Source organism: Phocoena sinus, chromosome 16 (assembly GCF_008692025.1).
Source record: "Phocoena sinus isolate mPhoSin1 chromosome 16, mPhoSin1.pri, whole genome shotgun sequence".
In the NCBI taxonomy this organism is placed as follows: domain Eukaryota; kingdom Metazoa; phylum Chordata; class Mammalia; order Artiodactyla; family Phocoenidae; genus Phocoena; species Phocoena sinus.
This window is the reverse complement of record NC_045778.1, coordinates 2844668-2904474: the sequence shown is the minus strand read 5'-3', so window position 1 is coordinate 2904474 and position 59807 is coordinate 2844668. Positions and strand designations below refer to the sequence as shown.

Below are 59807 nucleotides of genomic sequence, written 5' to 3'. Positions count from 1 at the left end.
GCTATCCACTCCTGGGACCCCTCATCCGAGCCTCCAGAACTGACCCATTCTCTCCCCTCCATCATTTTTGCTGTGATCAGCCCCTGCAACAGGTAAAAGTTGTGTATTCCTTAGGGTCTTGGAGGTGTGCCTGCATGCGCAGAAACACACACACACTCACCCCCCCCGAGAATCTCGAGACCCACAGGACAACGTCATGAACAAGAAGAAGTGAACTTCGGGAGGCAGAGGGCAGGAGGCCGCGGAGCCCATGTGGCAGAAGGAGGACGGGACAAGAGGGCAGGGTTTGCTCGCTCACTCTTCCAGGGGATTAATCTCTCTATGCCTCAGTTTCCACCTCTGCAAAATGGGGATACTATTAGTCCTTAGCTCAAAGGGCTACTGTAGGCTTCTACTGACTGCTACATGAATAGTGCCTCACAGCTATTAGCAATATTATTATTATTATTATTATTACCCTGAGGGTAGATGTGGACCCTCCCATGTGATCATGTGTTCAGCAAGCATTATGGAGTGTGGGCTGTGCCTAGCCCTGGCTGGGTCCCTGAGCGGAAAGTCTGGCTGGGTCATACCTCACTTATGTTGAAATGAATGAACTCCTGGTTCTTCCTGCCGAGGGCCTGGAACATCCCTGACGGGAGAGACACAAGAAAGGTATCATTGCGGAGAAGTTCCTTCAACAAGCTTAGCTATTTTCCCATGGCCAAGGGGCCTTCCGAGAGGCTGGTGGAGAAGCCGCTCCATCTGTTGCTAAGAGGTGAGCATCTTCTAGGGCGGCGGCCAGACTCAGGTCCCCTGAGCTGGGTGTCTCTCAACTGCGGGAGCCTCTGGAATTCCTGTGATGGCAGAAGCCGGTGGCCTGAGCATTGGGGAGTGGGTCTCTTCATTTACTGTATGTGGGTCAGCCGGCCAGCTCGTGGATGCGAAACATCTCCCCTATCTTAACTGTTGGGGGCTACAGAGCCCTTTCAATCCATGGACCTTCTCCCCAGAGGAAAAAAAAAGCACGTGTACATAAAGGTTTGCATGAGTCTTGAAAGCTGTTCAGTCTCTGCACGTCCATTTTGAGAAGGTGAGCGCTGGTGGTCCCACATGCAGGCAGAGCTGGGGTAGAAGAGAGCCTGTGTGCCGCGTTGAATAACCCGAGACAGTTACTTTCCTCTCCTGGCCTCAGTCTCCCCATCTTAGTCCAGGTGGTGGAACCAGTCCACACTGGCTTTACCTGAGCCTCACCCGGGACCTTTAAAATACCCCAGGAAGTAGGAGGGGCTGCCACAGAACAAAAGAGACAGAACCCAGCAGCCCCGTGCCGTGAGTAGGTCCTGAGGAGACCTGGGGAATCTCAGTGTGGACCGGGGCTTAGAGGATGTTGAGAACTCACTGAGAATTTTGTGGGGGTGCGAACGGCATGACGATTATGTTAAAAAGAAGGCTCTCTGATAGGGATGTTTACAGACAAAAGGACCAAATTTCTGAGATCTGTAATTAAATAACTCAGGAAAAACAGTATGCTTTAGGGGGTCATGTGGAAAAGATAAGCAAGGTGACAAGTGAGGCTGGGTGGAAGGCGCTGGAACCACTGGGGAATTTTTCTAAAGATGATGCTGTGTTGCCACCCCCTAGATTCTAATTTAATTGGTCTTTGTGGCCTGATCATTAACAGTTTGGGATGCTCTCCTGGGGACTGTCATGGGGCAGGGTTTGAGAGGCACCGGTGGAGGGCACACGGGGACCGGTTATTATTTTTTTGCTTTGTTTTGGTTTGGTTTTAAACATCTTTATTGGAGTACAATTGCTTTACAATGGTGTGTTCGTTTCTGCTTTATAACAAAGTGCATCAGTTATACATATACATATGTTCCCGTATCTCTTCCCCCTTGCGTCTCCCTCCCTCCCACCCTCCGTATCCCACTTTATACTTAGGTGTACAAGCAAAAATTTCTAGAATAAAGTTAAAAGCAGCCTGGGGTAAAGCCCTAGCTTTGGGATTTTTAAAGTTCTCCCGATGGTGAATCTAACATAAGGATCCTAGAAAACTGAAGAACAGAGAAAATCAAGGAAATAAAAGTTGGTTCTTAGAAAAGATCAATAATATTGATATGCTTTTAGCTAAACTGACCAGTGATGTTCAGTTTTGAGTGTCTTCTCCCTAGGATTCCTCAATTATGAGAACGAGCTGAGAACCCCCTGCAGGAAAGGACTGGGCCTGAGGGGATTCAGAAAGGAAAAGGGCAGTTGAGAGAAGAGAAGCTACCAAATCTCACTCTCTCGAGGTCAGCTCTGACTGGCCTGTAAGTCTAATAAGCGACCGCCTTTGAGGAGGCTGTTTCTACAATGCACCTCTCATTAGCTCCCACTCACACCCAGAGAAAGCCTGGGCCCTGAGGTCACCGGCCAGGCCCTGCAGGACCTGCCCGCCTGTCTCAGACCATCATCCCCATCAGTCATCATGTGTACCTTGCTTGTCCACTCAGTACAACTCTCCTGGAGCTTAGAGTCTGGTGGAGACAAGCTTCAAATGAGTAACTCCGTGTGTTCTAAGTGTCCTGAAAGAAGCAGCGGGAGCTCCCCACTGTGGAACCAAGGAGCACAGACTTTGCCTTTGTTTAGCCAGTGCCTGGAAGTCACCCAGTAAACATATTTTAGAAAGTGCCAAGCAGGACTGGCTCCATAATTTGTCGTGGGACCCCTTGTTAAAAAAATTATTAAGGGGCTTCCCTGGTGGTGCAGTGGTTAAGAATCCACCTGTCAACGCAGGGGACACGGGTTTGAGCCCTGGTCCGGGAAGATCCCACATGCTGCGGAGCAACTAAGCCCATGTGCCACAACTACTGAGCCTGCGCTCTAGAGCCCGTGAGCCACAACTACTGAAGCCCACGCGCCACAACTACTGAAGCCCGCACGCCTAGAGCCCATGCTCTGCAACAAGAGAAGCCACAAGCAATTAGAAGCCCGCACACTGCAAGGAAGAGTAGGCCCTGCTGGCCACAACTAGAGAAAGCCCGCGTGCAGCAACAAAGACCCAAAGCAGCCAAAAATAAATTAAAAACAACAACAACAAACTCTAAAAAAAAAAAAAATTATTAAGATTCAAGGGACTTCCCTGGTGGTCCAGTGGGTAAGACTCCATGCTCCCAGTTTAGGGGCCCTGGTCAGGGAACTAGATCCCGCATGCATGTTGCAACTAAGAAGTCTGCACACTGCAACTAAAGATTCTGCATGCCGCAACTAAGACCCCGTACAGTCAAAATAAATGAATAAATAAATAACTATTTTTAAAAATTATTAAGATTCCAGATGGTGACCCCAGAGCGTGGGCATCCGGGAGGACACCTGCACGGCAGTCACCCTGGTGTTAAGTCACAGGCTCTGGATGTGCTTCGTTCAGCTTCAACTGCGTGACTACCCAGTGAGGGGTGGGTGGCTATGAACTGCAAACGCTAAGGACCACCTGTACGTAATCTCTCTCTCTCTCTTCCTGGGCTAACAAACAGATCTTCTTTGAGACAATCGGGTCAGTGTCTAGGGCTTTCGTAAACACAGAGGGATGGAGAGGGAAGGAGCGGGGCGGACAGAGGTAGAGAGAGAGAGAGACTCCCGACTCTGTGCCCTGTGATGGGATCTGACCTTTCTTCTGATTCGCGGCAGAAGCCCCATTCCCACCCAGCTACCCTCCCACAAAGACACTGGGAGCAGATGGAGGATGACGGTACCAGGCGCACTGCAGAGAAGACGTGCACACCCACCCCTCGGCTAGCCGCACACGGCACACAGATGGCAGGGCGTGTGGCTTAGCCCGCCTTTGCTGCAGTTCTCAGCAGGCTGCCCCTTACATGCTCCTGTAAGGTGATGGAGGGAGGTGTGCTCTCCCTGGGCTCAGGAACACGCAGCCCCCCGGACACTTACGGCTTGCAGTCTCCAGCCGGACCAGGCAGTTGAGGAAGTCATCGAAGCCCAGTTGGCGCTCCTGGTCTGCGTACCTGAGAACGACCAGCTGCAAGAGGGGAGAGCTGAGCTGGAAGCCTGCGGGGAGAGGGGGAGGATGGCCGCCCCGGCTGAGCCCCACAGGTGCGCCTTCGGGGGCACCAGTCAGCCCAGGGCTGCCCCAAGGAAGGGAGCCAGTGTCTACCCGGCGCCCTTGGCTCTGATGCAGTATGACAGTGAGCCTCTGTCGGGGGGACATTGGGGAACCCACAGTGTCACTGGGTGAACCTTCTGAGTTCGCCAAGTTCAGGGTCTTGGCTTTGACCTCACATCACCCATAGGGTCTTGCTGACTTTTCAGGAAGCCTTGCTTGGGAGAACTTGATCCTGGACAGTGTTTAAGCCCCAAGCCCGGTGCCACCCTCTGGTTCTAGGGCTCCACTTCCAGCTCCCGCCGGCCCTGGGGGGATTCCAGCCAGGACACCCGCAGTAAGTGTCTGTTTCTCATGGGCATTCTAACCCAGAGGCGTTGGGGGCTCTGGAGACCGAGTTATGCCGCTGCCCTCAGTGACAGACCCCACGCTAGGCTCATTAACACACGCCCACGATGGAGCGAGAACCTGGGCCTGGGTGCTTTGCTTCCCTTCTCTTTGCTCATTGGTGGAATGAGGCGTTTAGAGATGGTAACGCTCCTTACAGATCCAACACTTAAGGCTTTGATTCCTAACCAGCGTTGCCTTCTTTCATTTCAGCCTGCACGCTCCCTTTCCAGGAAATGTTTCAAATATTGCTTAGAAGCCTTCCCAGGGTCTTCCTGTGTCCTCGTTCCCGATTCCAGACCAAGAGGGGGCCAGTCCAGAGGAAGGACATGGTTTCTGGAGCCTGCACAGTGGAGCTGGCTGGGGGCAACACCCAGAGTCCTGGCGTCTGCTCTGGGTGGGGCAGGAAGAGGGCGGGGTGAGGGCCGATTCCCTCCCCCTCCCCAAGCCGGGAAAAGAAGGACGTGGCCACACCTCCCTCTCTGAAGGGCTCCCTTTTCCCCCTGCTCTGTCCTTCTGCCCTAGAAACCAGGTCCCCAGACCCTAAGAAGATCAGGCCCTTCTCCTCTGTGGCACTCTCCACATTTATAATTAATTTCGTTTCTTTGCCATCACACAGGACCCGAGCTGGTCCTGATTTTGTCCCATTATCATACCATGAAGCTGACAGTGTTTCCCAATGTTTATTTTACTTGGAAGGGAACCAGATTCCAGGCTTTGGCCGGGCCCAGGGGTATGTCTGTGAAGCCTGCTTTGTGAGAAATGCCTTGTGGCCTGGTGGGGTGTAGGCTGCAGTGGCCGTCCTATGCAAAGGACAGCTGAGCCCCAGAGACTCGGACTGCCCTGGCAGGGGCTGCCAGAGGGTTAGGAATGCCACCTGGAGCCCATCCCTCATTCAGGAAATGGGTATAAACGACAACGGAATCATTGGTTTGGATTCAGTCTGCTGGTGACAAAGCCAGAGACGGGCCTCCGTGGCAGAGGGGTACACGAACTCTGTGTACCCCAAACCTGACCCCAAAGCATGGGATGGACATGCCCTGCCTCTCTCTGTTAATCGCCATTTGAAAGCAGAAATTAAAGGTTTGGGAGCTTGCCACCAGAGTCGTGTATAACTCTGCTTGGCCAGAGAATTGGCCAGAGGCTGAGGCCTCCAGGGGTCAGGCTGAGTTCAGCCCCAGTGGATACACTTTAAAGATCCCTGATGAGAGTGAACAAGTCCTGAATTTGAGGCTGGGCCCTGCCCTTAAGAAGCATCGATTCAGGTCAAAGTCCAGCCCCCTCCCTGGGCCACGAGAGGTGAGTGGCTACCACAGACAGCACCCCGCACGCAGATGGCTTGCACGGCCCAGGCTTCCCTTTACCTGTGGCTTTCAGGGCGGTCCGCAGCTCGTAGGGGGACACGGTGCCAGATTTGTCAGCGTCAAACTGAAGGAAAAGTTCTGTAGGGGGAGAGCAGAGGCACTGAGAATGCGAGCACGCAGAAGCCCCCGTTGAGGCTCCTTTGATGGCAGTCATGGGGTCCATGCAGGGGAGAGACTCCTCTCACCAGGCGGAAGGGGCAATGGTAGGCTTAGGGTCTCCAAAAGTGTGGGTCCCTTTGTTTTCCTTTCATATCGGGTGGAAGCCCTGCGGTACTCCCATAAGTATGGGGAGTAAATATGGGAATTCCATCTTGATTTCCTCCCTTCCACCTTTTCAAACACAAATCCTCTGGTCGGCAGCACCTGGACCTTTAAAATCCCCTTCTGGGACTCCCCTGGTGGTCCAGCGGCTAAGACTCTGTGCTCCCAATGGAGGGGGCCCAGGTTCCCTCTCTGGTCGGGGAACTGGATCCCACATGTATGTCTCAACTGAGACATGGCTCAGCCAAAATAAATAAACAAATATTTAAATATTTAAAAATAAAATAAAATAAAATCCCCTTCTGCTCTAGGCTTGTACAGTCCCCTAGCAGCCACGCCCTGGCTGGGTTACATACTGTCCACTTCTTCAGCTTGTCCCAGAACACTCTGAATTCACCAAACACTAGCTTCCCATTGCCACTGGTCTGTACAAGTGAATTAAGGAAGAAAGGAAGACGTGAGCATCGTATCACCCCAAGGCTCCTGGCGCTGCAGGGGAGGAGGGCAATGGGCTGGCATGGCTGACATGTGTGACACAGACTCAGGGCTCTGAGAGAGGGGGTTTAACTATTAAGCCATGAATCTCTGAAGAGGGGGCATGGCAGGAGTGAGGGGGGATGGCAAAAGAAAGGTTGAAAACACACATATGAAGAACTCTTCATTGCCCTGGACAGCACCCCAAAGTGGCAAAAAGATTCCCAAGTCCCTTCACAAACATTCCCCCACTGGCCAGTCTGTGCCTCTTTTTTTTAATTTTTGGCTGCACTGGGTCTTCATTGCTGCACGCGGGCTTTCTCTAGTTGCGGCGAGCGGGGACTACTCTTTGTTGCGGTGCACGGGCTTCTCATTGCGGTGTCCTCCCTTGTTGTGCAACATGGGCTCTAGGTGTACGGGCTCAGTAGTTGTGGCTCGCGAGCTCTAGAGTGCAGGCTCAGTAGCTGTGGCGCACGGGCTCAGATGCTCCGTGGCAGGTGGGATCCTCCCGGACCAGAGCTCGAACCCGTGTCCCCTGCATTGGCAGGTGGATTCTTAACCACTGCGCCACCAGGGAAGTCCCGTGTGTCTCTTGATTTTGTTCCAATTCTAGCACCAGTGTCTTCCAGGCTTTGGTTATTCTCTGTGAAGAAGGCTCTCCACATTCTAGGAAAGTCTGCATTAGACAAAAACACTTAACATCTATTTCTGCCTGCATATTTGGAAGGATACGTCCATTAGAGAAATGACGTTTTTACAGGAAGTCGGGCTTAGCGTCTCGAATTTGATGTCCCTTTCTGAAATCACACAAGAAAGCAGAATTCAGTTGACCCCTGATAAGATAAACCTATCTCCATCTGCTGAAAGTCCAGTAGGGTGGTTAGATCCGGGTTGGTGAGGGTGGTGATGTAGTCGCTCTTCAGATGCTGGTGAGAGTAGAACATGGCCTTTGGGGAGGAACATTTGCAAAATATAAAAAAAGCTTTAAAAGCTTTAAAAATGGGGATATCCTTCCACTCTTTATCCGAGTTTCAAGAGTCCCAAGCAAAGAATTATAAGTTAAGATTTTTATCATCAGGTTACTTGTAATGGCAAAAACTTAGAAATGATACAAATGACCAATGGAAGGGTATGGACAACAGTTTATGTCCACATGATGGATTATTACACAATCCTTAAGAATCCTGCTCTGATTCTTAAGATCATTTCTGGGGAAATGCTCATAAAAATTAAGTTTAGGAGACAGGGTTTAAAATTATTGGAGAAATTTGAACACTCACATACTGCTAGTGGAAAGGAACAGAAATCACTTTAGAAAATAGGCAGCCTCTTAAGAAGCAAACATAGAGTTACTATTTAACCCAGCAATTGTCTTAGCTATACACCCCAGAGAGATGAAAACACATGACCACATAAAAGCCTGTACACGAATGCTCACAGCAGCATTATTCATGATAACGAAAAAGGGGTAACAGCCCAAGTGTCCATCAATGGATGAACGGATAAACCCTACCTGGTATATTCCGACAATGGGATATTATCCAGCCATAAAAAGAAGTGAAGGAGTCCTGACACGTTACAACATGGATAGACCTAGAAGGTGTCAGGCTAAGCGAAAGGAGCCAGTCAAAGAGAAGCACATTTTATATGATTCCTTTTATATGAAAAGTCCGGAACAGGCAAGTCTATGGAGACAGAAAACGGATGAGTGCTTGCCAGGGGCTGGGGGTCCGGGGGAGGGTAGTAAATGCTACTGGTACGTGGTTTCTTTCTGGAGTGATGAAGTGCTCTGAATCAAATGAAAATTGATTGTGGTGATGGTTGCACAGCTCTATGAGCCTGCTAACATCCACTGAGTTGTATATGTTATTTAAAAATTTTTTTAATTTTTTATACAATTTTAAAGGTTATTTTCCATTTGCAGTTATTACAGAATGTTGGCTATATTCTCTGTTGTACGATACATCTTTGTAGCCCGTCTTACACCCTATAGTTTGTGCCTCCTATTTCCCCCACCCCTGCTTCCCTCTCCTCTCTGGTAACTGCTAGTTTGTTCTCTATATCTGTGAGTCTGCTTCTCTTTGGTTGTATATTCACTAGTTGGTTGTATTTCTTAGATTCCACAGTATTCGTCTTTCTCTGTCTGATTTATTTCACGTAGCAGAGTTGTATACTTCAAATGGGTAAATTGTATAGTATGCAAATTAACTCTCAAAGCTGTTAATTCAAAAATAATGTTGCATCTATAGTGTAATACCTACTATGTGTGTACCTATATATACAGAGAGAGACACACACCCACAGACTACACATTTGGTACATAAACACATACACAAAGACACACACATATATGTTAAAGTGGTTATTTATGGGTAGTGAGATTAGCCGTGGTGTTTGCCTCTGTCATTAGGCTTTTCTGTATTTTTCAGAATCTTTTACCATAAACTTGAATCAATAGTGTAATCAAGAGATGAGCAGGCTTCCCTGGTGGCGCAGTGGTTAAGAATCTGCCTGCCAATGCAGGAGACAAGGGTTCGAGCCCTGGTCTGGGAAGATCCACATGCTGCGGAGCAACTAAGCCCGTGCGCCACAACTACTGAGCCTGCACGCCACAACTACTGAGCCCGCGTGCCTAGAACCCGTGTTCTGCAACAAGAGAAGCCACCGCAGTGAGAACCCAGTGCACTGCAAAGAAGAGTAGCCCCCGCTTGCCGCAACTAGAGAAAACCCGCGCACAGCAACGAAGACCCAATGCAGCCAAAAGTAAATAAATAGAATAAATAATTTTTTTAGAAAAGAAAGAAATGAGCAATGAAAGCTATTTTTAAAGTCTACCTAACGTCAGCTCTGAAAAGCCAGTCTGCAGCTGGGAGGAGCAGGGCATCTGGGGGAGCTCGAGGCGGCAGGTGTCTGTCACACGTCCCTCGTCCCCTCCATGGGAGTCCTGGGGTCCCCGGGGTGCAGGTAGGGATAGTGGGTGTGAGCACGTACTTTTTTTTTTTTTTTTTCGGTACGCGGGCCTCTCACCGTGGTGGCCTCTACCGTTGCGGAGCACAGGCTCCGGACGCGCAGGCTCAGCGGCCATGGCTCACGGGCCCAGCCGCTCCGCGGCACGTGGGATCTTCCCGGACCGGGGCACGAACCCGCGTCCGCTGCATCGGCAGGCGGACTCTCAACCACTGCGCCGCCAGGGAAGCCCCAGGAGGGACACTTTTCCTTTGAAGTAGGCGAAATGACAGCACTGTACTGCCAGTGAAAATGATTCAGTGACGGAGAGGAGTTCATAAATGAGAGAGGGGAAAGTTCGGGGGGTATGTCCTGGGAGGAGGGGCGGTGAAAGATAAAAGTGGAAAGAGATTGGAAAGGCTTTAGTGTCAAGATTCCCAGAGGAAAGGCTCCAGATTCAGAGTGCTGACAGCTTTAGTGTCACGCATTGCCCGGGCCAGTTTCAGCCCCAGGGGTCGGGTACAGCTCCTTTTGGAAGGGCAGTCATGGCGCAGGGCTGGACCATGGGCCGTGCACAGGGCACTCCCTTCCCTGGGGGTTTCCTCATTTCCTCTGCCCTGTTTCTCCTTCCTTCTGGGCCTGACTTTCCTTCCACTAGCTTGACTTCACGTAGCCTCTCAAACTCTGTTTCCTCCGCCTGCTCTTATTCGGCAATTCATGGGAGAATCCAAATTCCAGACCTCGCTTTCTTCGGGTTTGCTCTCTTCATGTAACTCATCAACCCTGTACAGTACTCAAAATTCAAGGTCGATGTGTGTCTAAGGTCCAATTCAACAGCTTGTCAATCTCTCAAACACCCTGATTGTTTTCCACAAACTTCTTCTACTTATGAACTCATGGTTTCTGAGACAGATGGCTAGCAGGACACCAAGTTCACTCACCAGGCGGGGCCTTCCAGCTAGTGGAGGGTGAAAACGGTGGCGTGTCTTAATTCTGGGTCGAGGCTTTTAGGAATTGGGGATATCTTCTCCAAAGGTTTTTTTTGTTTTTTCCCCCTCTTCTGCTGGCTTTCTGCAGGTGACTGTGTCACTCCAGAGGATGGTAGAGCCACACGAAGGATGGAGCTTGAGTCCCTAATCACTGCATGGAGAGAGCCACCCACAGAATAGGAGTGTCTTCCTGGACGGTTACAATGAGTGAGAAATACACTTGATTGCGTTTGAGTCTATACATTTTGAGTCTACTTGTTACGGCAGCTGGTGCTACCTGGAGTCACTGGAAGTGTGGAACCACCATAACGGAATCTAAAATATGTGAGCCAGCTTGGCAGCTGGGCAGCAGGATGAAAGGGACTATTGGAGCTGGAAAATAGACGTCCATGTTATTAAGGGCAAAAATACTTGCCACAGTTGTTGTCTGGAAAATATGTAAGTATACTGAAGCCAGAGCAAATGCTCACTGACGCTGCGCTCGAGGGGAAAAGAAGGGAAGAAACTGGAATATTAGTCACTGTGTGCTAGTTTTTGCATGTTGTATTTAATAAGGTGTCATAAAAAAGAGATGAGTTCAGGCTAGAACGGACTGGTTTGAGCACATGAAAGGGAAGAGAGCTAGAAATCCAGGAATTATGGCCGTGGGACTTCCCTGGTGGCCCAGTGGCTAAGAATCCGCCTTCCAACGCAGGGCACGCGGGTTTGATCCCTGGTTGGGGAACTACGATTCCACGTGCCGTGGGGTATCTAAGCCCACGTGCCCCAGAAGAGCCTGCGTGCCACAACGAAAGATCCCTCATGCTGCAATTAAGATCCGACGCAGCCAAAAATAAACAAATTTAAAAAGTATGTATTTCTTAAAAAAAAAAAAGAATTTGTGGTCTTGCAGGGCTGGATGCACAAACTCTTTCTGGATCCGACGGGAAGAAATAAGATTGAAAAAAGCCTCCAGAGATGAAGGCCCATTAAAGTTTTCAGTTAAACAGAGATTCAGCCCTGTGGAAAGTCCAGGTTAGGAGTGTTTCCTTCCCACTTAGGTCTGTAGTTTTAGATGCTCTCAGGTAGAAGTTTTCAAGGGTCCCTGTGACCAAGCTGGGCACGGAGGGAGTGTACCTGTGAGCGTCAGGGCTGCCTGTCTTCGAATTCACGTGCAAATGGGGATGATGGAGTGCTCAGAGGAAGGAGGTTGGGCCGGAGACCAGAGGCTCAGCCCCACGTTTTCTGGATCGCACTAACTCCCCTGGGCCTCTTAAACCTGTAGATAGGGTGAGTCCCCCAAACGTGACATTACGTTCTCTGCCAGCCTGGGTTTTGAGAAAAATGGATTTGATTTACCAATAAAATAAAAGAAAATAGAAGAAGAAGCAGTGTTTCTTACACCTAAGGGCAGTGAGACACGCTCACACCTGTGATGGAGTTAATGCAGAAAGGAAAACAGAGACAAGCACTGTACCAGAACTCCCTATCGTCTAGAGCAGTGTGGCACAGGCACTTTTGCTCGGCTGGGCCAAGGGAATGCCACTCGGAAGAACTAGGGGTGAACAAAGCCAGCGTTAGGTACAAGGTCACGGACGGCAATGGGAACAACACTGGCCTTGGGGTGGGACCTGCCCCTCCCTAGGAACCAGGGTCCACATTATGTGGGGAATGGATCCTGATCGGGGCCCTGGAAATGTGCCAGTGGGTAGAAAGGCTGGTGGGAAGGTACATCTCCAAGTGCAGCTGATGCAAAAAGGCCCTCAGGACCACTGGACCCTCCTCCACGGAAGACTCTCCTGGGGCCGTCACAGGGAGTTGAACATGAACAGGGTGGCAGAAGGAGGCCAGCGAGAAGCCACAGCGGGCTGAGATGTGGGACCTGGAACACGCCCTCTACCTCTCCTCTTGGTTTACAAGCTGACGCTTTGAAGAGTGGTGATAATACCTCATGTTCACGCGTGCTTGACATTAAACATAGCAAGTACCTTCTTTACAAGACCGCGCTAGGAAGCCCGGTGGGCTTCTGTCAGGTAGACGAGCCCGCCTATGGGCAAGAAGCCTCAGGTGCACAGCCCCCATTGTCCTGCAAACCCAGGAGTTCCACCTCCAGGTGCACGGAGTTTCTGTGACCCCCATGACCACCTCTAAATAGTTCAAATTGAGTCACCACCACTGCGGTGCTGTAAGTGATGTGTCTACCTCACCTACACCCTGTAGACCTTGTCCTGGATGGGGGCGGGGAGAACTCAGGTAGAACATCTCTGCAGTCCAGGGACGAGCAGTACCCAGGGCCCCTCCCCGGACACCTCATGGGCCTGGGGGAGTAAGCAGCCCCTTCAGCCCTGTTCTCACAGCAGGCAGGGTCAGTGTCAGGGATCGGCTTGTGGACCAGCTCCCCGTTACCCCAAGGCCGGGTGGGGTCAGAGGGCAAGCTGGTGTCCAGCCTCGAGCCAGCGAAAATGCACTTCCTTTATTTCTCCCTCTGCGTGTTTCCCAGGAGGGGAAAAAGGGTTCGGTCCTTTTACACACCGCGATCCCTGAACCGAGAGACTCCAAATCTATTCACCGTAGGAAGCAGTGTCATTAATGTGGGTTTATCTCTTTCTCTCCATTTCCGACTGGAGAGGGAGGCTGATCTCTTCCCTCCTTTGATGGGTCTGAGGAGACAGAAGCCCGGCAGACGGCAGGGATGGTGGCACAAGCCCCGCGATGGGGCCGACAGTCAGGCCCGGGCTGTGGAGTCTGCTTAATGAAGCCCCTGGCACACCGACGGCCAGGGGGTTGGTGCCTCTGTGGGAGCCCAGGACAAACGCTGCCCCGTTTCACTGAAGCTCGAGACTCGCTGCCAGGGTCCCTGGGGCCCCCCAAGCCATGGGTGGGCAGGAGTGGGGACGGGTTAGGGGGCCCTGCCTGAGCTGGAACAGCCCCCATCCCAGTCACCTAGGTTGTTCCCCGGGGAACGAGGAGGGGACACATACAAGACAGACAGCCCTCTCTGTATAATCGGGGGCCATATAAATAGCCCAGGTGGCTGCTCTGTGATGGATGGATTTCCTGCTCCGCTCCCTCTGTCTCACTGTGGGCCACTGGGCCTCTGGCCAATGGTCAGTGACCATGAGAGAGAACACGTTAGCAACCTGCTTGGCAATGTTTCAGGGATTCTCACACCTAAAGTACTCATTGCCACCCCACCTGCACCCAACACACACACACACACACACACACACACACACACACACACACACACACACACGAGCTCTTCCTCACTGGGATGAAGCCTTCACCATACCATGGGATTTAAAGTTCCCATGGGAGGTAATACAGTCACTGACATAATACAACTCTGTGAAAGGTAAAGGGCACAGTGAGTCTTCAAGTTTGAGAGCGTGGAGGGCCCGAGGGCAGAAGTAAGGTCCAGACGCAGGACAGCACCCTCCCTGAACGGGAGCCAGGAGAGAACTGTAGTCAGGCTGCCCCCTCTTCACACGTGCACAAGCCAGCCCTGGCCTCGTACCCCGCGAACCGTAGGGAGGTGGGGATCTGTCAGAAGGATGGGCGGAGACTGACCTGTGGCTCCAGAACCCAGTCCAGTCAACTTGGCCCCAAGGGTTCCGGACTCTGATGAGCTCTGTATTCTGGCCTCGGAAGTTTACCTAAAAAGGAAAAGCGACAGAGAAATGTGAGATGCTAAATCCATCTGTGAGCTCCAGGGTGGGTTCTCTCCAGCTGAGGCTGCCTTTTCTGAAAGCCTGTTGACACACTCAGAACATGTCAAAACTCATCAGTTGTTAACTAGCCCTCAAAATTTCCTAATTCCGATTGAACGCGATGTTACGTTCATCACCCCAGAATGGTTGCGTCGCATCTGGGAAACAAAGCGGAATTGTAATGAACAAGAAGTGAGTCCTCAGGAATCTTCAAACGAGTGCGTTTTCTCTCTAGACTGGAACCCCCCAGAGGCAGAGGCCGAGTCTTATTTATCGTGTATCTTCAGAATCCAGCAGTCAGTGTGGGTCTAACACTGAGTGTTCTTCATCCTTAGCGTCTGACTCCCAGATAAGCAGAATATAAGCACATGCTGGGAGTTTAAACAACCGCAATAAACAAAAACCCACGACTGAGTCTTCTAAATCCGATCTTCTCCCCCTTTCAGGTGTCACATGAGGGTCTCTGCTGCCACACTGAGAGCCCTTGAGCCAGTACAGAAAGAGGACCCAGCCCTCAGGCTCTGCCCAGCGCAGGAAAGTGCACCAATGCATAGAGAGGTTTTGGGGGTGGAAGGGTGAGAGTCAAAGACTTCGATTCATCAACGATCCAGGAATTTTAGTTCTCAGAACACTTTGGCATAAATGTTCTCTTTTTACGTGCAAAATCATTTAAGTGAGTAGGACCTCTCCAGAGTCCAAGTTCGCCATGAAAGAGGTCCATTCGTTGAAATGTGTGGGGAGGTGAATTCCTTACAGGTGGAGGGGAAGCAAACGCAATTGAACAGTGTACGATGGGGAGGTTTCTGCCATCACCTGGAATAACATTTAGAAGATCTGACGTCAGGAATCACAGGCCTGCTCTACGGAATGATTGGAAGGCGTGTGTCGACAGGGAGGGACGAGGAGGGAGCTAACACTCCAAGGAGTGCAGCTGCCTCTCCCTCTAGGACACATTGCTCACGCCGCCCGCTGAGGGGGAGGGACAGGCTCCCTCTGCACCCCGTGCTCCCCACTCATTTGGAACATGTCGCTCGAAACATGGCAGCCGCTGGAGGAGACCGGAGGTGCCCAGGTCCGCTACCGACGGGGTTTGAGATTCACCCAAGTGGGGCACGGAGGGAAACGCTTTGGACTTCACTGAACTTGACCCTGCAAGGGCACCACCCTCTGCTTCTCATCTCACTTTCTCCCCTCCTCTCTCCCATGCACTCCTCCAAACAAAGCACTCACCGGAGTTACAGTGGTGCCATGTGGGGTCTGGGTGCCCCCCCCCGCCCCCGCCCCAGGGATTAGTTCCACCCTGAACTACAGCTGCAGAGAATAGCTTGTGATGGTTAATTTTATGTGTCAACTTGACTGGGCCATGGCGTGCCTAGATGTTTGGTTATGCATTATTCTGGGTGTGTCTGTGAAGGTGTTTCTGGACGAGATGGGCATCTGAACTGGTAGACTGAGTACAGCAGATGGCCTTCCCCTTTGTGCGTGGGCCCCATCTCATCCGCTGAAGGTCCAAAAAGAACAAAAAGGCAAAGGAAGGGAGAATTTGCCCTCTCTGCCTGACTGCTGAGCTGGGACTTTGGTCCTCTTCTGCTCTTGGGCTGGGACTTACTGATTCTCCTGGTTCTTAGGCTCTTGGGCTGGGACTGGAACTCCACCACTGGCTCCAGCTTGTGGGATGCAGGGCTTCTCGGCCTCTATAATCAGGTGAGCAATTCCGACTACTAAGTCTCTTCATATACAGATTTAGCCTATGGGTGCTGCTTCTCTGGAGAACAGTGACTATGACAGGACTGATGTGGAATCAGGGAAGAAAAGAACAGAAAAAACAAAGACCAGGTTCTTGCAGCTGCTGACCAAGTTTATACTGTGCCGGCCTCACAGGTCGCTCTCTCTCTCTTCTCTCTCTCTCTCTCTCTCTCTATCTCTCTCTCTCTCTCTCTCTTCTCTCTCTCTCTCTCTCTCTCTCTCTCTCTCTCTCTCCTCTCTTCTCTCTTCTCTCTTTTCTCTCTTTCTTCTCTCTCTCTCTCTCTCTTCTCTCTCTTCTCTCTTCTCTCTTCTCTCTCTCTCTCTCTTCTCTCTCTTCTCTTCTCTCTCTCTCTCTCTCTCTCTCTCTCCCGTTTGCTGTTTTGAATTCCAGCCTTTCTTTTTGGATGAGACCATCCTCTGTCACGTCCAAAACTGCAATGCGCTATATAGGTTTACGAAGTCTGTCCCCACACCCTGTCAACAGGGGTCCCTGTCGCCTACCTGGTCAACGCCCATCACTGTGTAGGCATGACCCCTAATGAGACCAAAAGGTGTCCGGGCTTCAGGTTCTGCAGCATTTCTGATCTAAAACAAAAAAGGAGCAGTATCTACGTCAAACCTTCCCCAGTTGGCCAGACACAGCTCTGTGTCTGGCGCAGGCCCTCCTGCCCCCTCAGGTGAGGGCCCCTGTGAGTGGGCGTATAAAATGGGTACACGGGAAGCCCCCTAAGTGGTTAGCAGTGACATACAGCGATTCCCAGCCTCTTCCCAGGGTGGAGGCCCCTCGTTCTCTGCTTGGACTTCACCGAAGAGCTGACATTCTTGCCCCCAAACAGAAAAACCTGACCTTTCCCACCACGTAGCAACGGCAAGGGACAGACACCAAAGAGGCAGTAAGAAGAATATAACCCTATGACATGCAATTCTATATCACAGACTTGAAAAAGTAGAGGAAATTTACTAGCAAAGGATAAATTCCCCAGGATAATCCAAGAGGAAATAGAAAAGTTGAATAGGATTCAAAAAATAGATGAGGTTAAAATCACATGCGTGTGTTTGTATGCATAAAGAAATTAGAAAAAATGCTGTTCTGTTTCTATCCACGGATATATTTTTTCATGATCTATGAGGTGAAAGAGACAAGTTTCAGGAAAGTGTATAGTAAGGTTCCATTCAGTAAACACCGCCCCCGAGTCTGTGCATATACGCGCATGCCTGTTGCATGAGCCAGGACAGAGGCGTGACGGACACCCGACAGGCGTCCCGGCATGGACCGGGGAGGGAGACAGAGTTTGCCCTTTCCATCATCTCAGGATTCTTCCACCTGATACAGCAAGGGCGTCTTACCTCTGCAACTCGAAAACCATTAAACACAAACGTTTGTTTTAATTAAAATAAATAAGCATTGCCCCCGCCCCCCTGCAATGTATGCCTCTTCCGTGGGCAGCCTGTTATCTGAGCCTAGAACAGTGCCTGGGATGCGGCCAGCCAGCGACTTACGTCAACGAGCAGCCCACCAGACAGGCCCCTCTCAAGGCCTTGTCTAGAATCTCAGAGAAGTTCCCGGGAGCCTCCTTGGTTGTGAAGGTCTCTGCCACGCCCGCGGTGAAGTCCTTCTATGGCCTCGATGGCGCTGCCCCCCTTCAGAGCCTCGTAGCTCCCGTTCAGCCTGTGAGGGCGGCAAGGAAGCCTGGCAACGGCTGCAGGGAACAAGGATTACCACTAGGTGGCGCCCCTCAGCCAGAGTTTTCTAACCAAGAACCAATCCCGGGGCTCGCCCCGGCTGGAGGTGTGGAAGAACGTGGGAAAGCAGGGATGGGGTTTACTTGGAGCTCTGAGGAAACCAGAGATGCTGAGAACTCTGTGAGAGAGGCAGTGGGTGTGGTGGTAAGGAGACAGGCGGGGACCTGGGACCCTTGGCTGCGGGACTGCCGTGCTGGCACCTGGACACACCTCTCCTTGAGCAACAGAATACAAAGAAACTGTATGGGACTAAAAATACCCACGTGCATGCACAGTTGAGACAAATTCTGGACAAAAGAGACCAAGAAAAATAACCAACTGACACTTTTGAAGAGCCACGAGCAAAAGCAGGGCACTGAGCACGCCCCCCCGCACGCAACGCCACCTAAGGGGTGGGCAGACTGCCTAGGCCACGCCTCCGGCCCGACCCCTGGACGCACCGATACTCTCACCCCGTATAAGGAACAAGCTCGCCGCCCCATCCCCCCAGGGGAAAAGGAAGCGTGTTGCTTGATCTCGCTACCCCCTGCTGCAGCAGGGGCCCCCATAAAGCCTTGCCTGACTTTCCTTGTCTGGCCTCTGATCAGCCTCTATTGCTTAAGGAGGCCGAGAACCCTGGTTCCTGACAGACTGCAGGTCCAAGTGTCAGTTCCCTCACTTACAAGCTGAGGGATGCTCTTTTCACTCCGTGCTTCAGTTTCCTAATTTTCAAAATGGGGTTGCACTCTTCCTCCTAGGGCTGCTGTGAGGTTTAAATGAGCCTCCTCTCGTCTCACGTGGAATGGGGCCTGAGCATGAAGCTGTTAGTTGTATGAGACCGAGAGGGAGATGGAGGCATTTCTCTTGCTTTCTGGACCCGTGTAGTCCCAGCCGCTTTTCTCTCTTCCCATCTTTGATTAATACGGTTGTACATTAACATCTTACATCGGTGCGGTGCATTTGTTCCAGTGACTGAACCAGTACATCGTTGTTATTAAAGTTCACACCATATTCACGTTTCCTTAGTTTTCACCTAACGTGCTTTTTCTGTTGGAAGATCCCATTGCAGGGTCCCACATCATCACACTTAGTCAAGTCTCCGGAGGCTCCTCTGGCCCGTGACAGTTTCTCAGGCTTTCCTTGTTTTTCATGACCTGGACAGGTTTTTTTTTTGTTTTTTTTTTTACATCTTTATTAGAGTATAATTGCTTTACCATGGTGTGTTAGTTTCTGCTGTGTAACAAAGTGAATCCGTTATACATACACATATGTCCCCGTATCTCTTCCCTCCTGCGTCTCCCTCCCTCCCAGACCTGGACAGTTTTGAGGCACTGCCGGTGTTCTGTAGAATGTTCCCCAGTTGGGATGTGTCTGCTGGTTTCCTCACGCATAGACTGGGGTGAAGTACCGTTCTCATCACGTCGTAGCGAGCATACATCGTGTCTTCATGACTTGTCACTGTTGATGTCGCCTTGATCACTGGCGGAGGCCTCCTGTCTGTCATGTTTCTCCTCTGTGAACTTCCTCTCACCCCCCATTACTGTCCTCTTTGGAAGGACTTAGGAGTGGGGGTCATGCTAGACCTTCTTGAGGGCAGAGAGTCTACATAAATTCCCCGGAATTCTTCTATGTGAAAGATTTGTCTCTTTTCCCCCGTTTATTTATTCAATGATTTATTTACATCAGTATGGACTCATGAATATTAATTTTATACTTTGATTTATAATCCGATACCATTTTACTTATTTTGCTGCTCGAATTGTTCCAGCTTTGGCTACTTTCGGCTCCTTCAGGTGGCTCCTGTGTCCCTTTGACATAACTCCATCACTGTGTGTGTGTGTGTGTGTGTGTGTGTGTGTGTTTAAAGCATACACACACACATTCATTTCCTGACACTGCAAGATACTCTAGGCTCATCTTCTGTATTTCTTGCCCCAGTTCTACAATCAGCCTTATCTCCAAGGAGCCCTGGTTCCTTTGATTGGAGAATGGTGTTAGAAACCAAGACCTGAGAAGTTAAGAGTGCTTGTTGCTATGGGATTGTCGTTGTTTCTAGGCCCTCTCATCTGATAAACAAGGAAATAATACCTGTGTACTAACCCATGAGTGACGCATATACTCATCAATGTGTAACCACCTCTATTCAACTAAACCTGAGTTCATACTGAGGTCCCCATCTCTGACACACTACCACTTATATCATTCTAGCCTCCTCCACCAGGCTTCTTCGTAACCTCTCACTCCAACGATGAGAAACCTGGCTTCCCCCATCTGCCACCCATTTACTTAATTGTTCAATTCAGTAGATATGTATAATGGTATCAGAATTGTTGTCCTGTACCCCATGAGAAACAACTTTACCAGCTAGTCTAGAGTGCTTGCGTACAGTCTCTCTGTCCTTCTTTCTTTCTTTTGCCACGTGGCATGTGGGATCTTAGTTCCACGACCAGGGATGGAACCCTCGCCCCCTGTATTAGGAAGCGCAGAGTCTTAACCACTGGACCACTAGGGAAGTCCCAATCTCTCTGGCTTTCCATCTCACAGACTGCACTCATTTCCAGAGTTACTTAGGTCAACGCCTTTCTCGCCTACACCTTCAATGAGTTTGTTTCATAGATTTGTAATACTATCAGATTGTTTTGTCACAGGCTGCTTTTCATTCTGGGATTCCTTTATCCTCCTAGATGATTTTTAAGTTCATATATATTAAGGTTCACTCTTTGTGCTGTAAAGTTCTGTGTGTCTGGTAAATGCATGGTGTCATATATTCACCATTACAGTATCATACAGAATAGTTTCATTGCCCTAAGAAAGACCTCTGCTCTACATATTCATCTGTGTGTGAAGGGGCGCTGCGTGGGAGTGTCGGACGCCCATGTGCCTCGTGGCACGTGTGCTGACGGGTGTGGGTGCCTCCTCTGCTGAATGTGTGACGTGTGTGGGCACGTGGAGTGCGCGGGCCCACGCGTGTGCCCCGTGTGCGCTCCCGTGCGTGGCGCTTATGCCTGGGAGTCCCGCATATGAGTGTGGGCCCCAGAGGTGTGTTTGTTCGTGAGAAATGCTGTCTGGGGGCTTGAGGACGAGGGTTACCTGAAACCACCGTCCTGTGAAGGGAGGATCAGAGGGGTCTCCACAGACCTGAGGGGACCCCAGACTGCAGCTTGGGGACCCGGGGAGGGAGACCGGCCTGGGCACCAGCAGGTGGACTGGAGGACTTGGGACTGAATGTCCAGGAATGTTTGCTTTCAGGGCCTGTACGGTTCACCTTGTACCTCATTAGGGGCTCAGCCAAACACACAGACTTTTCTCTATTAAGTATTTAATTTATGAAGGGAAAAGTCACATTTCTAACAAGGCTGGAGAGGCTGGGCCCTATGACCCACGGCTGTGTGCTGATCCCGGCTGTGTGCCCAGGGCTGTCGAGGCAGAAGGGGGCACGGGGTGGGGGAAGGGGGACCTGGAGCGCAGTGGCCTCTGGGGGGGAGGGCAGCCCCAAAAGGGGAGCCCCACTGTGAGGGAGGTCTCGGCCATGTGCCGTGGTGCACATGCAGTCTGCCAGGGGCCGTCAGCCCAGGCTCGAGGCGGGACCGGGGCCTTCAGGAGGCTTAAGAGTCAGCAGGGAATTGCATGGAAGACGGCAGATGAGAGCAGGCAGACAGAAAAGTCAGGGGGCGAAGGGAAGCCGAGGCGCTTGTGAGTTGAGGGGCTCGGGCTGCAGGCGCAGAAGGGAGGCCCTCGGCTGCACTGCACCCCGGCTGTGTCCCCATCAGGCCGGGAGATGCCCCCCCAGATCCACAGCCCTCCCCGCGAGGCCTGGGGAGGGCTCACCCCCGGGCGACCTCCCCTTCCTACCCCAACCCCAGGCCCAGGTTCCCCCTCGGAACCTCCTTGCCCCGGGCTCCCGGGGGGACGAGGCACCTCTCCAGCACCCCCGGACGTCCTCTGACTTTCCTGGCTCTGGTTGCTCTTGGGCACCACTCCCCGGCCCCCCAAGCAGAGCTGTGTTTGCCAAGAAGGGTGGTGCTGGCAGAGCGCCCGCCCCACGTTCCCACTGGACGGCCAGGCAGTCGCTGCTGGGACACACGGCACGTGAGGGCCTAGGAGAAAGGCAGACAGCGCCTGAGCCACGGAGGCTCCCAGAGGGACGCCGCGACTCTTCCCGTGGCGCTGCTGCCCTGGCTGACCCCGTCCCGGGGACCCCGGGCTCTGTCCTGCCAGAGCAGCCTCAATCCCCACCCGGGTCCTTACCTCAGACTTCACAGACGTGTGTCAGACGGGACGCAAGGCCCCCTGCCCTCCCTGAGTAGGAGACACGCAGAGTGTGTTTCTGGGACTGAAGACAGAGTGGGTGAACGCAGCCGCAGACCAAGCAAGGGGCAGAACCGATTCTGAAAGTGAATGCAGGAAGGACAGCTGCCCGGTTATGATATATCAAAGCGGAGCGTGGAGGGGCCCGAGGGTGTCAGGTTTTTTGGGTGGGAGCCTCAGCCCGATCATTTTGGGCAGACACTGAGCAGGACATCATGTAAGGTGAGCACCTCCCAGGAGCTGAAGTCTGGGGGCGCTGGAAGTCCCTTGGGCGGTCCCGGGGCCCTCGTTCCCGGAGGGGCAACAGAGAACAGTCTCCAGCCTGGCCTGTGCACGTCACGACCTCTTAGCGTGGAGCAATTTCAACTTTGGCAGAGAGAGGGCGAGCCGTACGGCTCAGAATGACACCTTAAGCCAGGGGATGGCCATGCAGGCTGAGGGTGGGCGCCCTCCTGGACGTGGGTGAGCGGCGCTGGGTTCCAGTCACACCAGTGGCCGACGCTCTGGGGGCAGTGCCTGGGGAGGTGCCCGGCTCTCTCATGTGCTGCCTGTGCGCGTCACCATCGGCTCCCAGCTTCTCCTTCGCTAGAACGGGAGAGAGACAACGACTATGGATCTTAGGACTGTTTGGGATTAAATGAGATAATCCCGGGAACAGTCAGTGTTGGCCGGTCATAGTAACTGTTGGCTGATATCATTGTTTAGAAGGGTGACAGAAAGGTGCTGGAAGCTGAGAGTGCAGTGGGGTATGGGATGAATGAGGGCCTGCCTCTCAGAAGGCTTGGGCGCCGAGGAGGGACACGGGCAGGTCATTACATTTAAACAGCATGAGTGCTGAAATGGGACGGCCCGACGGTGCTGCAGCCAGCCAGGAAGGCTTGGTGGGCGAGGCCCCTGAACAACAGCCCAGATGTCCCCAGGCAGAGCAGGGCCTCCCAAGATGGACAGGGGCGTTCCGACGGGAGGGTCCGACCCGCGGGGAGGGGCGGCGGGTGCAGGGCAGCCTGGGGACGGGGGCTATGTGGGAGCCTGGGCCTCACTCCTGGCTAACGCTGAGCCCGCTGAGGGCAGCAGAGCAAGGGACGGCAAGGCCCCTGCTTACAGTAGATGTGGCCTGACGGGGCTGCGGCCGGAAGCAGGGAGACCAGTTAGGAGGAAAGGCAAGAGACTGGAATTTCTCAGAAGAAAGGCTGAGCCATTCCGTGATCGCCTTGTCATACTTAGGAAAATACTGGACAATCAGAAGTGGCTTACTCCTGAACCAGGGCAGCGTGGCATATAGATGTGCGCTCACACACGCACGCACACGCACGCACACACAACACACACACACGTCTACAACGGGAAATCGCAGTAAAGAGCTAACCACTGCGTGGGACTTCCCTGGTGTCCAGTGGGTAAGACTCTGCACTCGGGGAACTAGATCCCGCATGAGTGCCGCAACGAGTATCCCGTGTGCCGCGACTGAGACCTGGCGCGGCCAAAATAAATTAATTAATTAATTAATTAATTTTTTAAAAAGAGCTTACCACTGTGTAAATAACAGCTTATGTGTGCTTTGGGCCCGGCCCTGAAGAGGCCGGAGGTTTTCGTGTTTGTTTGTTTAAAGTAGACATGTTATATGTTTACAATATCGCCATTATTTGAATGTAGGGAGATGGTGAGGTCGACATGGTGCTCATGGTGAGATGGGATTCAGAGCTGTTGCAGTAACAGCAACCGCGATCAGAACAACAGCCGTCACTAGTTGAGCAACTTCCGTGTGCCAGACGTCGGACCTACGCTGGTCGTTAACGTTCCCACCTTACAGGTGGGGAGACTGAGGCCTGGGACCACGGTCAGGGGTCAGGTTAGTGGCAGGGTGGCACCAGCACTCAGGGTCTCCTCTTTGGGCCCGGCACCCTTAGCCTTGCCCACAGCGTCCTGTCCCCACAGGAGCCGTTCCCAGACCAGCACCCTCCCTGGCGGAAGGAGAGCCAGCCGGCGCCCGGTCAGAGGTCGAGCCCTGACTGATCCAGCACGGCAAATATCGACTCCTGGTCCCAGGCACCAGCTGGGGCCACGTGGGACCATCACCTCCAGACTGCTGGTGGCGGGGGGCCTGCGGGGACACAGATGGTGGCTGCCCTCCAGGAAGGGAGATGGTTTGGGGAGAGAATCCCTGCTTCACATGACTTCTGTCCATCGCACAGGTCCTGAGTGCTCGCTGAGTGAGCTTCTGTCCACTCTGAGCAGCCTAGGCTCTGGCCAGAAGCCCCTGAGCACCTCGGGCGCATGGTCTCAACGTTAGCGCAAGGGATCTGCGGGGAACAACCTCCCACCCGTTTCTGCGTGTTTGCCCTTGGGCTCTGGTGGGACATGTCACCTGACACTTCCGGATAAAGCTTTGACTTCCACTCACCACCTGTGACAAGACCCTCTCTGATCCTGAGTCCCGGGCCTCGGCAGGGAATCATGGAGCCAGACACCCTGGCCACCACCCAGAGCAGCCAGTTGCCCCCCGAGCATCATTCCTGCCTTCAAACCGCATACCTTCTAGGGGTCTCAGGAGATGTGCCGAAGTCCGGTTTGTGCATAGCCCACGCCTCCCAGGCCATCCTTCCCTTGATGCCCCCTCCTGGGCTGCTGAGCCGCACACCCCCTGTCTGTTGCCCACCCGCCCTGGCAGCACTCACCCCCCGCCTTTTCCACACTAAGGGGAGCTGGGGCCTCTCGCTGTAGAAGAGAGAGGAGCTGTTGGCTGGGAAGTCTGCATCCTCCAACAGAACGCCCTTCTGCAGACATGCCTGCCTCAGCTCCTCCAAGCTCTGGCCCGAGGAGTGGGTGATGCGGGCATCCTTGGGGGCGGGGGGCTCCTGAGGTCCTGGGGCCCGGTAGAGGTAAGGCATGGCTGTCCTCGGGCCAGCGGACTCGGGGTCAGTGATGGTGGGGAGAGGGGAGATGCAGGTGCCAGTCAAAAGGAACCACTGAGGCAACACTGGGCTAAGTGGACCTTGGCCTCCGCCTGCTTTCCTGGGAACCTCCCTGTTAGACGGAAACGGGGCACACCCTGACGGCAAACTGTCACAGAGCCCTCTGCCCTCCCAGAGGATCCTGTAGCGCAGCGGGAGCTCTGAGGCTGAGCCGGGTTTGGGCGGAGACAGCGCTCTCTGCTTAATGCACGGGGGAGCCCGGTGGGAGAGAGAGGGTGGCTTTATGGCAAAAGAGCACAAGATACCAAACTGGTCCCGGAGGTGGCAGGCAGCGTGGGCTTTGCTGTGGGGAGAGGGCACAGGGTGATCTTCAACCACCTCAAATCAGAGAGTCGCCTTGTTCTGTAGTTGGCAGAGAACTTGGTGAATCGCAATAATCCGTGTTGCATGGACAGCTTTCTCACAGCCTCCCATTTTGATTTAGAGCAGGGTTGGCAAACTTTGTCTGTAAAGAACCAGATAGTAAATCTTCCCGGCTTCGTGGGACGTGTGGTCTGTGTTGCAGCTACTCAGCTTTGGGTTGTAGAGCAAAACAGCCACGATGCTGTGCGAACCAAACAGTGAGGCTGTGCCCCATCCAACTCTACTTACAAAAGCAGAAGAGCTGGATGGCTCTGACCCCCGACATGGGTGCACTCACAGGGGACATCTGCCCCTCCTCCAGGGCAAGGATGCCTCTGTCTCCATCCTTCCTGGCAGCTGGTCTTGGAAAACAGTTGCAGAAGCAGACATCATATTAATGAAATTCCTTGCCCTGCCAAACTCTACAAACAGGCTGTCACGTTTGAGAAGAAATGATGTTCTGGAACAGCAGTTTAATAAAAATCTGAGTGGCTGCGTGAAGCCCCGGGGCTTCTAGGGGCTTCACCGTGGAGTCAAGGGGTCTGGAGTTAATAGGTGTGGTTAGAAGCCTGTGGCCTGAGTTTTCACACGACCCCCAATTCCCAGGAACGTTCACTTGCCTCCACATACTTTCTGTCCAGAGAATCCTGCATATGGTCTACAGGGATGTACAGACACTGAAGTTGGGGTTGGACTCCCAGATTTGCCTGGGGTGACCTTGGGCAGGGCCTCTTTGCCCCGGTTCCTCAGTGACTCGGATGACGGGCAACTGTGAGGGCCGCGAGGGGCGGCTGGGAACAAAGAGCCGGCAGGGTCCACGGGCCGGGTCAGGAGCCGCAGGTGCCTCCTTCCCTGTGCTGTCTGTCCCCTGCCCTGCCCTAGACACCGGATCTCAGAGCCCCCTTCCTGAGCCTCTTTTGCCGCCTCTAGTAAAGGCTTCTTATGTTTCTTTGACCACACCATAAAGGATTCTGGAATAATTCTCCGCCAGAGGCAGTGGAGCTGTCGGCATCTTGTAAGACAGCTCTGTTCCAGGTGATTAAGAAGAGCAGCCAGGGAGACAGGTGGAGCAGCGTGAGGCCCATCCATTTCTGTGACGCCCTGCTCGGGGAAATGATCTCCAGCAAGGGCCATCCATCTCTGTGACGCTCTGCTCAGGGAAATGATCCCCAGCTCAGATTTTTCTGAATTTCCCCTTCAAATGACCCCGAGACCGGGGTGCGGGGGAAGGACCTTGAAGTGAAATCCAACACAATCTCAATGTCATAAAGGGTTTGCACGATGCTGGACCCTCTCCAGGCCCCAGGATGCATGTCCGTATACCATGCCCCTACCTCTCCAGGCAAGGGGTCCTGTCCTGCCGTGTTGGTCTCTCCTGTGGACTGGATGAACCCGTGTTTATTTAAAGCCCATCTTAGTTACTAGGTAATCAGAGACTGCACTGCCATTTGTGACTAAAGCAGAAACACCCGCGAGCGGGAAATAACACTTAAAGCGCTTAGAGGTGCCTTAGTCTCCTGGAGGTCATCTCACACCCCTGCTCTCCGGGACATCATCCCAGTGCAGGGGGCCAGGCCAGCTGCCAGGACCCTGCAAGGGGCTGCGGGGAGGGTCCGCAGGAAGGAGCGCTGTTGTAGATGTCACCTGTCCACACCCCCCGCCCGTGCCCCGGCCACGTCCCAGGTGCAGGCACTCAGCAGAGCTTACTGCCCGGACCTAGGGCTACATCCAGCACCTCTGAGCCCAGCCCTAGCTCAGCCCGGCGGGTCGGAGCTGGCTGCCCGTTTGCTGTGGGAACTTGGAAAGCAGATGCCGTACCTGAGCCTCTCAGGTGAATCTTCCAAACCTTTGCTGCTTCTCTGGATGGAATATTTAGAGGACCTTGGAGGCCAGTGGGATCTCGGCCTCCTGCGCGCAGCTGCGGCACCCACGCAGGGAAGCGCTCTGCCCGCCCGGGGGGCGAGGCCCGTGGCTTTGCTCACAAACGGGACAGGACGGTGCACATTGCTTGTCGCAAGGCCTGCCCACTTGTCACCAGCCTAGAGGCATGCGTGGCACTGGGCCCTGCGGTGCCCACTCATCACTTTAGCTGCGTTCTCCTCCGCTGAACAGAACAACTGCTAAAGTAACTCCAGCTTAACTCACCCTCACCCTGGCCCTGGGGCCTTCCTGTCCCTTCCTCCTCTCTTCTCCACACCCTCAGCTTGCAGAGGACGCTGTGTTTCTCCTTCTCCAGAGAAGAGGCCCGAGTAAGCCCGGGGGTGGTGTGGAGTGTGTGTGTGTGTGTATCAGGGCAGTGGGATGCAAGAAGCCCCCTGGGTGGGTCTGTGAGGCCTCTGGGCAAAACCCAAGAACAACGCTCTGAACCTTCACCTGGGCGCAGAGACCTTGTCCTGGCCTCCAGGGGGCCGGGAGTTACAGTAGCAGAGCGGACTCAGCACTAGGACCAGGTTTTCACAGGTGTGAAAAACAGACGACCCCGCAGTGGGCATTGCTCTGTTTGGGTGTCTGCGGGAGGCGCCTGCCTGCGGGGTTGGGGGTAGTAGCATGGGCCCCGCTGCTTGCGTGTGGAGAAGCGGTGGCGGAAGATACGAGGGGGGAAGTGAGTCAGGAGGCTCACACAGGTGTCCAGGTGAGCAGGGCAGGTGTGGTAGGAGAGAAGGCGAGAGGAAGGGACAGATTGTCTTCGGAGAATCACTGCCCGGACTTCCTCACGGGGTGGGGGGTGGTGGGGCAAGATGGGGCCTCCTGCTTTCAGGCCTGAGCAAACGAACGAACGAGGGGCAGACTTGGAAGAAAGGTTCAAAACTTTGGGTCTGTTGAACTAAAAATACCCTCCTAATAGCTGGTGGGAGTGTAAACGGGTATGATGGTTTTGGAGAGCAGCTTATTAATATCTATCAAAATTACAAATGCACACACTCTCTAAAAGCAGCCACTCCCTCCTGGCAACTTACCTGCAGACGAACCTGCACCCCTGGAAAGTGAAGATGTTCGAGCTTATCCATTTCGTTGCAGGATTGCTCACTGTAGGAACACGCTGAAAAACACTCAGCGCCCACCACTGGAGGGAATGCTAAAAAAAATTATGGCCCAGCCAATCATGAAGTGGGATACCAGGCAGCCACGGAGCAGAGCCAGGAAGCCCTCCACGCTGACACGGAAGGTCTCCGATAGGTCAAGGTCAGCACAGCACGCAGAGGACACTCCCATTTGTGGAGAAAGGAGGACCAGGATGGCGTTTACAGCCACATAGAGTTCTCTTGCGAATTACACGAGGCATAACGAGAGCCGTGGACTGAGTACAGGGAATGCGTTTTTACTTGTAACCCTCTAGACTTACTTGGTTGAGTTTCTTTTTACGTTGAGACGCCCATGAAAGGGCAAGGCCCAGCGGCGGTGAGACCTCAGGGCAGCTTCACAGAGGGAGGAGGCCCTGGCCGATGCCCCCTCATCCTCTCTCAGACTCCAAGTCCCTCTGCCATAGGATCCTGGTGGCTGTATCCCCCCAGCACGGAACACTCTGCACTCTTCCCTTACTGGCTGTCCTGGTCGTCACCTGCCACCTGTGCCCCGGTACGTGGCACTCACAGCGTATGCAAAGGCGCTCCACATACCCAGGTTGAGAATTGTCAGCTTCTGCGGTGAGAGCTGGGCCTGAGGTCTCAAAATCCACACCCTGTGTCCCACATGTACAGAAATGCACCTGCTTCCCCGTGGCCCTGGAGCCCGAAAACTGCACGGAGTACACGTCTCTCCTGGGCCTCTGCAGGGTGTTCAGTCCAATGCAGTAAGTTCTCGGTCGGTTTTAAACATTACGGTCTCAAGGCCAAAGCGGAGTCCTCTCAGGGTAGGCACCGTCTGCAGTGACTCTGCCCGCTCCACCCTCCCCAGGGGCACATGGGGGCAGGGGGAAGGGTCTCTGCCCTCCCCACCTCAGGTCGTCACATCTCCCGGCCCCAGGGGGCTTTCTCTCTTAGGTGGGAATGACCTTGACCTTATAACTGCTGTCCCCTGGCGATTTGCTGTATGATTTACTTTCCAGTTACATCTCCAAGCTTTGATCTTAAAAAAAAAAAAAAAAAATGTCATTTTGTGGATTCTGAGAGATCCTTTGCCCTCAGTTGACAGCCCAGCTTTCCAAAGCCTCACCATAGACTTAAAAGCCCAGCTTGAAGCTCAGAGCGGAGCAACGATGTCATTGTTCCAGGCGAGCTCTGTCTCCCTTTTTGGGCCATCCCCAGAGGTCTGTGCTTTGCAAAAGGAGATTCAGTGGTGGTCATGAGTGTCACTGTGTGTCCTAGAAGGTGAGAGCTTGTGCTCCTCGTGCCAAGTTCATATCAGCAAACCTGGCTGCCAGGCGGGACTCGCTTCCCTCCCCTGGAACACGCGCCATCCCCCCGTCGGGCTGTGCACTCCTCCCCGCCCAGGAGCCCACTTTCTCCTGCGTGGGAATGAGCCTTGCAAAGGCATTGCATCATGGGGTGAGAGGTCATCTCCAGGCACCCGCCCAATCCCCCCATGCTCTCTGCCCATCTTGGGCCTCCGTTGACCCACAGGGATTCCAGTTGGGAGTCACACAGACCATGAACTTCCCTTCCATTTCCCAGGACTGCTGAAGCTGCCTGGAGGCTCTATTGTGGAATACAGCTTCCTCCAGAGGCCTAATCTCCCCAGTAAACCCCTGGACCCAGCTGACACTGTGGAAATTGCATCCCTGAGAAGGAGCTCTACTCCTCAAAACTCCAGTGTTGGGATTAACAGATCCACACTACCACATATAACATAGATAAACAACAAAGATGTACTGTAGAGCACAGGGAACTATATTCAATATCGTGTAATAAACTATAATGGAAAAGAACAGAAAAAAAGGGATATAGGTATATACATATATATGTGTAACGGAATCACTTTGCTGTACACCTGAAACTAATATACTATTGTAAACCAACTCTACTTCAATTAAAAATAAAGTAAAAAAAAGTCTTGTGCTGCCGAAGGATAGATATCGCCCAGCTACTTCCACCCCAGCACTTCCCCCCCCCCGCCGTTTAACCTCGTTCCAGAGATTAAAAGCCCCTGCACACAGCTCTTAGGGCGACTTGAACCCTGGGCGTTTACGCCCTATGGTTTAGGGTGCAAACATGCTATCTTTATTATTATTATTATTTTTTTTTTTTTGCGGTACGCAGGCCTCTCACCGCTGTGGCCTCTCCCGTTGTGGAGCACAGGTTCCGGACGCGCAGGCTCAGTGGCCATGGCTCACGGGCCCAGCCGCTCCGCGGCATGTGGGATCCTCCCGGAGCGGGGCACAAACCCGTGTCCCCTGCATCGGCAGGCGGACTCTCAACCACTGCGCCAGCAGGGAAGCCCTATCTTTACTTTTTTAAACTATATATTTTATCCCCTCTTGCTCTGAAGCTCCCGTTCCGTCTAGTACTAAAAATTCAATTTATATTTTGCTGTATGACACACTCTTTCATTTTGGATTAGTCTCTCCCTCTCTCTCTCTGTCTGTAAATTAGCAGTCACTTGAAAGTTTAAACACCCTATATAGTCCATTTCTCCCATAGTCTTCCTTTCCCTTCCTTTCCAGTAGTGGCATGGGAACAGAGGGAGATCTTATGCATCCAGGGCATCGGGGCAGGACCTCCGGTCCACTGGGGAAGGACTAAGGCTGGTGTAACCTGCGTCTTAGTTTCTTACCGGAGAAACTGGTAAGAAATGGTTTCCCATATGGTTTCCAGTTCTAACATTCTTTTTCATGCATTGCCATTCCCCTGGGCTCAGCCTGAGTCCAATATTTTCCCCTAATGAGGAGCTCACGCCAGGTCTCTCCAATGTCAGTTGCTTCCCCACCTCTTATATATATATATATTTTAAAATTTGACTGCGCTGGGTCCCAGCTGCAGCACACAGGATCCTTAGTTGCAGCATGCGGGATCTTTAGTTGCGGCACGTGGGATCTTTCATTGCGGCATGTGGGATCTTTCGTTGCGGTGCGTGGGCTCTCTAGTTGTGGCATGCAGGCTTAGTTGCCCCGTGGCATGTGAGATCTCAGTTCTTCGACCTGCAGGGCGCCCTGCATTGCGAGTGCAGTGTCCCAACCACTGGACCACCAAGGAAGTCCCGCTTCCCCAACTCTTAAGTCTCAGCCAGACCCTCCCAGGCAGTGGAAGTTGTGTTAGGGCTGCCTGGCATCCTTCTTCCTAACTAGAGAGTTTCCCATTTCATAAGCCCCATGTCCCAGGGCTGGAAGCAGACCGCACTCCCTGGTCTTCCCGGTGGCCCGGGCTCCTGACTCGGGCTCTGCTCATCAGATGCTCCTGTAAGAGGCTGATCCAGAGCCAGCGATGGAGAGAAGCAGGAGGGAAGGGATGGCTGGAGAGCAAGGTCTCTGCGAGCGGCAATGACAATGCCATCTCTCTAACGCAGCCTCCTGATGGGGTCGAGTGTTGTTTCTGGCTTCGTTCTCTCTGAGCCCGAGTCTCTGCCTTCCCCGGGGAACTGTCAGCTCCCTAAGGTCCCTAAATACGTATTTTTCTAAACTGGCAACTGCTGTTTGCCCCTGGAGGCAATCTGCATGCCTCTGCCCAGAGAGGCTAATCTCCAGAAGTCTCTGACCACCTGCGATTTTTTCTGCTCCATCAACAGACTCTAAGGACATCTATTCTGTGAGAATCCTGCAGGTGAGGGTGTCACTCACAACCCTACTGGTTAAGCAGGATAAGGGATGGCTAATTAGCAACCCTGATACTGTTTATGGTTGCTACCCATTTTTCTAGGAAAGAAGTCCACATTTTTCACCAGATTCCCAAATGAGATTGTTTCCCCTTGAGTTAAAAACCATGTTATCTTGGGACTTCCCTGCTGGTTCAGTGGTTAAGAATCCGCCTTCCAATGCAGGGGATGTGGGTTCAACCCCTGGTCGGGGACCTAAGACCCCACATGCCCGGAGCAACTAAACCCCTGCGTCACAACTAGAGAGCCTGCGTGCCGCAACAAAAGATCCCACGTGCTGCAACTAAGACCCAGGCAACCAAATAAATAAATAAATATTTTTTTAAAAACCACAAAACCACTTATCTCCCATATGGTTTCCAGTTCTAACATTCTTGTGATTTTTGAGATTCTAACACAAAATGATAAGCCGAACAAAAAAGATACCTTCTCCTCACTTGTATCCTATTATCAACAATATTAATGTTTGGGCATTTATTATTTTTAATCACAGGGAACACTGGAGAGGTCATTGATGCATAGAAGTAGGGGCACAGTGGCCAGAGCATGACTAACGTGAATTACCGCTGACAAATCAGGTTCTTGGCTACTGGAGGTCAAAGTTTGTGAAGTTCTTCTATAGCAGAAGGAGACGTAAAAGAAAATCCTTTCATTATAGAGATTTTTATCTTCTCCAAGTATAATACTTCTGGGTTATTAAATGAATTGATTTCATTAAAAATATCTCATTGGCACTCTCCGTACAAGTACAGTTGCGTACTTAGTTACGTGACGTAGATCTGATTTAATTCTCATCTTCTTGTGGTCAAGGTTTATCTTCAGCATCTCCTCCTGTGTCTTTTCTTTTGTCACTTTATATTTCCTGTTTTTGATACACCACTGTCAGATTCTCATAAATGACGTATCCTCCCACTTTGGGAAGACAGTACTGGGCAGCAACACACTGTGTTTTTGTGGATGAATGGCTCAGGGAAAGAACTATATGTCTTCTTTAAGCTAATGGCTTTCTTAAAATCTTATAGCAATCTTTATGATCCAACTTTCCAAAGGAATTTATTAGCTTAGGTTCCTATGAAAAGATAATTTATAAAGTCACCGACTGTCAGTCATAGCTGTGAGGACATAAAGGACATAATAATCTTTTTTTGATAGGACTGTTTTTCTTCTGAGTCCTATGGTATGAAGGACTACAGTAACAAGTTCAGTTAGTATGACCGATTTATAAATATAATTTCCTGTTTAATGTAGGTAATTAAAAATGTGTGAGATGGTAGGGATGTACAATTGTACAGACACTTGGGAAAACCGTCTGGAAGTTCCTCAGATGATTAAACAGAGTTGACAAAAGAATGAATCAGTTGATCTAAGAAAGAAATGGAAAGTTTTATTTGTGCCGAATTTGAGGCTTCTAACCCGGGAGCAGCACGTCAGGAAACCCCGAGAATTGTCCTGCCCATTAGCAGTCCAGACACAGTTATGTAAGTTTTTTGAGGCAGAGGGCTGGACAGAAAATGAGATATTATTCACAGTTTACACGATCCAGAGCTAAGCGCTACTGTGGTCCCTTACGAGATCAAGAAGGAACGTTGTCTTTAAGGAGTTGTCTCATTGATGCTGGGAGAAGGTTGCTGTTTACGGCTGAGCAGGTATTTCTGACCATGGGGGAGGCTTGGTGGATGCCTAATGCAGACACACAAGGCACAGCATGGGGACAGAGGAGGCCAAAGGGCAAAGAAGAGTTTGCATGTTTAAATTTTTCTGGTCTTGCCATAGAATGTGAGTTTTATTTCACAACAGTTACTGTATAACCCAGCAATTCCACTCCTAAGCATATTTCCCCCAAAATGAAATACGTCTACACAAAAACTTGTTCGGGAAAGTGTACAGCAACATTGTTCATTGCCTAAAGGTGGAAACAATCCAAGTGTCTATCAGTTGATGAATGGATAAAAAAATGTGGCATATCGATACAGTGGAGTGTTAGTCAGTCATAAAGAGGAATGGAATACTGATACATGTTACAATGTGGACGAACCATGAAACCATTATGCTAAGTGAAAGCGGCTGGTCACAAAAGTCCACATATTATGTACTATAGACTGAATGTTTGTGTCCCTCCCCAATTCAGATGTGGAAATCTGACTTCTAATGTGATGGTATTAGGAGGTGGGCCTTTGGGTGGTAATCAGGTAATGAGGACAGAGCTCTCGTGAGCGAGATTAGTGCCTTTAATAAAAGATACTCTGGAAAGCTCCCTTGTCCCTTTCCCATGTGAGGACACAGTGAACAGATGGCCATCTCTGAACCGAGAAATGGATTCTCCAGGTTTATTGGCACTTTGACCTTGGACTCCCCAGATTCTAGAACAGTCTGTTGTTTAAGCCACACAATCTGATATTTTTGTTACAGCGGCGCAAACGGACTAAGATATTATATGATCCCATTCAGATGAAAGTCCAGTATTGGAAAATCTATAGAGACAGAAAGTAGATTAGTGGTTGGTTAGGGCTGGGGAGTGTGGGAGGGTGGGTGTGTCGAGGTGGAGTGATAGCTAAAGGATGTGGAGTTTCTTTCTGATGTGATGAAAATGTACTAAAAGTGACCCAGGTGATGGTTGCACATACCTGTGAATGTACTAAACATCATTGAATTGTACACTTGAAACAGGTGAGTCTGTGCTGTGTGAATCATATCTCAATAAAGCTGTTTATTAAAAAAAAAAAAGGGATGGCTCAGAAAACATTTGTTTACCAAACATTACTTTGTATCTTCTGTGAGTTACCTTACTTCCCCTTGAGGCCTCAAACCCCTACCTCCTTCTCCTTACCTCACCTGGCCTCACTGCTTTTGGAATTCTTCATACTTATGTACATTCCCTGTGCACAGGTAACGTAGTTGAGTTTCTCCTGTTACTCTCCCTAGGTCATTTGAATTGCCAGACAAAAGAACGAGGAGGGGAAAGAGGGGAAATTTCCCCTTCCCCACAGTTGGCGTAGTTGGAAGGATACTTCCCTGGCTGGGAACATCTGGCTGAAAAACTGCCTTCTCTGGGTGGAAAGCTGCTTCCTCCTGAAGACGGATGCAGGTGAAGAGATGCTGGGACACCTGACAAAGGCCAGCAGAAGGTGATACTTCTTAGCATGCTGGCCTCCCAGAACCTGTCTGTGGGGTTCAGGGGCACGAATGTGGTGAGAATCTCCTTCTTTCTGTCTCTAAATTTAGACCAGCAGGAGAAAATATTTGTGGAACTAATTCCCTGGCTCAGTGACACTTGGTTGGGAATTTGGTAGAGCACTCTTGGTGTGTTCATTCTCCCTGCCCCTCAGCCCCCCAGAGATGATTACTGTCTTTCTTTGTCTGTATTGTGTCATTTGTCAAAAGAAGGAAATTACATAGGGTGGGATACAGGCACAGGCCCTGTAAGCCTGTTGTTCAGGCCAACATCACAGACCACGAGTCTGTGTAGACAAACACTGCTGTGGGTTGATAGACCCACGAGGTTAAAGCTAAGGGACGTTTTGGAAGCCACAGCTGCCCCATTGATGGGTACAAGGCAAGCACTTAATAGACATTAGGGTGCTTGCCCCCTCAAGAAGACACCTGCGAGGGGGTAAGCTGGTCACAGAACCTTTCAGGTTGACACTAGGTCACCCATCAACCTCAAGAAAATTTCCATGCAACAAGGTACTCTGTAGAATGTTACCCACTCCCCACCCTCCCAGGCCTTAGCATGACCCCAAGGAACTCAAGACCCAGGCAAACTGTCAATGTGCAGATGAGGAAAAGTTGAAGTCTTCCTTTCTGTCTTGTTCTACGTCCTGAAGAGTTTGGCTTCTTGGCCAGTGAGAAACCTCTCTCTTGTCTGTGCCATCTGGCAGGGGCATTTACGGGGTGCATCTTGGCCATTCAAGTAGACTCTGGGACTCTGAGACACTAAGTCAAAAACAGCACCCTCTGTGTCCAGCCATTCCAGCTCTCACAAGGGGTCCCAGTCTCAAAGGGGCCTTCGTTGTCGGAAACCCTGTTGCTTGCCAGTGCTGGAAAAGTCCTACCTGCCCAGTGCCACGTAATTAGTGGGTTTATAGGCAAAGGTGCCACACATTTTTGTGGGAGACCAGGGACACCATTTTCACTATACCATCCTTATCACTTATGCAACGAAGGTCTTTACTTTTTTAGACTATTTCTGGGAGTAAACCTTTGAATCGTGAGGGCTACATCTGCCCCCTCACCAGGGATGCCTCTTGCATCCATGGTAAAGATTTATTCTAAACCTGGAAAGTTACCTCTGGGTTTTATCGTAAATAGGCTCATTGAATTTGATGCCAAAATCTCGACCTCCGTGCACTGGTGTTGAATCGAGTCTTGGAGACAGGGTTTTGGGTGAAAAGAATAGCTTTATTGCTTTGCCAGGCAAAGGGGAACACAGTGGGCTCAGGCCCCTCAAAAAGTATGTGTCCCAAGCCGGGAGGTTTTGCTGAGGAGTTTTGTTTTGTTTTGTTTTGTTTTTTTCCGCAGTAGGCGGGCCTCTCACTGTCGTGGCCTCTCCCGTTGCAGAGCACAGGCTCCGGACGCGCAGGCTCAGCAGCCATAGCTCACGGGCCCAGCCGCTCCGCGACACGTGGGATCCTCCCGGACCGGGGCACGAACCCGCGTCCTCTGCATCGGCAGGCGGACTCTCAACCACTGCGCCACCAGGGAAGCCCTGCTGAGGAGTTTTATAGCAAATAGTTCAGGGGTGCTGATAAGATCAGGGTGTGTGCAGGACCCGCACTCCTTTAATCTGGCCTCACGTGGTCTCCAGATAAGCTTCTCTGGTTTTCCGAGGCTATCAATCCAGTGACCTTCTCTCTGGAAGGAGGATTGCTTCATCTTCCATTTACTGGGGGGGTTTAGTTCTATAAAGAGCCCAAAAGGTACTGTTCTGTGTGTCCCTTGAGGGGGAACCAGGCCGCTGCCCCAAGGCTGCGCTATTGTTTCTTGACTGTTCCTCCCTTGTCTCTGCATCCCCTCCCTTCCCTGATTAGCAACGGGCTGAACCTACCCCTTGGAACTCAGGGAAGGTCTTGGAGGCTGAATGAAGCCTATTTCCTGTAATTAAGAAATGGGGGGACACAGGAAGGCTTTTGTGCCCAGGAGCCCCACAGGGCCCTGCTCGGTGTCACAAGCATAACCTAATCCCTCTGTCTAGGGATGCAAAGCAAGGAATTAAATCTCTAATAGATTCCCCCTTTTTTATTGAAGTACAGTTGGTATACAATATTGTATATGTTACAGGTATACAGTAGAGTGATTCACAATTTTTAAAGGTTATACTCCATTTTTAGTTATTATAAAATATTGGCTATATTCCCTGTGGTGTACAATATAGCTCATATATTGTAACTTATACAATAGACTCCCTTTTGAAGCAGGGTGTGCTAGTCTTTACTTCCTCACCCTGTAACACCCCAATCTTGCCAACGGAGAAAGAAGTCAAATTTGATTCTGACAGGAACCAAATCTATCAATTTGTACAAGACGCAAGAGCCATGAACTCTTTTGCAATTCCTTGACGTCCTGTGGTCCCTGGTCCAGCTGTTATTCTCACAGAAATAATTCCTGCTGACACAGACTCCTGCTTTACAGTAATTTACCTCTGTTCAGTTTTCTTCTCAAACTCTTTGCACACTGACTCGCATTCTGTTTTTTTTTTTTTTTGTATTTACCTTTAAAGGGAGACAATTAATATGGACTCTCATACCTCAGGGATATTGTGAGTCTCTCTCAGCATTTTCCCAAGTCTTTAAGGCAAACCAGATCCTGTAGTCTTTACCCAAGGCTCCAATGTTTGTTCAGTATGTTGACCTTTTACTTTGTTCTTTTTTAAAAAAAACATTAATTTAATTTAATTATTTGGTTGCACCTGGTCTTAGTTGCGGCAGGCAGGCTCTCTGGCTCCTTAGTTGAGGCATGTGGACTCTTAGTTGTGGCGTGCGGACTCTTAGTCGAGGCATGTGGACTCTTAGTTGAGGCATGTGGGATCTAGTTCCCGGACCAGGGATCGAACCAGGGGCCCCTGCATTGGGAGCGCGGATTCTTAACCGTCGTGGCACCAGGGAAGTCTCGACCTTTTACCTTGTGATCATCTCTTACAGACTCCCTTGTTCTCCTGAAGGGACCAGCTGAATGAGGCCATAAAGCCTCCAGATCTAAACTTCAATGGTTGAAAACCACTGTTACCTACTTAAGACATGAGATATTTCAGGGCATTCAAAGGCTTACCCCAAACACCTGGAGAGTCATTGTTGTCCATCCCTCTCCCTAAAATGAAAAAATTGTTACCTAAGTGTTTAGGGGCAGCTGGTGGCTACTGCTGCAGATAGATGCCTCATTTTGCAGCCCCTGCTAACCCTTGTAGGAACGCCTCCCAGGTACCACTCCAGAGCCCATTTCCTGGCCCCCAGAGACAGGCACCTCCTTTGAAGCCTTAAAATAAGCTTTATCCACACCCCCAGCTCTTACCTACTTTTGACAAACTTCCTTATCTATATCACCATGAAAATCATGGGTTTGCTGCAGGCATTGTAGGACAGGCTTGTGCCTCTTGGGTCCGTCCTATAGCATATTTCTCACGGCAGTTAGATCCCATAGCATCAGATTTGCCCCATATGATGGCTGCAGCTGCCACCAGTGCTGTAACCTTAGACCGCATCCGTCTCCGTGTTCCCCAGGCTGTGTCTGCCATCTTACGTGTCCATAGGACACACACCTCTCTACACAGCACACACCACTTCTGGGCAGGCTCTTCTAACTAACCCTCCATCCTCTCAGTCTTGTAACCCCTGACCCCAGTTCCTCCGCTGCGTCTCCCCGATTACAGAGAACCCACTCTCTCCCATATGATCGCCCTGCAACCACAGAAGTGGTCTTTGCCCTTGGCCCTTGTAGAGATCAGAAAACTCCAAATAGGAGGCGTGGATTAATGTCTTTTGAACTAGTGTTTGGACAACCAATGCCTACTGGCACCTGTAAAACTTCCCTTCCTGGATGATAGGAACACTATGGAGTCTTACGTGAACAATCAATGCTATGACTACCTAGATACAAGGACTAACAAGCGCACTTGAAGCACATCGCCAGCAGATAAAAGGGGCATGGCCGCCACCGCCTGACAAGGCTCGCCATCCCTTTAGATCAGGAGACTGGGTGTACATCAGGGTCTTTAGAAGAAAACACACTCCAGGTAAGGTCCAGTGTCATGTTCTGTCTTCTTTTGGGACAGTCATTTGGACCCCAGAAAACTCTATAGAAGCCCAAGGACTGTCTGTCCCTTACCCAGATAAGGGCCATAGGTGGAAACTTTTCCCTTTGCATTGAAAACAAACAGAACCCTGGACCTTTCTTGGGTGACATTCCAGGACAATGTTGCAATCAGACTCTGCAGTTTGAGCCCACAGGTGGCATCCTCAAACCTCTCAAGAAAGCAGTGAGTGACTCTAACACAAACGTCTGCCAAATCACCACATGTTCCAAATGGCTCACAGCCACCCTTGAACAACTTGGGTATTGTAGCTATCCCCCATGATTAAACTGGCCAATACCCAACCTATATATGGGTGGATCAAAAATCTGGACTTGGGCCTTCTCTGGTGGTCCAGTGGTTAAGAATCCGCCTTCCAATGTAAGGGACGTGGGTTCGATCCCTGGTCGGAGAACTAAGAGCCCACGTGCTGCGGGGCAGCTAAGCTCACGTGCCACAACTACTGAGCCCCTGCACTCTGGAGTCCACATGACACAACTAGAGAGAAGCCTGCCCTCCATAACTAGAGAAGCCCACATGCCACAACAAAGACGGAACACAGTGGGTCAGTGGGCTGCAACTAAGACCCGACATGGCCAAATAAATAAATATTAAAAAAAAAAAAAAACAACCCTGGACTAAAATTGGTTACATGACAGAGCCAAAGTTTACAGCTGCCAAAACCAGATGATAGGCCTCCTGTACCGGCTCTTTTGCAATCTGTTTTGTTCTCAAAGATTGACAGAAGCACATGGGAAATGGAGGTTTGGGGACACCAATGACAAAGGCCATAGAATTCTCCAGACACTGGGAATTACAGATTCCATTCTAACCTTGTCTGCAAACCACACTGGTTTTTTAATCTTATGTGGCAACAAAGTATATAAGAGGTTCCCACCTCAATGGTCTGGATGATGTAGACTTGGGCACTTGGCTTCTTCTGTCACCAAATCCTCCACCCCAAATGCCAGCCAAGTTACAAACCTGGGCTTCTTTGTTCATGAAGTTCTGCTACATAACTGTGCCAGTAAAGAAACTGTAAAGAATCTCCTTTTGTACCACAACTCCAAGCTCTTTTCAGCATCGAGGGTCTTATCCCCAAGCTTTAGAGGTTATGAGTTGGAAAAGGCAATCTTAAATCTCTCCATGGTAATAGAACAAGAGTTCAATACCAGTATGCAAACTTTGAAAATACTCCAGTTCGAAGTTAACATCCTGGCCTCTGGGGTGCTCCAAAGTAGCATGCCCCAGATACACTGCCCAGCAAGGAGGAGCCTGTGTAATCATCGTGGAAAAAGTTGATTTTATGTGAATCAAACAGGGCAAGTAGTGCCTAACTTACATCTACCAAAAATAAGTTTATATCATCTTTAATTGCTTTCATCAGTATCTTATAGTTTTCTGCACACAGGTCTTTGTCTCCTTAGGTAGGTTTATCCCTAGGTATTTTATTCTTTTTGTTGCAATGATAAATGGGAGTGTTTCCTTAATGTCTCTTTCAGATTTTTCATGATTAGTGTATAAGTATGCAAGAGATTTCTATGCATTAATTTGTATCCTGCTACTTTACCAAATTCATTGATTAGCTCTAGTAGTTTTCTGGTAGTATCTTTAGGATTCTCTATGTATAGTACCATGTCATCTGCAAACAGTGACAGTTTTACTTCTTCTTCTTTCGCGATTTGGATTCCTTTTATTTCTTTTTCTTCTCTGATTGCTGTGGCTAAAACTTCCAAAACTATCTTGAATAATAGTGGTGAAATTGATACAGCCACTATGGAGAACAGTATGGAGGTTCCTTAAAAAACTAAAAATAGAACTACCATACAACCCAGCAATCCCACTACTGGGCATATACCCTGAGAAAACCATAATTCAAAAAGAGTCATGTACCACAATGTTCATTGCAGCACTATTTACAATAGCCAGGACATGGAACCTAAGTGTCCATCAACAGATGAATGGATAAAGAAGATGTGGCACATATATACAATGGAATATTACTCAGCCATAAAAAGAAATGAAATTGAAGTATTTGTAGTGAGGTAGATGGACCTAGAGTCTGTCATACAGAGTGAAGTAAGTCAGAAAGAGAAAAACAAATACCGTATGCTGTAACATACATGTGGAATCTAAAAAAAATAAAATTGAAAAAAATGATTCTGAAGAACCTAGGGGCAGGACAGGGATAAAGACGCAGACATAGAGAATGGGCTTGGGGACATGGGGAAGGGGAAGGGGTAAGCTGGGACCAAGTGAGAGAGTGGCATGGACATATATACACTACCAAACGTAAAATAGATAGCTAGTGGGAAGCAGCCGCATAACACAGGAATATCAGCTCGGTGCTTTGTGACCACCTAGAGGGGTGGGGTAGGGAGGGTGGGAGGGAGACACAAGAGGGAGGAGATATGGGGATATATGTATACGTATAGCTGATTCACTTTGTTATACAGCAGAAACTAACACACCATTGTAAAGCAATTATACTCAAATAAAGATGTTAAAAAATTTTTAGCATTTTCCATTAGATAAATGAAGCTTAAACATTTCATTGGACTGGCCCGTTCCCAGGGTGACGCCCTGGGTCAGTGGGGTGTAAGGTAATGTGCTCTATCGACTGAAAAAAAACGCACAAGGGACTTCCCTGATGGCGCAGTGGATACGACTCCACGCTCCTAATGCAGGGGGCCCGGGTTCAATACCTGGTCCGGGAACTAGATCCCACATGCATGCCACAACTAAGGAGCCCACCTGCTGCAACTAAGGAGCTGGCGAGCCGCAACTGAGACCCGGTGCAACCAAATAAAAAAAAATTTTTTTTTAATGCAGAGTATGAGAGTCGTGAGTTAAGTTTTATTTTGCGCAAAATGAGGACTATAGCCCAGGAGCCAGCGTCTCATATAGCTCTGAGGAGCTGCTCGGAAGACGTAGGGGAGAAAGTCAATATACATGTGATTTTGGTGAAGGGGGCGTGTGCACTTAAGCGCACATTTTGGCAGAAAGCTGTTAGTCACGGGGAGCAAATGTTTCTGCTCGTGAGGCTAGTGCTTCTTAGATGTGAGCAGATGCTAGAATTGGGCTCATAAAATCTTCTGCTGAAAATATTTATCTGAAGCCCTGGTCTGCCAGTTTTTCCCAGAGCACAGAGCGTCGCATTCCTGATCTCCACCCTGAACTCCTTTCAGGGGGTGTTGAAGGTCAGCGATGGCAGTGGCTGGTGACGTCGTCCTTGTAGAGGCAGATGACAAGGGACAGTCTTTAGGTTGGCAACTCCGTTCTTGTCTCCTGGTTGATCCTCATTCCAATCTATGTATTTTTCTCCCTCTGCAGATTCCTTACTACTTGGTTATATACCATTTTTTCCTCTCCACAGCCACCAGCTCAGCTTTTGTGTGTGAAACTTCCAGGGAAGTTTCAGAGGAGGGAACTGATGGGGCTCAGGGCCGCCACCCCAAGATGTGTCACTCCGGCTTGCAGATTATTTTGAGATGAAAAACATGAAGGCACAAAAGACTCAGGAAGAACCTTTGAACGTCCCCCCTTGCTGCCTGAAAGAGTCAAGTCACTCCTTCAAAGCCTTCCTATTTTCACACAATAAGCAAAGATACCATTTTGGTACGACTGGGTTTATTAAACTGTGGCAAATGAGACAGCCTTTGGGATATAGGTAAACGCACACAAATCGCTTAGTAAGAGAAACAGCCTCACGACCAAAGGTGATCACTGGGTACCAGTTCCTGCCAGTATTTGTCACCGATGCCAGCTGTCACAGAAGCGTGCCTGGAAGCATCTAGGAAAGAGCTGAGTTTGGGAGTTGATAGTAATATTCTATCATTTCCATTGGAGGGAGTTTTCACAACAAGGGGCTGACTTTTAATGGGCCAATTGCTCGTTTGAGCCCGTCAGAGACTGGTTTTAGGGGCCTCTCTGAAGTTGTTTTGAGCCGGCCTAGCCCTCCACCAGTTCACCAGAAAGCCCAGGCTGCCTGCCCCGGTTCTACCCGCCCCGCGACTTGGTGGGCACACCAGTTCTTGGGCTTACCTTTAGGCAGACACTGCTCTAGGCGTGGCAATATTGCAACGAACAAAATCACTCCTCAGAGAGCTCACTGAGCTCAGACATAAATTATTAACCCAGACATCAATAACGCAACCCCTGGGATGACAATGGTTGTAAAGAAGGTAAGGTTGGGACTTACTTCCCTGGCGGTCCAGTGGTTAAGACTCCGTACTACCAATGCAGGGGCACAGGTTCGATCCCTGGTCGGGGAACGGAGATCCCACATGCTGCACGCCGCGGCCAAAAATCTTTTAAAAATTTTAAAAAACAAGTAAGGCTGTCCTGAGAGGGGAGAGGCGGGCAGGGCTCCTCTGGGGTGCGATTCCAGCTGAGATTCAAGTGGCGAGGGACCTCTGCTCCAGATTGAGGAAGAAAGCACGCTGGGAGGGGGGGACGGGACAGCACTGAGAGTCTGTGTTCAGGGGACAGAGACAGTCAGCGTGGCTGGAGGCCTGCCGTAAGGGACGGGCGTAGGGTGAGGCTTACAGAGAGGCAGCAGCTGGCTCACGGGAATGGCTGCCTTTGGGGATTTTGACTCCGGGAGGGAATATGATGTGATTTGATTTACACCGAGAGCTGAGTGAGTAACAGATGGAAGGGGCAGCAGGGGAAGCAGGGGGCCTAGTCAGGAGGCCTGCGGGACGAGCCAGGCACACATGAGGCCGAGTTATGGGGCACTGCTGGGGACGAAGTGCCAGCAGTGCCAGCATGGGATGCTGTGCTGGGTAGAGAGGACGTCTGGGTTCTCCCAACCCAGACGTCCTCTCTACCAAGCAGTTGGGAAAGCGAACACTTTTATTATTGAATAAGCATCTAAACCAGAGTGTGACGGGCATCACAGGCGTTCCGCTGAGGGACTGCAAAGACAGGAAGCAACCTTGACTTTTTATGCAGATAAGCAGATACAACCAATCACACATACGTTCTCATGATAAACAGTAACTCGTCCTCACGTGAGGGGGCCTGACTGCGCCACTGGTCACGCGGAGTTCATCCCGGCTTTACCTGGTAATTGGAGAGCCATCTGTGTTGGCTACTTGGCCTCATCCAGAGGAAAAACAAACTCTCACCTCTTTATGGCAGGAAGTGGTTTTGCAACTTGGAGCCAGGTGCCCACTGAACTGGAGGAGAGGGCACCATCTCCCTTAATGCTTGTATTTCAAAAGGAAGAGAAGGTATTTACAGTGGTGCGTTTTCTAAAGTAAATGCCCTGAGGAGAAGGATGGGAGGGGAATCTCTTCCCCATTCTCAACAGGAAGAATTTTAGACTTTTATCTGTCCTTACACAGGGTCCGCTGCATGTTGGGAACCCGGGCCAGGGGCACAGGGAGCAAGCATCATCAAGCTCCTGTTGAATGTGGGTGAAAGGCCAGGGAGCGGGTGCAAAGTGGCCGCCGAAGGGCAGTGGGAGCCCTGCAAGGTAGTTGATGGAGAAATTGCAGAAGCCGCGGGCTCCAGGTCGGGGGAGGCTCAGGCTGCCTTTGCTTTGCCGTTGCTGTGAGCCTGGACGAGTCAGGTCCGTGGGGACCTCCTCTCTTTCCCCAGCTTGCTGGCTGAGAACCACGCCACCAGCAGACCTTTCATGAGCGAGAGTACCTAATGCTTAAACTACACTCCCTGCAAGCCGGGATCTGTTCCAAAGCCTTGCCTGTGTTCACTAATTTAATCCTCAGAACAAACCAGAGATAGGAATTTTTCTACTGGGGATTACAGGGTATAAAAAATGTGCCAGGTATGTTCCTGGACCTTAATTAAAGAATATAGGATGCAAGAGCGAAAATAATCCCTGCCCTGAAAGAGCCACAGGGCAAAAAGTACACGCTACCCTTGTTCTGTGTACCGTGTTATGGAGGATGAAATGAAGAAGTAGATGTAAAGTGCTTGATAAAGATGTCAAGTACATCAAAAGTGCTTGGTAGGGCTTCCCTGGTGGCGCAGTGGTTGAGAGTCCGCCTGCCGATGCAGGGGACACGGGTTCGTGCCCCGGTCCGGGAAGATCCCACGTGCCGCGGAGCGGCTGTGCCCGTGAGCCATGGCCGCTGAGCCTGTGCGTCCGGAGCCTGTGCTCTGCAACGGGAGAGGCCACAACAGTGAGAGGCCCGCGTACCGTAAAAAAAAAAAAAAAGTGCTTGGTAACTGGCAGTATCTTATTACTGTTGCTAATATTTCACTGGTTATATCTTCATGTGTATAAATATTACCTCTCCAGCTTGACGTGAGACCCTTGAAGGCTGGAGAACTTCCTATCTTATATGCCTCCCGGCCCTACGTCAAGACCTTACACAGAGTAGGTGCTCGATAATCATTCACAGAAGGGGAGAACTGTTGGTTCCTTGCAAGTGGAGAGAACTTGCCATCTTCTCACTCAGGCATGGTGTCTTTTGGGGGGTAGAAATTTGACTGAACTTTTTATATCCTCCTCGGTTATTTACTTAGGATTTCTATTTCTTCCTGAGCCTGTATTGATTATGCGGATTTTGCTAGAGAATTGTGACATGTCATTTAGGTTTTCCCCCTTCATGGCATGAAGCTGTATATAGTATTAGCTCTCAGTTTTCCATTGTCTTCTGTAACTGTGGTCTGTTTATATGTGCTCAGTAAATATTTGTTAACAGTTGATTGATAGTTTTAGATTATGATCGTGGAAGAACTGAGTGCAGTTGGATATCTGCCTCCTGGGGAAGACATCTGGGATTCCCAATTTGGATGGTTGGTGCTATGAGATGCTCTCTCTGCCCTGGCCTGGGGGACGGCCCAGTTGGGTTCACGTATGAGAAGCAGTTCCTGGCACGGGGGATCACTAATGTCTGGGGCAGGGAGCTAAGGGGAGTTGTATTTTCCTATTGTCTAGAATCTTTCGGAGGAGAGATGGTCCTTTCTGGGTATCATACCTGGGCACCACTGGTGTGGATTTTGGGCTCTCTAAGGCCCACTGGGGTGCCCAAAAGTGCCACCATTCATCATTCATGGTACAGACAACGGAGAGGGCAACCTTGACTTGAGAAGGACGCCGTGACATGACCATCTAGGAGAGAGAGAGAAGGGAGGACTTCCAGGTGTTTTGTCCAAATTCCTTATTCCTTACTCAGATAGCCCAGGTGTCTTGGAAAATATTTTGAGATCCAAGGGAATAGTGAGGTGGGAAGACAAGTGTTGGGGAGACATGGTAGCTGGGCTCAGTGAGGCCCTGTTGTGGGAAGAGTAGGGGAGATAAATCTGAAGACAGGAGGAGGAAGGGGGTGGCTGACCCTGGGTCGTCTGGACCTCTGTGAGTCTTTCAGTTCGAAGGACACCCACAGATGACTCTTTATTGAATTATGGAACAAGGATGTTTAGAAAGGATGCCAGAAGAGATTTATTCACCCATCAGACATCCTACTGCTGATTAAGGATATAATAAAATAATGTAAGTGGTCAATCGAACTAACTTTTCGTTTGGTGTTGCTTTTTAAAATATTGTAAGTGCAAATCAAATCGAGCTCTCTCCCACCTTGGCTGGTAGGGTGACATGTAAGGCCAAGCCTTACGTCCAGTTGGTTTGACCATCTGCCACTGGACCAGTTGTAAGGCAGCTGGGCCCTCTAATGGTGAAGAGGAGAAAAGGGACTGTGGTGGGTGCTCTCCTCACACAGATGTTCAGGCAGGAGGAACCATTTAGCTCTCTGCACAACATCATGGGGGTTGGGGGCGCCCAGTGGTGCCTGGGAAACCCCCTCCCTGCTGCTGTGGCCGCCAGCCTTCCCCACAGACCCGCAGTGACGGCCTCCCCCAGGCTGAGTCCTCCGATTTCTCCTCCTTTGCAGTAGGAAGGCACTAATATGTCTCTTTCCAAATCTCTCTGCATGTTCTCCCTAGAAGAGAAACCGATCATTAAATAAATATTATCTCTGGAGCTTGGTTTCATAAGAGACAGCATCTCAGGCTCACAGCACAGAATTTCTACCATCACAAACAATGCTGCGCTTCAGTGGGAAAAGGGTGACAACATTTTTCCATTTCAACAGCCACGTCTTATCTAAACTTATTAAACAGTGAGTGGAACTGTCCTCCGTAGACTTTTCCCAGCTGCGTGAGCGCCAAAGCAAACACCTGGAGTTCAGCCACCTTGCTTGCAGTAGTATAAGGGCCAGAGAGTCTGAATGGAGAAATGGATTTAGAAATAGTACTTTCTGTATCTGCTTTCACAGCACCTCACTCTACTGACACAGAAAAGTCTCCCCAGGCCTGTCCAGGGCCATTCCTGAACTAAGGAGGCACCCACAAAACAAACAGGATACCCGAGAATGTGTCATTTTATTATATTTTTAAATAAATTTATTTATCTTTGGTTGCGTTGGGTCTTCGTTGCTGCGCGCGGGCTTTCTCTAGTTGTGGCGAGAGGGCTTCTCGTTGCGGTGGCTTCTCTTGCTGTGGAGCACAGGCTCTAGGCGCACGGGCTTCAGTAGTTGTGGCACTTGGGCCCAGTAGTTGTGGCTCGCGGGCTCAGTAGTTGTGGCGCACGGGCTTAGTTGCTCCGCAGCATGTGGGATCTTCCTGGACCAGGGCTCAGAACCCGTGTCCCCTGTACTGGCAGGCAGATTCTTAACCACTGCGCCACAAGGGAAGTCTCGCCATTTTAAATAAGAATATTGTATGCAGTTTTATATGACTCCTGATGAATTTTCCTTGAAAAATGTATTTTCTGGAATAAAACCCATTAAGCCAATTTAATTCCTTAATCAATTTCTATATATCGGTTAAATCAGTTTTATTTTTCTAAAATTAATTAATGAAACATTTTCCAGGTTGATTTTTCAAAAGTACGTTTCATCAGGATAAATTCTTTTCTCTTTAGAGTTTATAATGAAGAGCTGATTGATCCATTAGCTTTTGTCCTTATCAAATTTTCCTGATTATAACTTCTGCCACTGAAAGCTTTCTTTTATGGCCAGATACAAAATTTCCTTTTGTTTTTCTTTGCTTCCCACCCCACCTTGGTCCATTTTCTAAGGCTTAAATTTTTTAAATCAATTTTTTAATTTTTAAAATCAATTTTCAGGTGGTGACAAAGTGTGTAAGGTGCAGTTTTAGCCATTGTCTGTGGATAGGCTGGGTAGACTATTTCTACCTGTCATATTCATTATGAGTTGAATAAAATATGGTATCTAATTTGTGTGTGTCATTATATTCAGAATTCCCTGAGTAGCCATCCCTTCATGTAGGAATGAAATAATTAAATTATACATGAAATAAGTGCTGTAAATACAGTACATGTTTACAATGCTAATTTTTACATAAAAGGAGAGAATATACAAGTCTAGATTCATCGCCTCTGTCACTGGCAATCTGAATTAACAGAATAGGTTAGGGGTCAGCAAGTTTTTTCTGTAAAGAACCAGGTAATAAATATTTTAGGCTTTTCAGGTCATACATTCTCTGTGACAACCATTCAAGTCTGCTGTTGTAGCCTGAAAACAGCCATAGACTGTATGAAAACTACTGAGCATGGTTGTGTTCCAATAAAACTTTATTTACACATGGTCCAGATATGGCCCGTGGGCTATAGTTTGCCAATCCCTGGAATAGATGTTCATTCTATTTGTTTTATAAAAGTATCCTTTCTTTGCCAGGATTGACCATAGACTACTATGAATAGGGAGGTCCTGGAATACACATTAGAAATGGTTTCTTTTCACCCAGTCATTCAGGATGGCAGCTGTTATTAGAAGACTGTATACATTAGAGAGTGGCATGGACATATATACACTCCCAAACGTAAGGTAGATAGCTAGTGGGAAGCAGCCGCATAGCACAGGGAGATCAGCTCGGTGCTCTGTGACCACCTAGAGGGGTGGGATAGGGAGGGTGGGAGGGAGGGAGACGCAAGAGGGAAGAGATATGGGAACATATGCATATGTATAACTGATTCACTTTGTTATAAAGCAGAAACTAACACACCATTGTAAAGCAATTATACTCCAATAAAGATGTGAAAAAAAAAGAAGAAGAAGTCTGTACACCAACAATGTGTGAATCGTCAGAGTCATACCTAGTTTTCTTAGAAGACCTCAACACCCTGCAGTGCTAAATTAAGAACCATAAACCTCCTGGGAATGGATATAGGGAAGGTAACCATATTCCCACCTTACTGAAAGTGAAGGCAGAACGATTGTCCAGACCCTCATCACAGGGTTAATTATATGATAAAATAAAAACTAATAGCAAAGCAAGGTATGACACTTACCTTGTTATTCATTCAAGGTTTAGAGTCATTAACCTCATCTGCGCACAGCAGATTAAGTTCTGAACTTAACTGGGAAATTGCTACACTTCATTATACTTTGCATGCTCCCTTAAAATGAAAACCAACTGAAACAAATATGAAACAGAAAACCCAGTACAAAGAGGCTGAAATTTGACAGGAAATATACTATACTCAACGGAGTCGAATTTTTAAAGAATGCTCTTCTGGCCTCTGGGTGGGAGTAAAAGTTGTATTTTTTAGGGATGTTTTCAGCTGCACATAACTGTCTAAAAATGCCACTAGTTGGGTCCAGACAAGTAGAGGTTAGAGACGGGCAGTTGTTGGTACTAGTGTAGCAGCTCTATATGTCAATCAAAAGTCCAGGTTTTTTCTGTCGCTCCACTCAATCATTCTTGACTTGTTGGCCTTTGGTCCTTACGTTTGTTGTTTCATGGTTGCAGGATGGCTGCTCTGTCTCCAGACATTACATCAACATTTGAGGGAGGAAGAAGGGGTAGAGTCTGAGCCAGTGACTCTGCTAATAAAAGGAAAGCAAAAGCACTTCCAGAAGCCCTCAACAGATTTCTGTTTATGTCCCACTGGCCAGAACTCTTTTATTTGGTCACTAACGGTTACAGAGGAGGCTAAGAAAGCGAGTATTTACTTTTCTCAATTTCTACACGGATGTGGACAAAGGAGAAAGGTGTAGGGGGAGAATGTGTTTTTGGGGTGAGTGTGTTTTTTTGAATTATGGTTTTCTCTGAAAAGTGGTAATAAAGTTTATGCCAAGCACTATTTACAATAGCCAGGTCATGGAAGCAACCTAAATGTCCATCAACAGACGAATGGATAAAGAAGATGTGGTACATATATACAATGGAATATTACTTAGCCATAAAAAGGAATGAAATTGGGTCATTTGTAGAGACGTGGATGGACCTAGAGACTGTCATACAGAGTGATGTAAGTCAGAAAGAGAAAAACAAATATCGTATATAAACGCATATATGTGGAGTCTAGAAAAATGGTACAGGTGAACCGCTTTGCAAGGCAGAAATAGAGACACAGGTGTAGAGAACAGACGTATGGACACCAAGGGGGGAAAGCGGGGGAGGGGGTGGGATGAACTGTGAGATTGGGATTGACATATATACACTAATATGTATAAAACAGACAACTAATGAGAACCCACTGTATAGCACAGGAAACTCCACATCGCTGTACAGCAGAAACTAACACAACATTGTAAAACAACTATACCCCAATTTAAAAAATAAACAACTTTATTACTACTTTTCAAAAGAACATGCAACCAAATTCACTGATTGTATCACCTCATGTTAAAATTGACAGGGACAAACCCACTTCTTATTTACAAAACTGTAATTGGCGACCAAGAAAAGCCATCAGTTTGGCTATGACTCCTGAAACATGGTCCAATCACAAAATTTCCCAGATCTCATTATCCCAAATCGCCATCTTCTCCACTCCATGGTTTGCGGTGTCCGAAGTGGCAGCCACACTTCTGCCAGACAAAGGCGGCCCGCAGCAGTCTGCAGGGCACGGCCCGGAGCATCCTGAGAGGTCTAAAAGGGTTACACGGGGGAGCAGATTCCTCCTGGGGAAATGGGGGAGCTGGGACTCTTTTGTTGTATTTACCAGAAATCTAAAGCTCATTTGAGGCAACTGAGAAAACTCTTTGTATGTGAGTGCTTATTAGAAAGAAGTGGACTTTCCCCTAAAGAGCACATGTTACAAATGCAGAGCCCTCTGGTCTGCCCCGGCTCTCCTGATGCAAGGGAGAAGCAATGAGGACTCAGGAGGAGTGGAAACTGTCCTTGTCATAAACGGAAAACCTTGGACGTAGGACAGCGAGCCCCTCCCCAACCTCTGGTTCCAGTAAATGATGAGTTTAGTGGCCATGGGTCTTGCACAAGGCACGTTCATGGTAAAACAGTCTGGTCCGGGCAGAAACAAATCCCCCGTGAAACAATTAGTTTTTTCCTAGACGCAAAAATGGAAACCCAGTTCCTGTGTTGACCCCTCCTTGTTTCCTTACCTCGTGCTAGCTGGTTCCAAGCAGGATTGCCTCACATATATAAATAAAGCACCTCCTTCTCTCCTGGTTTGGCTCTGTTTTACTTCACAGCAGGAGTCTGTGTGTGTTTGTCCCGTGACTAGCTGGTTGGTCAGGAGCTGGGAAGGCGGGGATTCTGGTTTAGATCAAGCTTCATCTCACAACCACAGAATAGACTTGAGCCACACAGACGTCAGCCCGAGGGGCACCTTCTGACCAGTATGTCACCGCATCTGCCGACTGTATCCATGGCTGGGTCCCCGGTCCGACTCTGAGAGAAGCTCCTCCACAGCCAGCGCTCACTTTCATTCACGTCTTTATTTAGCCACAGATAAACTGTCCCCAACATCCACTGCTGGGATGAAAGCACAAGAAATAGCACCTATTGCAAAGAAGTTGTCCTAAATCTGACTGGGTCAAAAGTCTGTGGTTTGTTGGAAGTGGCTGCTCTTTCCAGGGATAATTTACATTCTTGATAAAATGCTCTAGCAATTTTCTGATTTATTTTAATGAGCTTAAAAGCCTCGCTTAGAAAACCCACCCGTCTGATAGTCACCCTTGAAAGTTGATGAAGGGCCTTGAACCAATCCTGCAGAAAATGTAGGCAGACGTCCTTTTATTGAGTCCAACCCGACAACGATTATTTCCTTATTTTTCCCCAATAACATGTCATTACCAAGAGAGAATGTTCTGCCTTGTTTTAGAGCCCCACTCCTCATGACAAGGCTGAAATGAACTTTGACATGGGTTGTGATCCCTGAGAAGCTGCTTCAAATATACTAAAAGATGTATGATCGTGTGGCAGGCTCCCTCAGGGCTGAGGGGGGCCCTCGCCAAGCGGAGTTACACCAGGGCAGGGTTTGCAGAAGCTCCCAGAGCAGCTGGAGGTGACCTGGGTCTGGGGGGTGGGTGGGCACAGCTGAGGCTAGAGATGGGGAGGAGAGCATTTGGTCTGAGGGCTCAGAGGACTGGCCGCCCAGCACAGGCAGGAGCTGCAGGCTTGAACTGGGAAACTGGTGAGTCCACAAACAGTAAGATGGATAGAGGGGGCAGGACCAGCAGAGCCTGGACCCAGGGAAAGTCTGGAGAAGAGAGGAAGGAACTGGGCAACGTGGTGTCTATTCCCCTCCAGCTGACAGAGAGGCTGGGGAACAGGCCGGGAGACAAAATTCTGGGTGACCCAGGGAGGCGACGTGTCACAGAAGAGACACGGGATGGGCAAACACCAGTCAATATGCCCAGCTCCCCACCACTACACACACCACAACACACACACACACCCTACTGCACACGTATGTACACACAAAAACATACAAGCACCACACACATACATATACACACCACACCTCACACATACAAACACCACACACATACATACATATACCACACTACACCGTACACGTACACACAGTGCATACACACACACCCCACCACACACATCACGTACCACATCACACACACAGACCATCACATACCACACCCCACCCGCACCCAAACGTATACACACGCGTCACACCACGCCCACACACCACTCATATGTACACACACCACACTTGTACACATACACACACCCCACATCCTGCTACACACATACAGTGAAGGAAACCTTGTGCCGGGCAGCAAGAGTGACCCCGTTACTAGATGGCCTTCCTAGAACTGGGATACTCCGTAGGCAAGAGTCCTGGAGCTACTTGGACATCTGGTCAACCCCTGGTGCCACTTGAGGGATGAGTGCACTGAAAGGGAAAAGCAGCCACCAGGGGCCACACAGGTCATGGTCCTGCCACCCTGCCGGTCCCAGGCACCAGAGAGCTTGGAACACTTAGAGGAAGGTGCCCTGGAGTGTGGCTTGTGGGATCTGAGGGTGGCACTGTCGGGAGGCCCCTTCCAGTTCTGTGGTCCCAAGATTCAACTCTTCACACCTCAGTTTTCCCACTGCTGTTGGGCCATTTTGAGATGATGCAGTAAAACCTAGTTACACACATATTTGGGGTTCAGGGCCCCTCCCCCAAATTCACTAGTTTAATAAAAACCTGTGCATTGGGCTTCCCTGGTGGCACAGTGGTTGAGAGTCCGCCTGCCGATGCAGGGGACGTGGGTTCGTGCCCCGGTCCGGGAAGATCCCACATGCCGCGGAGCGGCTGGGCCCGTGAGCCATGGCCGCTGAGCCTGTGCGTCCGGAGTCTGTGCTCCGCAACGGGAGAGGCCACAACAGTGAGAGGCCCGCGTACCGCAAAAAAAAAACAACAAAAAAAAACCCTGTGCATTATGATTTGTCTAGATAGCAGATGTCTCCCACCACCTCTTGATACTGTCATTTTTGTGAAACACCTGTGGTCCTTTTGAGAGCTGGGCTAAGACCCATTTCAATGCGACATCAACAAGCACAATCTAAACTTTATCTGTAATGCCCAAACTAAGTGCCTGAGGGGCGAGTGGGCTGCCCAGTGGGAGAGCACCTTCCTCAGCCCAGACCCTCCCCTGGGCTGGGCGCGTCTTTCTCTCAGGGCAGGGAAATCTGTGCAGCCAGGTGAGTTGACAGGTAGATAAGGGACTCCTAGGGCTAGAAGGGTGCTTGTGGTCACTCAGGGCAGAGAGAGGAGTGAGGGGCAGCTCCCAGCCCAGCAGGACTGGGCATAGACCTGCCCAGAGGACTATGTTGTCCCTTGGTCCGTCCTGTCTCTGAGAGAGTCGTAGACTGTTAGACGTGGGTCCAGGTTGACCCCGGCCAGTGCAGGTCAGGGCCCCACCAACATTGCTCCCGGGGCCACTCCCACTCATCCTCAAGGCCTTGCCCTGCCTTCTCCTTTCTCAAAGCGAGTCTCCCTGACCGTACAGCCTAGACCAGGCTTCCTGTTCTATCCTCAGGTTGCACACGACTCTTCTTCTTCCTAACATTTATCCCAACTGCAAATAAATCATTATTTATGCAATTACGGATTAATTTTGACACTTTGCAAAACTGTAGGTTTCATGAGGGTGGCGACTGTACCTGATTTGTTTCCAGTTGTCAGCTCAGAGATGAGTTCCATTCTTGGCATGTATTCTAATAGGTTTTCCATAAATAGTTGTTGGGCAAATGAACAAAAGTGGTACAAAAAGAATGGGCGTTGGGGTCAGACAGACCTGGATTCCTTCTGGGTGACGTTTAGCAAATAGCTGAGCCTCTTTGGACCTCAGTTTTCTCTCCCTAGGTGGTGGGTAGAGTAAAATTTATACTGCAGCCATGTTGAAAGATTTATATACCTGGCATGCAGCAGCTGCTCCATAAATATTAATTCTTTCTTCCTTCTCTTTTAGAGTTGAGAATACAGAATAATGCCTCTTCTTTCATTATCACATTTCAATAAAAGAGCTCACGGGACTTCCCTGGCGGTCCAGTGGTTAAGACTTCACCTTCCATTGCAGGGGGTGTGGGTTCGATCCCTGGTCAGGGAGCTAAGATCTCACGTGCCTCGCGGCCAAGAAAACCAAAACATCAAACAGAAGCAATATTGTAGCAAATTCAATAAAGACTTTAAAAATGGTCCACATCAAAAAAAAATCTAAAAGAAAAAAAAAAAGGAGCTCACAGTTCAATCTGCCCACTTCTTCCACTGTCTTCTCAAACCATCTGAGCCTGGTCCCTCCCTCGTCTTTCCCTGAGGCCACTCTCCAACTTGCCCATGACCTCAACCCACCGCCTCTTGGCCTTTGACAAACGCTAAAGGGTTAGTAAATGATTGATCAAAAATGCTTTGTGTGGACACATCTCAGTACCAATGACTCTAAGCCATGTGACACCCTGCTCAGAAGACCTCTTTCAGGCTGTAACTCCTCACTTATCAGAACTGCCCCCTGGCCTCTGGAACTCCACCTCAAGCTTCTTGCACTGCCCCCTTGGACCCCTCCTAGGCTGGCTGACTCCTATCCCATTCCCTCTCCCCCTGGATTTCCCTAGCGGCTCCTCTCCTCACTTTGACTCTCCCTGGGTAAAACACCTCCTCCCACTGGCCTTGGATTACGTGCTGGTGGTGCACTTGTCTCCCGCGTCTGCGTCCCCAGCCTGGACCGCCCTCTGGAGCGTCAGAACCGTCTCCCCAAGTGCTCAGCACTGGGTTCCGATAGACACCTCAGAAGAAACCCATCCAAACTCAAACTCTGCGCAGTCCTTCCCCAGAGCTCTCATACCTCCCGTGTCCCTCTCGGGGGTTATTGGTTTCATCGTTCTCTCAGGAGCCTCAGCTTGGAAATGTGATGCCTGTACGTTCTTCGTTTTTCCTCCAGACCTCCTATGACGGTGTCGCTGTTAGAGTGAACTTTTTGAAGGAGAAGCCCAGCATCATGCCCCCCGCTTTGCTCAGAGGTCTTCAATCCCTCCCTCTCCGGGCGTCACCTCTACCCTCCGAAGTGCTCTTCGGGCTCTAACCAGCATCCTTCCTTCCCTGTCACTCACTTTACACAGCCCAGACCCAGGCTGGCATCTTGTGTGTCAACTCCAGTTCCTGCAGACTTTGGCCTGAAACCCTGTGTCTGGGGGATTCTCGCCATCCCCGGGGGGTGGGGGGCAGCCCAGGAGCAGCAGTAGTTTGGTTGCCATCACTGCCCCCCGCTTCCAGCCCCTGGGCTGGCTGGTGACCCCCAGACAAGCCCCATGCTTCCCCACCTCTGTTACTGTCATATCTGTCTCTACCCTTGAAAAGTGCTTCTTTAACCTCCAAGCCCAACTTATTTATCCTTCAAGGTTTGACTCAAGTAACAGGGAGAGCCCTGAGACCGTCCCCAGCTTTGAGGGATTGATGTGTCTCACAGTCTGAAAGCATTTTGTGGGCACCTTCCCACCTGTCTAAGTCTAGTTAGTGTCTAATGGTCTCCCCAGGTAAATCACGAGATTCTAGAAGATGCTTTTGCTTGGTTGTGTGTTTCTCCCTACGCCTGTCAGAGGTCCTGACGTGGAGTGGGCGCCCAGTGGCTATTTGGACAACGGCTGGGCCGCTCAAGGCCGTCGGGTCAGGCCACCCCCAGGCCACCTGAGCGGGGCTTTCCCCTTCCCGCTGCGCCCGTGAGCCCGCACGTTCTTGGGGCCTCTCAGAAGCACATCCCAAGGGGACTCCGGCCCAAGGCTTGGGGGGCTGGCCTCGGGCCATCACATCTGGGGGCCGAGACGCATCACACCACCACACGGGACACTCCTGTGTCCCATAGCAACAGCTTCTGCTCGGGAGAACTCCAGTAAATGTGTAACTCGACCGTGTACCGGCTCAGTCTGTCAGAGGCAACAGCGTGCATCGATCTCCCTGGCTTCCTGGACGGAGGCCCAGCATGAGAGTCGCCTGGCCTGGGGTCTGTCCCCCTAGGCGGGCAGCTGCCTGAAGCTCCCACCCCCATGGCCCGGCGCCGTGATGCAACCCCTCCCCCGAGCCTGAGCACAGGGCAGCCTGGGAACGGCACGGTCCCCACCCTTCAGACATAAATAGAGCCTCAGTGGCCCAGCCAGAGGAAGAGGCCACCCCTGTCTTGGAGACGAGAGCAGAAGGTAAGCGGGAGCCTTCTCCACACCTACCCCTCCCCAGCTCTCTCCCTGCGGGGGGCTTGTCCGCTGTGGGAAGAAAGCTGGGGGCTCTGCTGGGGGCAGGGGAAGAGCTGCCGGAAGGCCACGGCTAAACAGCACCCGGGACGCAGGCGCCAGGGGCCAGTGGCGACCTGGGCTGCGGCGGACATTACCACTGAAGATGCTGAGGCTGTCTCTTCCCCCAGGCCCAGGCGGTCCTTCCTCTGAGCCCACCCTGGGTCTCATCAGGGGACCTGCTCCCCTCAGCGACAGGCAGGCTGGCCGGGTCCTCCGGTCCCTCTGAGCGGGGCTGGCCTGGGAGAAGACTCACTGTGGTCAACAGTCCACTGGGTCCTCTTCTGGCCAGAGGGGCAGCAAGGCTTGTGCAGGCAGTGGAGCTGGGGGGAAGGGCAGGCTCAGTGAACCCAGGGCTGCGTCCGCACAGGGCTCAGGGGAGCGGTGGCCTCGTCTCCTGCAGCTCTGTTGAGGCCGTGCTGGCTCTGGTCCCGGGCTCCCTGAGCCTTGGTTTGCTCATCTATAAAATGGAACCAATGGCAACAACGCCTGGCTTCCCTTGCTCAGGGACTGTGCTATAAATTAAGAGTGCTAATACAACCTGAAAGTGCTTCCTAAACTTTAGAATAAACGAAAAAGACACGGCCTTATTATTTTGACTCACGTGTAGTATAGATTAGTGCTCGAGAGTGTGGACTGTGGAGTCAGGGGCTCTGGGTTTGAATACTAGATCTGTCTCTTACTGGCTGTGTGACCTTGAGCAAGTCTCTGAACCTCTCTGTTCCTCTGCAAAACAGCACTAACCCATTCATTTAGCCACTACTTGCTGAGTACTTGTTGACACATTTTGGGGAACGTGGGACGCATCCGTGAACAAAACAGAGCAAGAGCCTCACTCCTGTGGGATTTGCATTCATTGTTTAGCGTCGCAGTACAGGCTAAACAGAAGAAATAAAAGAATAACTCAGTGATACAGAGTGTGGCAGGTGACCAGTGGCATGGGGAAGGGAAAGGAGGGCAGGGGGACTGAGTCCAGAGTGCCAGGCGTGGCGTGGCCAGTCGCAGCATGAAATCTGGCGGCGGCGAGGCGTGGGCAGGAAAGGTAGGGCTGCTGTGATGGGTCGGAAGACGATCCTGGAAATCGCTCACAACAGTGGATCCTCCTTATACATGCCTTAGCTGCCGTCCTCACCATTACCCTTACGCACGGGGCCCTGAGAAGTAGGGAAGCCTAGAAGGATGGGGCTGGTGAAGGGGGAGGCCAAGGACGGGTGGGTGGAAGAGAACGGAACCCAAGGAAGAGGGCGTCAGGCCAGGCCGGCCGGGGTGCCGACTTAGAACCGGGGCTGCGGCCACGGACCACAAGTGAGAGCCGGCGGCAGGCTCGGAAATCACCTGGAACGGTGCCGTGCCTCCAGGACGCCAGCGTGGGGCTGCGATCACCTGGCTGGCCCCCACCTGGGACCCTCAGGCCTGTCACTGAAGGAGTGCTGCACGCCCGGGCCCCAGCGCTTTCCCCGGCGAACCTGACTTGCTGTGGCCTTTTACATCCTTTTACACGAGACGTCAGCCGGCAACTTGGGCCGGCGTACCAGGAGGGCCTATGAAGAGGGGAATCTTCTGTCCTTTGTTTCCGTGTCGTGTGGTTCCTCGTGAGAACAGTGGGTTGTGTCAAATGCCTTGGAAGGAGGGGAGGCAGGGGCTGAGACCAGAGGTCAAAGTTCCCTTGGCAACCCGGCGCCTAGAGCAGGGCGAGCACACAACGCGTGGGGGCTGGATACTGAGGGCAGTTGCAGTCAGCACGCCTGGGGCAGGAAAGCACGCTGACCAGCCGTGCATGGGTGTGCAGGAAGCGTCCAGGTCTCGAGGTGACCTGGAGGCGGAGGTGACGTCCCACAGCTCCAAGGAGGCCCAGGCCAGCTCTGGGAGGGCAGCGGGGTGGTGAGGGGGGAAGCTGAGCAGTTGCCTGGTAGCACAGCACACCCCTTCAGAACCACGAGGGAGGTGTCATGTAAAAATGGCTAGAACTGAATGAAGCCGTACAGGCGGCATTCGCCCTCTCAGTGAGAACCATCACAGAATAAACGGGCAGAGCTGCCGAGGGGCCTCCTCTCCCAGGGGTTCGGCCCACTGCCGGGCTCTTGGCCAAAGGTGAGGCTGGGGCAGGGTCGCAGGGCTCTTGAGCCCAAAGGGTGCTGGAGACTGTCCCGCCCGCCCCGGGTGACCCGTGTCTAGGGAAAAGCTCTAAACCATTGCGGCACATCCGTGTCGCCTGGGAGAACGCGACCCAGACCAGTGAAATCGGGCTGTCGGTGGGTGGGGCTTGGCGGGGTGACAGAGCTCCTCGGGGATTCCACTAGCAGGGAAGAGGGAGCTGGTGTGGGGTTGACGCAGGTGAGGGATGCCTGGGCTTCCCCGGGCTGAGCCCACGGTGCTTCATCCCAACTGCATGTTGAGACCACTGGGAGACTAAAATCCCCTCCCCAAGACCCCTCCCCAGGGCCACTTAGCTAGCATCTCTGGTGGTGAGGCCCAGGGCTTCACAGTTTCTAAGGCTTCCCGGTGAGTCCCCTGAGAACCGGCGGAGAGTAAAGTAGGG

The 59807-nt window shown here is 50.7% G+C and overlaps 2 protein-coding genes across 2 annotated transcripts in view; one reads left to right on the top strand and one right to left on the bottom strand.

Annotated features, from left to right (window-relative positions):
• Nucleotides 1-566: 566 nt before the first annotated feature.
• On the bottom strand, nucleotides 567-24849 carry CAPN9 (calpain 9). Its single transcript, XM_032609073.1, is given in 16 exon segments — nucleotides 567-631; nucleotides 3907-4023; nucleotides 5827-5904; nucleotides 6440-6512; nucleotides 7294-7358; nucleotides 10449-10465; nucleotides 11953-12030; nucleotides 14046-14131; nucleotides 16433-16516; nucleotides 17428-17544; nucleotides 17546-17600; nucleotides 20744-20757; nucleotides 21572-21750; nucleotides 22451-22546; nucleotides 23830-24062; nucleotides 24494-24849. Coding segments are annotated over 16 exon segments (1713 nt in total).
• Nucleotides 24850-56895: 32046 nt separating this feature from the next.
• Nucleotides 56896-59807, top strand: part of AGT (angiotensinogen) — a 12068-nt gene continuing 9156 nt past the window's right edge. The window contains exon 1 of the mRNA XM_032609337.1: nucleotides 56896-57178. The gene's annotated coding sequence lies outside the window, so the exon portion shown is untranslated. The remainder of the gene's footprint in view (nucleotides 57179-59807) is intronic.